The sequence below is a fragment of the Xenopus laevis genome, chromosome 9_10S (assembly GCF_017654675.1).
Source record: "Xenopus laevis strain J_2021 chromosome 9_10S, Xenopus_laevis_v10.1, whole genome shotgun sequence".
Taxonomy (NCBI): Eukaryota; Metazoa; Chordata; class Amphibia; order Anura; family Pipidae; genus Xenopus; species Xenopus laevis.
This window is the reverse complement of record NC_054388.1, coordinates 77,658,901-77,719,791: the sequence shown is the minus strand read 5'-3', so window position 1 is coordinate 77,719,791 and position 60,891 is coordinate 77,658,901. Positions and strand designations below refer to the sequence as shown.

Genomic DNA, 60,891 nt, shown 5'->3' with positions numbered 1-60,891 from the left:
CTCTGTGGGTCACACACAATAAATGAAATGGCGAGACTATTGTGTGGGATTTATTATCCAGAAACCCATTAACCAGAAAGCTATGAAGTAAAAGAAAGCCATTACTCATTGTATTTGCTGTCTTTTCGCTTTAATAATAACTCAATACCTTCCTTGTACGTGATGGTAACAGAGCTGCATAATTACATTTTGGTCACAAACTATTCTTTTTGTTGTTATTTAACTGTAAAAATGTCTTTTATAGTATTGCACAGGGCCGGAACTAGGGTTGCATACCACCCAACATTTAATTTTAAACAAAAACGTTTTGACCACACCCCTTTCTGTGGCCACACCCCTTATTACCATGTTCATTTTACAAAATTTGGCAGGTTATGAAAGTTTGAAAATAATTCTCCATATCTAAACTGTGTCTCAAAATTGTTACAAAGTATTTTATTTGCACCTGTTAGCTGTTTTGTGCGCTCTGCTAAAAGCCAATAAAGTCAGAAACCTTGTTTCTTTTTCTGGCTGTTCAGTGCAGAGAAAATAGGGACTTTCCAGTACAAATGAGGGACTGCAGGTTGAGCTATCAAAAGAGGGGCTGTCCCTCCGAAAAAGGGACAGTTGAGAGGTATGTTACCACCTTTTCTGGAAAAAAATACCGGCCTTCCTCTATTCTTGCCGTTTTTTCCTATTAATTACATTGGCATCAAGCATCATTTTTACCGGCCAGTCCGGAAAAATACCGGCCAGGTGGCATCCCTAGCTGGAACAGAAGAGGCAGCAGAAGTAGTAGGCAGAAGAGGCACTTGTTTAGGGCACAATGACTGGGGAGTGCTGGGAAGGAACCTTGTTAAAAACCTTCTGCCAACCCCAAGTCTGGGATTTCTTGCTGCCGCTGGCTCTCTGCATCTCTGCTTACTCCCCATCAACAGGGGCATTTCAGGGGCTGCTGCCTCCTGAGGCAGCAGCCTCGATGCCGCCCCCCTTTTAAAAAACTGAAATTCGTCTCTTAAAGTAACCAGAGGCAGCTTTTTGCCGCCCCTGGTAACTGGCCGATCCCATACCTCCCAACTGTCCCTTTTTCAGAGGGAGAGTCCCTCTTTTGACAGCTCAACCTGCAGTCCCTCATTTGTACTGGAAAGTCCCTATTTTCTCTGCACTGATCAACCAGAAAAAGAAACAAAGTTTCTAACTTAATTGGCTTTTAGACAGGGCCGGGTCAACCCGGCCAGGCACCCTTGGCAGCCTGGCCAGGCATAACGCCCACAGGCACGCATGAGCGAAAAAAGCCAAATGTGCGCATGCGCGAAAAGCAAAATATGTGCATGCGCGAAAAAACTAATGTGCGCGTGCTAGAAAAACCGAATGCTTGCATGCACGTAAGAATTGGAAAAGCACAACACCATACATCTGCCGGACTAGGGGGGTAGGAGAAACAGAGAAGGCGCATGCCTGGCGCCCTCCAGCTTTGCGCCCTAGGCACGTGCCTACTCTGCCTACCCCTAGTTCCGGCCCTGCTTTTAGCAGAAATCCCAGAACAGCTAACAGGTACAAATAAGATACTTTGTAACAATTTTGAGACGCAAAAAAACTGTTTAGATAAGGAGAAATATTTTCAAACTTTCTTAACCTGCCAAATTTTGTAAAATGAACATGGTAATTAGGGGATATGGCCACAGAAAGGGGTGTGGTCAAACCATTTGGCTGTTCTACGTGAGAAAAAAAATGTTGTCCCTCTTTTTACTTCCAAAATGTTGGTAGGTGTGCAATCCTTGCCACCTGAGGCAAGGCTCTCACCTTGCCTCATGACAGAAGTGGCCCTGGACTTCACTATGTGTGTGTACTTGTGCCCTTGAGAAACAGAAGAAGGTCTTCATAGAGATAAGTAGGTACTAGCTGCATGGGGCCTCCATTTAGTTGGCACAAAGCTGCCCCACTGAGGGATGATGAATGTTTTGTCATTATCCATGGGCTCAGCCCTTGCAAGCCCCCCCCCCAAGCCCAGGATTATGACTTGTTCGAGTATCTTGATTTTTTTTTTAAAATAATTTTTATTGGTTTTAACAGACAAGTCAAATACTGAAATAAAAATAAAATAAAATTACAACTCTACCATTTGTGGGTATTATTAATAAAACATTTTTTGAGTATCTTGACATTTAATGACTCTGGGTAATATTAAGCCAATAAATAGGGTGACTAGGCAAAGATGTGGCAAAGAAAGTATTTCAGACTCACAGAAGCTTTTGTGCAGGTGCAGCCCAACAGGCCACAGACAGCAGTACCTTTAGGTGGCAAATCATCATAAACAGCTGGTCCAGAGCTGCTGGTTCAAACCTTTACCTGGCATGGTGCCTTCACCTGTCACTGGAATTCTGGGAGTTGCAGCATGAGGAATACAATTCTGACAATATCTAGATCTCTCATCTGTACTATTACCCTTGCTTCCCCCCAGAAGGGCCCATCTGATACTATTTACCCCTACGATCCAATTGTGCCCCTTGAACCCAGTGCCATCACCAGCTCACCCTTTCTGAGGATTTTGCTGTTACTAAAACTCCTGATATTGGTGAGTGAGTATTGTCTTACACAGTTTTCTGCACACTCCTTTGTCAATGAAGTTTAAGTGCCGGTAAAGCTGCATGGGGACTGGATGGGCTTGAGGGGAGGTTCTGACATGGGACTAGACATATTGTCAGTTCCCCAGGTGCTCCCAGTCATGTGACTTGTGCTCTGATAAACTATAGTCACTCTTTACTGCAGCACTGTAAATTGGAGTGATATCACCCCCCTCCCTTCCCCCCATCACCAGCAGCCAATTAGCAGAACAATGGAAAGGTAACCAGATAACAGCTCCCTGGTAAATATAAAGTAATGTAAATTACAAAAGGAAAAGTAGTAACCTCCGTTGTATGCTGGCAAGTGCACAGAGTTAAGGCAGATAGAGGTCCGGCGAGAATGTTATGTCAGGAGACACTATGTGGCCAAAAAAATGCCACCTTTCCTTGCTTATCATGTAGACACTGTAACAGTTGTATGAAAGGGGATATAGTATATCATCCACATAAGTGCACTGGCACTAAAATAAAGGAATATCACACGTGTGTCATCCTATAAGGTGCCCGTGTGGGCTTTTATATATAGGTCAGACAACTAGACAGTTGAAATATAGAATAGGTGAGCATAAATTTGACATCAGGAGAAATGTTAAACAAAGTCCGAATGCAAGCCATTATGCAGGTCATACTGTTGCTCAGCTGCATTTTCAGGAACTCCAACAGATTCCCAGACCTAGGAGGGGTTGAGACAGAATAAAGCAGTTACTTAAATGTGAAGCAACTGGATTAAAAAAAAAAACTGGGTACTTTAATGCCTGGGGGTCTCAATAAAGAATATGAATTAACTCAGTTGATCTAGTTGATGTATAAATGGCTCAGTTGTTTCTATAATTTTAATTGTTACTCAAATGTGTTATCCTGTAGTTCCCATCAATGAATCTACATGTGCAAGTGGAACAGTGAAAAAACAAAATCAAAATTATGAAAAGGTATACATGGAAATATGGATATTTAAGGAAGTTGTAATTATCTGCAATTGATACTTTGTCAGCTTGAGAAAGGGCCTGGATGGCCTGAAACGTTGCTGGAGTTGCCATATGAAATAATAAAGGCACAGAGTTTGTCAGGTTAAATGGGAGCAACGAAAAGAAAAGCTCCAGGATTTAATGCGGTGTTTTATTGTGCGGAGTACAAAAATCAAACGTTTCAGGAGCCTACTGCCCCCATTCACCAGTGATAATGTACACAAGGTTAAATGGGAGAGCTAGAGTTAATAGCATGCTCTAAAAAATATGATATAATCGGTATCTTTATGACCTAGTGGGATGAAACGTGACTGGACTGTGAATTTAAATGGGTACACACTTTTTAGGAGGTACAGAAGGATTAAAAAGGGTGGAGGAGTGTGTTTGTATGAAAAGCCTGAATTATCGCCATGCATAAAGAAATAACCATTGATGGCACTTGGGAGGAGGTGGAATCCCTATGGGTTGAGATTTCAACTGGGCAAAAGGTTACAAAGAAAATGATCATCATTGTGAGAATGAAGCTCAGCTACTTTGGAAATAATAAATAGAGCAAGAATTCAAAATACAGGTATGGGACCTGTTATCCAGAATGCTTGGGACCTGGGGTATTCTGGATAACGGATCTTTCCGTAATATGGGTCTTCATACCATAAGTCTACTAGAAATTAATTTAAACATTAAATAAACCCATTAGGCTGGTTTTGCCTCCAATAAGGATTAATTACAGCATATCTTAGTTTGGATCAAGTACAAGCTACTGTTTTATTATTAGAGAAAAAGGAAATTATTTTTAATAATTTGGATAATTTGGATAAAATGGAGTCTATGGGAGCCATTCCGTAATTCGGAGCTTTCTGGATATTGGGTTTCCGGATAAGGGATCCTATACCTGTATTTGTATTTTTTCACAATTTAATTAAAATTAAGTGTGATATTCACATTTTTAATAAATAAACATTTGAGTTTGATAAAAAAAAAGTTTGTTTATTTGAGCTAGAACAAAAATCCAACAATAAACAAATTTACATTTTGATAAACAGGCCTTCATCAGTAATAACATGCAAGGAGCCAAAACAGAAACTAAAGACTGGTTACACCTCTTACCCTCATATGTAAAAGGCACAAAGGGAGCTATGTCAAAGTAGTTTTTCTGAAAATTACTTTGACCAAATCCGCACAGATTGTTCCCCCCAAGCACAAATATATCAACATCAAGTCTCTCATCATCTCCCGCCTTGATTACTGCAACTTACTCCTCACAGGTATTCCAACAAGTCACCTTTCACAACTCCAATCTATTCTAAATGCGGCCGCTAGACTCATTCATCTAGCTCGCCGCTCAACATCAGCTGCTCCCATATGTATGTCCCTTCACTGGCTCCCAATCTCTTCTAGAATCAAATTCAAATTACTTACACTCACATTCAAGGCCCTTAATAATGAAACCCCTCCCTATATTTCATCTCTAATCTCCAAATACACTCCTTCACGAAACCTACGCTCTGCTTCTGATCTTCGCCTCACTTCTCCTCTGGTCACTTCTGCCCATTCTCGTCTACAAGACTTCTCTCGGGCTTCTGCTTTTCTCTGGAACTCTCTGCCACAAGCTGTCAGACTTTCTCCTTCCTTCCAAACTTTCAAGCGCTCCTTAAAGACCCATCTGTTTAAAGAGGCCTATTCGATGTACCTTAATTAATCTGTATCAAAAATGACAAAAATCCTAATGTCTCAATTGTACCCTAACCTTTTAGTTTGTAAACCCTATTGTACTCTGTAATCCTTGTCTGTTATCCACCATTTATTCCGTTTGCTATAACTGCAGTAAAGCACTGCGTATCTTGACAGCGCTATATAAATAAATGATGATGATGATCAAGGATATCAACAGGACATCTCCATTGACTTCTACATTAACTTGGCAGGTCTGAGGGGGGAGGTCCTTCTTTATTCTGACTTTTTCCACTGACAAATTGTGTTTTCCCCTTTAAAGGAGAAGGGGAAAACACAAGTAAGCCTTATCAGAAAGGTCCACTTAAATATACATGTAAACCCTCAAAGTAATGCTGCTCTGAGTCCTCTGAAACACTTCATTTCTTTCCGTCTATTGTGTATACATGGGCTTCTGTATCCGACTTCCCGTTTTCAGCATAAACCTCCTTCCCCTGGCAGTGAGCATGCTCAATTTGCTCCTTTCCCCCCTCCCTTCTCTGCTGTAATCTGAGCCCAGAGCTATAAGTGAACAGGGAGAGACTCAGGCAGAAAGTGATGTCACACCAAGCTAATACTGCAACTGCTATCAAACAGAGAGCTTCTAGAGATTTTTACTCAGGTATGGTAAAACATTCTACAGAATAAATATAGCATTCTAGCTTGCACTATTGCAGCTAATCTATTGGCAATAAAATGCCTCCATAGCTTTTCTTCTCCTTTAAAAGGTCACTGAGGAAAAAAAAAAAAAATTGGACTTTAATAAATAACCCCCTCAGTGTGCCCAGGCGCAGTAATCCATAACAATCAATAAGATGTTTGCTTTTGCACTGGTGATCATTCAATGTTTCCTGCCGATTTGTTGCTATGGGTTACTGCTCCTGGGCAAATTTAATGTCTTTTATAACATAACCCCATTAGAGTAAAACTAAGGCTAGCAGCACATAAGACATATTATCCAGATGAAAAACACCATCTGATAATATACCTTATATACCATGAGCCCCCCTGGGGGGTCTTTGGAGGTATTGCCTGGAGAAGCAAGACTTCAGGGAAATTCCTGATTTTTGAAAGAAAAAATGGATTGGGCTTGTGCCACCTATGGGGTAGATTTATCAAAGAGTGAGGTTAGAGATCGCCACAGTCCGCCACTTTCCATTAATTTCTATGCCATTTTGAAAGGCATATTTATCAAAGGGTGAACTTTCACTCATTTACAAATACTCCTTCAAAAATCCCATAGAAATGAATGGAGAGTGGCAGAAAGTCACTCTAGTGGACTGTGGTGATCTCGAACGTCACTCTTTGAAAAATATACCTCTATGTTATCTTGCATGTTTTGTGGAGTTTGAAAGCAGCTTTCCATTTTGGAATTTCAGCAATAGGGTTGCAAAGGTGCAATTTATCCTAACAACAAGGTAGTGTTGCAATGAGAGACTGAACAAGAGAAGGCCTGAATACAATTAAAGGAAAACTATACCCCCAAAATGAACACTTAAGCAACAGATAGTTTATATCAAATTGAATGACATATTAAAGAATCTTACCAAACTGGAATATATATTTACATAAATATTGCCCTTTTACATCTCTTGCCTTGAACAACCATTTCGTGACTCTATCTGTGCTGCCTCAGAGATCACCTGACCAGAAATACTACAACTCTAACTGTAACAGGAAGAAGTGAGGAAGCAAAAGGCAGAACTCTGTCTGTTAATTGGCTCATGTGACCTTACATGTGGTTTGTATGTGTGCACAGTGAATCTTACGATCTCAGGGGGCGGCCCTTATTTTTTAAAATGGCAATTTTCTATTTATGATTACCCAATGGCACATACTACTAAAAAGTATATTATTATGAAAATGGTTTATTTACATGAAGCAGGATTTTACACATGAGCTGTTTTACTCAGTATCTTTTAATAGAGACCTACATTGTTTGGGGGTATAGTTTTCCTTTAAATAATAAAAGGTTATATCAATACAATTGTATCCTCTCAAAACAATAGATGTATGGCTGCCAGGATCACTGACTCCCATATGAAAGCTGGAAAGAAGTAGCAGGGGGCTATTAAATTAAAAAAAACAGCTTGGTGTCAAACATTCAGGAAATTTGGGAAACCTGGCAGTTTAGAATCTTTTAGAATAAATGTCTAGTATCTGTAATTAGTATTATCCATTTAAAACTGTACAATTCTTCAGAGTAAGCCAGGGACTGCATTCAGAAACAGTATACATCTGAAATACAACCACCAGGACATTTAACCTGTTTAATTAATGAATGAATATTGTCAGCACCACAGTCACCAGCATTACAACTATATTCCTATTAGTGTATTTCTTCATCTTCCCCAAACTCACAAACAAATAGAACCTAAATGATAAACATACACACACAATGATTTATTATCCGGTGCTTCAGCTCATGAGCACTTTATAAATATGTATTAATAATAGCAAATAATATATGCAGTATAAATTATACACACAGAGTGACCGGGATTGTTGTTGTTGATATAATATCCGGAAGTACTGTATAGTGACAACTGGCAAAAGCAGAATAATTCAGAATACACATAAATTAGCTAAGAATTTCAGAAAATTTTCAGCAACATAAAGGTGGCCATAAATGCACCGATAATATCTTACAAAACTAATTTTTGTACGATACTCGGTACATCTATGATGGGAAACGAGCCAACTGATATCGGGAGAAGACCTGGATATCGTCAATCAGGCTGGCCAGAAAAATTTTGATTGGGTGCCTTTGAAGGCACCTGAACGTCAGCCAGCTATTGCTGAATCATCAGATACAGGTAGAATTCTACTGTTACTGCCTGTATATCTGACAATTCAGCTCTACATGTGTGTGTTAAAACAAACAATCTGTCTTGGAAAGTTCTTTTTCAGGTAAGGTCGTAATGGTTATGTTTATGGCCATCTTAAGACAATCCTTTTGGAAACTAACATTTTTGGAAATTTACATTCTAATGTATTCCTTTTTCAGCTTATTTTACAGTACTTTCAAAGCCTACCTAGAATTCAAATACAATGTTACGCATAAATATCCATGTTCCAGAAGCAATTAGATGCTGCTCCTTTGCTCCATTTGGGTGGACCCACGTCATTTCTACAATCTTGGTATGGCTACATACAAACTCTGGGGGACGCAAGAGCAGTAAGGGGCAGAAATGCAAGAGCACTTAGTCACCGTCTCATGCACTTGAGTAAACTTGTTAAATACATGGAATAAATAAAATAAATATCTTTATATAAACGTAAAAAAAATATGTTCATAGAACTAGCTCTGTAGTCTCCTTCATAAAGTATACACAAAGGTGCAGAGTTTCATGTGTAATATAAATTAAATAACTTTCATTTTAGTCATTTCTGAATTATAATGGGATCATTTGGGTCAATCTTGAATTTGTGTTTTTTATGGAAAATTAGCTGGATGTATGCATACTTCCCAACAACTATATTATTGAATAAGGGACAAATTAGACACGTCCCTTTTCAGCCCCAACCACATCAAGTTCTCGCCAGACACTTCCTCCTTTCCCATAAAGTCCTGTGTAATTAGTATTATTGAGGCTTTAGGCATGGTTATCTGTACAGTTTGTCTCATTTCATTGGCAAGACAGCCTACATATTCACCACCAATCAATGACAAAAAGAAAAAAAATAAGATGTGACAATAGGTACAGAGTTTCATCTAAATCCTAACATGGATAAAAAAACAGCTTTTTTGTGAGTGTATGTTGCTGGTAGATGTTACATCCTTCTTGCCTATGGCAGATAATTCTGTTAAGTTCAGTGTGGATATCCAGCAAATGCATTTGCTTCCTGAGAGAAAATAAAATGAAAATTGTCAATGCCAAACAAATGTACCCACAGTTACTCCTGTTAAAGGGAAACTCTGATTAGGAAACAGTAGACAGTGTTTACTAAATCTGAATTCAGTAGACTAAAGAGAAGCATTTCCAAGAGATACTAGTTCTGCTTGTCAGTCATACAATAATAGTATTAAAGGTAATAATATTTTAGCTGTAACAAAGCTTATTCCTAGTCTCATCAGTCCACCTCACTTAAAGAGCATATACAGTACACCTAATTATACAGTTTTATGGACAAAGCAAGTATTATTCACTTAAAGGTGTTAATTTGTTAGTCATCCCTTTTGTGGATATAATTAATCTAATCTAATCTAATCTAATAAATCTGTGGACCCTGGTGGAGGCCTGTGTAAGCAGATATCGGAGCAAAAATGCATACTTTTGCATTTTCTATCCACTTCATGTGATGCCTGGCTTGTCAATGGAGCTACAGGGGTGAACGCATGAAAGTGGATCCGTTAGTCTACTGCACATAGACTGCAGGACAGCCAAGGGACCTCTGAAACAAACAGAAGATAGCACCAATGGGAGGAGGGGGGTATGGGGGAGTTGACAATTACAAAAAAAGTCTGAAGTCCTCTGCTTTAAAACCACTGGAAATGTTCAATTAATGTATACTGGAAAGTTGTTCAGAAGTACATTAACTTTAATTATGCATACGTTCCTGTTTAACCAACTCTAAAAATATGATACTAAGATGAGTCAACTACTGGGAATATCTACCAACCTAACAGCATAATTAAAGTTATAGTCATCACATAATCTCTTCCTTTTATTATGAAGTAATAACATTTCAAGCTTTAATATTGTTCTGCAATTTTTTTTACATTAAAGGTGCATCTGTTTATTTGGCCCCAGTTTAGGCTAGTCATACATGCCCATATTTGGTTAGACAGCTTGGCAATTTCTAAACATTTTGCCCAACCATGTATGTCATCTCAACTGGTCATGTAGGTCTTCTTGGATTTGTCACAGAAAATTTAAAGTGACAGTATATCCCTCTTTTAAACATGGGTGCAATGAATAGGGCTTGTGCTGAACATACTTTTTGCCTATTATTATCATTTAATTAGGAAATATCAATGGTTTTTCTTATTCTCTGTGGACTGCTGGTTTGTATTCATTGTGGCACTGAAACTCACTCTGTTTGTCTGCACCAAGCAGTAACGCTAGGCTGACCTGGTAATGAAGCCTACCTTTGATTGCGTGACTGTGGGCTGTGATTGGCTTTTCCCTTTTCTCTGAGCTTCTGGCAGGGACTGTTATGATACACCCACCTCTCATTTGTAACACAGAGAGCACCATAGCAGATCTTTGGGCTTTAACAAGGATTGGTGATATCAATTTGGTAAAACAAAAAATTTAAATAACCTACATTATCTATTTCACCTGCAGCAATGACTAGTTTATGAGATGTACCATTAGAATTTCAGCCAAAGATGCACGCAGTGATGTAAACAAACACACTAACTGAACTTAAGTCGATTAATTGTCATATTCTTACCTTTTTTCCACATCATTTAGTAATTGTGACAAATATGTAAAATACAAAGAGGGCAAGCTTGGTGATTGATGCAGATACCTTTCTGCAACCTTACAATGGCTCCAAAATATGTCTGCTTCAACTGGGATTTTAGGCGAGTGAGCACAGGCTGACATAGGCCCATCTGCTTCTATCATTTTATCCAAATCTTCATCCTCTTGAGCAATATAGTTCTGAACAAAGAAAAGCTTTGGCTTTCCCAACAAATCCGGACATGACTTCCCAGTAAAAATGTGTTTAATTCTATCAAGTGAGAATCCCAGAGAACAGGAGTCTATGCAGAAAATGGAATTGGAAGTCCCGCGGCTGATGATGATGCAAACAAATATGTCATGGTTTTTGTGCTGCTCCATATTTGCCACATCCTTTAAAATGCTTTCAAGGTGTTCCACGTTGCAATACCTATCAGTTCTGACTGTGAAACGCAGACTTTTGAATGTGTTCTCTAGTAAACCTATGGGGACATAAGAAATATTTAGATCAATATAAATCATGTAAAATGACTGTACAGCAAATTACAGTTATGGTTTCGGAACCAATAACAGCTCTGAAACTTTACATTGCAAGCTCCAATGTGCAGAGACCCTTGTATTGCAAGAACTATGATACCTTTACTTTTTCACATTTAAATGTATTTTTAGTAAACTTAGAGAGGGAAGTTCAAATTTTTCCTAATATTTTTATTTATTTATTTAATCCCGCCTCAATATTTCCCACTTATCCAGGATTTGTGTTTTAGAATCATCAAATGCATTTTTCTTGCCCTTTAAGGATAAATGTACAAGTATGGGAACAGTTATCTGAAAACCCATTATCCAGAAAGCTCTAAATTAAGTGAAGGCCATCTTTCACAGACTATTTTATTCAAAGGTTTAAACATGATTTTCATGTACTTGATCCCAACTAAGATTAAATTAATCCTCATTGGAGGCAAAATCCCTGGATTTAATTAATGGTTAGAATATTTTTTAGCAGATTTAAGGTATGGAGAGCCAAATTACAGAAAGATCCCTTATACGGAAAACCCTAGGTACCAAGCATTCTCGACAGTGCCCCTAACCGGGGGGGGGGTCACAGTGTGACGGAAGAAGACGCCCGAAAAAGAACGAAGAAGCTGTCACCAGAAAAGAACAAAGAAGTTGTCACCGGAGAAGAATGATGACGAAGGCCACCTGCAAAACTTTGCTAAATTGACCCCAAAAGTGAAAACCTTTGATACTCTTCAGCAATAATACATGCAGATGTTTTTCAAGGTCTGGCAACCGGTTTATAAAGCGTATTAAAATACAAGTGTGTAACAGAGTTTCTGCAGTTAAATATATATTAGACAAGCAAACAGCACGAACACAGATATTGCTGATCCATATAATGTAATTTTTGCTTTTATCCTCCATTAGTTCTACTTACTTGCATCATTTCCAACACAGTCAATAATAAGGCAGAATCCCATGGTTTCTTTTCTAACCACATATCGCTCGGCTTCTGTCTGCTAAAGGCAAGGTTTTGTATTGTTTATTGAAGAACTTTGCTTTACTGCAGATAAAATACAAACTGTTCCTCCCAGTGAGAGTGTCTGAGCGCTGGCTGGGGGCAATTTTAAAAAACAAAACAAAAAAAAAAACTACTGTTACCCCCAACCGGAATATGGGCTCGATTAGCCCGCACCTTTGGTTGGGGATAATATATTTTGGCACAAGTGGTCTTTAAAAAGTAACAACCAGGAGTTAAGCAAATGTTGCTTTCAATAGCAATTGTTTTTACAAATATATAGTGAATAAAGTACCCCCTTTTGTAAAATATAAGGATATTATAAGTTACCGAGGAGTTCCATGACCATATAAAAACACGAGGCCGAAGGCCGAGTGTTTTTATACAGGTCAGGAAACTCCGAGGTAACTTCTACTATCCTTATATTTTACAAAATAATCCTACATAATATCCTCATATTTTGCAACTGGGGGTACTTTTTTTATTATAATACACAAGTTTCGGTGAGTCATGTGACAGAAATGACATCAGAACTCACCGTTTATAAGGGTATAATTTACAGGATATTCATGGCTTTTGTGTAATATATATATATATATATATATATATATATATATATATATATATATATATATATATATATATATATATATATATAGAGCAAATGATGCTTCCAGTAGCAATTGTTTTTACAAATATATATATATATATATATATATATATATATATATATATATATATATATATATATATATATATATATATATATATATATATATATATATATATATATATAAAAATACTACCTTTTTCCTTAAATAAATAGAGTAAGAAAAGTGTTATGTTTGTACTCCGTTTCCTTAGGTTTTCGTTACAGAAACCATTTATTGCAACAAATATGCAATTATAGGGAAAAATCGGGAAGGGGGCATTCATTTTTCACATGACTACAGAATTTTATTTATACAAAATTGGAGAGCTAATGCTTTTATGTAAAATGTGAAATAGTATTTCAGATGCATAGGTATTTTTATATTACCTGGTCAAATCCTCCTGTTTCTTGAACTGGTAATGAATCTGTTTGAAATAGTAACATCATTAGCTGAAATGAAGTTATAAATCTAGCACAATAAAGCAGAAAGGCCACTTAGATAAAACTACATAACAAACATGAGAATCTTACCTTTGTGGAAATGAATTGCCTTTCCTGGTCTCTGTAAATGAACAGAAAAAAATGTGTATATATTTTTCTGGATGTAATATGTATACCAAAAAAGAGGAGAGACTGTACATTATTATTGAAGAAGAGAGAAGCCTCTGGTCAAATGGAATAAACAAGGATTATAATCTGTATGTATTTGTATAATGGAATTGTATTATGCATTGTGAAGATAAAAAGGGTTGTGGTAGGGATATACCTTTAAAATCTTAAAATGGCAATTAGTATATACAGTGCAGCATGATGTTATTTTCATGCGAAAAGCATGTGATGGAGGTGTTCTGTTTTAAAAGGGTTGCGAGTGTTAATTGCATTTAAGGGCTTGATAAAGGAAGAGGTGTAACCTTTTCATATCCTTTTCAAATTTGTGCTGTGTTTTTTGCCTTTTTTTGTTTATGCTTATGTTGAATCCTTATTACAGATCTGTTATATGTTAGTTATGGTATACAGAATACTACAGTTCCCAGAATGCATATGCCACATGTTACCATGCAATTTCCTGCATGTGTGATGTAAGTATATGCATATTGATTCTCGTTTTTTTTTCCTGATAATGAGTATTTCCTGTTCCTGTAAGTGTGTGAGAGCTCTCTCTTAATTGCAACTAAAGTTGCTGTACCGTGTTAGCCAGTAAAAATGTTACAGGGCAACCCTTTTGAAATAAAAAAATAACAAAAGTGGCATAAAGGTGATACTTTTATTGGCTAACTAATTTAATCATAGCAAGCTTTCAGAACATTTTAGTTCCTTTAGCTGCATGTTCCTGCATTAACTGAATAACAGTGCTGATATGCATCTCTCCTAAATACATTTATTAGCAGTAAAGGACTTGTGTGGAACTACATCACTGCTGTTCAAGAATCTGATACCAAGGAACTCTGGTTGTCATCTAACCCTGAATTTTAGAGTGTTGTACTGAATAGTTACAACAGGGTATAAGTGGATCCCTTTATGCCTGCACCAATTTCCCTGACTTTGCATTCTGTTTTGGCCTTAGACAGAGGGCACACAAAGCTTTGGCTCAACTGCTTTCAGCCTATGTTTTTTTTTTACTCCATCGATATACAGTGAAAAGGGCAGTTTCTGTGTGTGCAGGCACATGGAGTGGAGTGAAGGTCAGCCAAAAAATGCCTGCTTTCATGTTTTTGGGCCGACCTCTACTCTACGTGCCTACATTCAAGTGGAAGTTGTGCTTTTCAGTGCAAATCAAGGGAGATGGGGAAGGGAGTGAATTATACAGTTTTGCACAATGGGGCACTAAACTTACCACAGGAACATGAAGCACTCTCTGATTAGATCGGGGCACTCCAAATGCATTGGTGTAGCGAGGAGGAGGTGCTTAAAAAAATAAAACAAAAACATTTTGAAAAAAAAATAAAATACAATTAGAATTTTCAGTTAATCAAACAATGATTTTAAGGGCTCTTACACTTCTTCATGCTTTCTAGCACTTTCACGCATTCCATGCAAGGAGTTAACACAGTTCATTCTTTTTGTTGCCTGTAAAAGGGGAACTAAACCCCCTCAATGACATCCCACTGGTCCTGGCTTTTAGCATGCATGCTCCGGTTTGGGAATCACTGCGAGAAAGCCCATTTCATCTAAAGGCAGACCAGCATCAAAGACACGCGCAGTACAATTTTCATACTGCATACGGTATATTACCAATTAGAATGGAAGTACGCCCCCCCCCCAGCCACTGTATATAGTCAGGGAGAATTTTTGTTACTTAAGGCCAAATCCCTTAAGCTGCAACCCTTACACAGGGTCATGGGTACATATAGTTACAGTCCTGTTTCAAGGTGCTGAACAAACTTAAGATGTATGACTTGACCTTTATAGAAGAGGCTTGATGAGGAACCTCACATTCTAAGAAAATGTGCAATTCATTTTGTATATAGCAAATATTTTTGCTTTATTTAGGCATTTAAACTGCTATCTGGTTGCTAGGCTTACTGATTCTAGAGAACAGGCATTTGTTTGCTTGTCATACTAAAGCATGAATAGAAGTGTGTGTCAATAGCAAAATAAGCCGTACGTAGTACAAACAAATCATAATACAGCCTCACAATTAAAAGAAAACCTGTTTGCCAACGCTTGTATTACATAGACAACACATTTCCATAAGAAGTGGTAAAATGCCCAACCACGTGAATTTGCCATCTATAATAGTGCAAAAGCAGTTTAATTGGTGTGCTGATATGGGAAAAGTGGAAAAGAAGCAAAGCCACATTAAGCAATGTGCAGACACAGAGTAAACGGTTTGACGCTTTGCAGACAAATTTGATTTAATGTGGTCACGCCACCTTATAAGATACTGAAACTTAAGGACAGTAATAGGCAAGAACACTCTATGTGAAATAAAAGTATAATGTAATAAGAGTATAATGTAATGTAAGAATGTAATGTAATTTGTCACTTCAAATTTTCATTTCAGTCAGCAGTTGTTACCTGTCTGTTGCTGTTTGAATTTTATTATTTTATTTTTCAGGTCAATCCTACGTATGTTTTGGAAAGACTGTTCTAACAAATCCAACTTCCCTGGATGAATCAAGTTCATCTTCTCTAGTTCTGTTACGAGAGTCAGGAACGTCTAAAGAAACAAAAACACGTTTTAACTTCCCTAACTGGAAGACTAAACAAATTGAACATGTTGCACACATTACATTGCACATAATAAATTCCTTTAAATATAACCAAGTGCACGTTAAGCATTGCATCCATGCTCATCCATGCTAAATATTTATACTTTATTATAAAAGGGAAAAATTTTTTAACACTGATCATGCCAAATGACGACTTAAAATCTAAACGTGGAGTCTCTTTTTGATACACTTCACTACAAACGTCACTACAAAATATTTAACATAAAATACATGCCTTGTTCTTTAGCTTTCCTCCACTCCTCATGTGATCCTTCAATAAAAATATAAGGGACTCCAGATCCGATTCTTCTAGTTGTTCACTTATTCCTACCATAAGACTCCTTTAAGTGAAAAAAAGAGAGTATCACAATTTTGACTATAACATTTTATTTCATATAAAGTTTTAAAAAAAAAAGTTTAGAGTATCAGTATCTGTATTTATAGCGCTCATGCATAGCATACGGCACTCTTGAGGAACAATTAAATACCATCAATCCATACCCCAGAAGAACTTGCAACTGAATTATCCTATCAACCCCCACTATGGTCAATGTCATTTGTATTTTTTGGAGGGGGGGGGGCTGTGGGGGAACATATGGAGGTAACCCACACAAACACTGGAGAACTTACACATACAGAAAACCCTTGTCAGACCTGAACCCAAAAGCTGTGAGAAACACAATGGCTAACCATTGAAGAAAAAGCATGAATATTTACTGCAATATTATCACAGTTATGCACTGAAATTTTTATTTCAGGAATCATCTCTCAGTTATTCTCTGAACTTGTCTGAATTAACACATAGCCAACATTGCTTATATGGTTAGTATATTTCTCATAGGGTAGAATCAGCAGCTTCAGAAGCAGTTTATGGCTCGAGAAGCATGTAAGGACTAGTCTAGGCATAGGCCTAAATGTTGCTGTACCCCTAGCTGTTTTAGGTAAGGTAGTTGTTAAAACTGAAATGGTATGCAAATTTCCATAGTCTAGTTAAAGGGGACCCATCACCCAAAACAATTATTCAAAATCCTATTTTATCACATTAGTCAAGCAAAATGAACTTTAATTACACTATATAAATTATTTGAATCTTGCTTCCTTCAGTCTGGGAATTAATAATTATAGCAAGCAGGCAGGAGCCATTTTGTGGACACTGCATCATCTCAGAATCTTGTTTGTGCACCAGAATGGGGGACCCAATGTCCATCCCCATGCCCTGGCTACACAAATAAATGATGAAGAGAACGGGGGAATGTGGGGAGAGCAGTGACATCTAGGAAGTGCTGAATGGAAAGTGAAAGTAATTGTCTGCCCTGCCTCTATGCCCAGGGCATAGAGGAGTGGCAGACAATATTTGATTGACAGCTGAGATTTTTAAATGAGCTTACAACAGCTATGAATGCTTTAATAAAAAATAGAAATTAGATTTCATGTTGAATTTGAAAAGGACTTTTATTATACAGATTGTTGTGTCTGGGTGACAGGTCCACTTTAATAAACTGCCTGGAATTTTCCAGCATCTAAAGTTGATTTCATGGGAGATTTCTAAAAGTACATTTGTATGTTGCATACCAAACATTACCATGCACCCTGGGAATGGAAAGGATTCAGCTAAACATGGCAGCTGCCAACACCAATGCCCAGCACTCTCACACTATAGAACTGCAAAGGGCCATAGTTACATTGGGCACAAAAGGTGTGATTGGGATGGTGGGGGACAGAGGTGAATGTTCACTAGTTCTTAAAGTAGAAGGGATTACCGTAGTTACCTACACTCCCAAACTAAAAAGAAAATATATATGTAGATAACATTTCATATATTTTACCTAGACAAAAGAAAACAAGGATTTTTGTAAACAAGGATAACTGATGTATTGAGGCACAGTGAAGAAATGAGGGAAGACTAGAGAACTTACCTATAACTGAAAGGTATACTTGAACGTGATTTTAGCAGGTTTTCAACAGTTGCTTTTGATGTATGTAGGTACTTTTTTAGTAGATCAAATCGTTTAATTACATACAGAACCTCAGCTAAGCCAAAAGGGATTGGCGAACTATAGTCATTAATGTCTTCCAACAGATCTCGAACATTTGTTTTTGAGCTGTTATCTCGACATAAAAAAAGTATAGCCTCCGACTCGGCTGCATCAAGCTCATCGCTGATTTGTAGCAAAATACAACTGGGTACAGGTTGCTGAATATTCATTGTTCTTACTTCATTCACTAGCAGAATTTCTTGGCACAGCTGCGGACTGTATTGGATTTCACAGGCAGGCATCTGTGAAGAAAATAGAGGGGAGATGTTTTGGTAACATTTTACTTAAATGGTGACTCTCCCCAGTGATACTTATGAGTTCAGAAGAATATATACTGTACTATATACAAACTCAAATACTACAATGTGCCAATTAGGCACATTGTAGCATAGGACTGGCCAGATATGGGATGACTTTGACGTAGTTGGCCAGCTTAAATATATTGCAATATATGGACAAACAATCCCTGGTTTGTTTAAAGGGCAAGGCATTTTTTAGTAGCAGTATGCACAAAATGTCTCTGTCTTAAATATATTGATAATGGATTGAGTGCAGAGGACTCTTGTATTTGCAGTTTACATATATTTTTCTCTTAATGTTAAAGGTGAGATGCAGGGTCTCCTGGATGTCTGGCAGGAGTCAACCATACAGCTATAGCAAGAAGATTAGGAAGTAACAATACACGTTGTTATAAGGGAGTTTAATCTATTAGGTGCCATATACAGTAATATGATCAAAGAACTGATCAACATTGTGGAGGTTAGGATGGACATCCTTTCACATTTATTTCACAAATCAATGAACTACATGTTGTATTCCTTCATGCAGAATTACACTTACATGTACTAGAGGGCAGTTTTCAGCATCATTTTTCATTTTGGTGGGGGGTTGTTGACTTAAACTGATCAAAGGATTTCCTCCCCAAACAATTAGACACTGATCAGTTATCTAGTTTCCTTCTGTGCAGTTCATATCTTATTTTTTTTAAAAGTTATGATTAAAGGTTGATTGTCTAGTCTAGTGGCTCAAAAGACTAGACCCCATGGGTAATGTGATCTCACAGAATGCACAGGCTGAATGGGTTTTTTCAGTTTGAGTGATCAACTTTGTGTTTGGCTATTAAACATGTATATTTGTTACAGTTTCAGTTACCCAAGATGTTTTCTCTGCCAGAGGACAAAAGCCTGAACCTGGCTGTGCCCCCCTTCCATAGACTTTAATTGCAACTGCCTGCTAGTGCATATACAGGCAGAATTTTTGGGGGGTAAAGTCCACCTGTTCAATCAGTGACAGCCAGTTGCTATTCAAGTCAATGGCAGCTGATTTGGGCAATTTCTTTTGTTTTTTTCTGCTATTGAAAATACACTAAGAAAACACCTAGAGTGATTAGCCTAAAACAAAACTGGGAGGAGTTCTGTACTCAGACTAGAACATAAACATAAAAGTCAGAAATCTAGCTCTAAAGAAAATATTTTTTATAAGTGGTCAACAAGAACAACTTGAATGTCAATAAAAACAACATTCTAAAATGCTACTATGTTAGCATGTAAGAGGGTTGCATTGTTCATAAAAGTCATGTCAGCACATATTTAACCCATTTCTTTTTTAAGATAATACAATTAAACCATCCCTGTCATCACTTCTGATGTTAAATGGAAAAACCCTGGCAGATGCCCATGGAATGGCGATGGACAACAAAACACAGATGGCAGCAGTGGACAACAATTAGCACTGTTTTTTACACATCTTATAATCTCCATTTAGTCAGTTGTGGGTTGTAAGAAAAAAAACCAATAATGTGTTAATGCTTATTGCTAAAAATTTAAAAAATATGATTTCTAATTATACCAGACAGAATTTATTTTAACAGCAGCCCTATTTATTAAGTTGAAATATAGACTAGGTCCTTTCCACACAGCAGTATAGCAAATGTCAACAAGCGTTTTAGATACAGGTTCTTAATCCTATTTTTGTGGCATATAGACTCTAATTCTGAAAATATATTATATACGGTAATGGAAATCAAGAAAAAGCAGGGACTGTTGCCAGAAAGAAAAACAGAACCACATGAGTATCAGGAAAGGATTTCTTCATACAAGCACAAAAGGTGACATTTTCAAAGGTAAGTAACATTGTTTTAGTCAAAAGGCATAAATAGTTTTACATATTTTCAGGCAAATGTAAATACTATTTATTCTGATTACAGCAACCCATGAAGGGGTTGTTCACCTTTCTACAAGTAGTAGTTGAGCAAACATTCTTTCCAACTGCAATTTTGCAATATGTATCTACAGGTATTGGACCTGTTATCAAGAATATTTGGGACTTGGGGACTTGGGGGCATTCCGGATATTGTATTTTTCCATAATTTGGATCCTGATGCCTTATGTCTACTGTAAAATCATGTAATGTTAAATAAACACTAAGCTTAGATCAAGTACAAGGTACTGTTTTATTATTATGGTGAAAAAAGGAAATTTGGATTATTGGAGGCTATGGGAGAGAGCCATTCCGTAATTCAGAGCCATCTGGATAACAGCCTTCCAGAAAACGGATCCCATACCTATATTTGAAATATTAAGTAACTGGATTGCTCAGTTGTTCAGGTTGCTCAAATTCTTCCCAGTGGACAGATTAACAAAAAAAAAAAAAAACGTTAAAAAAAAAAAGTTCTTACTTTGTCCAGGGTCCAAATGTCCTCTTATACAGACGAACACAGAAGAATGTACAGCCAGAACAATGTGTTACACAAATGGTACAAGTAACTGTTAAGCTGGAAAGTACAGCATACATTATTTTCACTTCTTAAAAAGGCTTTTATTGTAAGAGGAATCGTTGGGGGAATATTAAACACCCACATGCTGTCATATGATCTATGGGATTTCCCAAGTTTGAAAACACAATGCATCAGTAAATTACATTTTTAATTACTAGAATACTGAGAGTATTTAGGATATTACAAAATTTCCAACAGTGTCAACACTGTTTTTATTATTATCTCCCAAATTAGGCTAATTATAAAAAATAAAAAAAATAGTGCTGTCCTAAATTAAATACATTGTTAAATCATTCACACGGCAGATGTTTTAGGAAGCTGGTAAGCACTTTTAGGAACACTGGCGTAAGCTATTACCAGGAAGTCACATGACTGCTGGAAAGGTAGTCACATGTTCCTAATGACTGACCTCAGAACTAGACAAACACAAGCAGAAAATGAGTCAGTATGGCATACCTAAAATTAATTCAAGTTCCACTGCTATTAAAATTGTTATGAGTAAAGTATATTATTTGTAAAGTATTTTGATATGTTTACATATATGCAATGGGGCAAAATTCAAAACAACACTGGAGATGCAGATTTCTGGAGCAGTGCTTTGGAAGTTTGCGGTTCGGCTGTTTTGACCTATACAAGTTAGAATTCCATATAATTAATATATATAATATATATATCAAAAATGTTACTCTTTTTACATCTATCATAACATTGTCTTTGCATGCTATGTATTATTTTGCCATAAAATCATTGGCCTGATGCTTTTTCATTACCTATCTGATCCTCCATGTTCCTCTATGAGGGGGCTGCCATATTTGTGCAGCAGTAATCTGTTAGCATTAAAATCTTTAACTGACAGGCTGAGAAGAGACAGTCAGGTTGGCAAAACAATCAGATTTAGGAACTTCAAGTAACAATATCTTACAAAAACAGACCTATCGATGAAAAACTAGCAACATGACCTATAGGTAACTTTCAATGTATAATACTATTTTGAAGAGTAGTTTTTTAGGGTCAGTAGGGCCTGCTGTGAGAGCTGGTTGGCCTGTCTGCCAGTTGGACAGGCAGACTTTCATGTGGGGGGGCACACAAAGGGGATGCGGCCCGTCAGTTTGACAGCCCATATCTATCACATGCTTTGAAGCCACTTTTTTTTTTATTTGAATAGAGGAAATCAGACCAACTTTGGTCCTTATTATCCTCATCTATACCATTAGCCTACCATACTATTATCAAATACAATATGGCGTCTGTCATACCAGAGCTGAACAAACTAATCTTTATGTTTATTCAAAACAGAACTTACACCTCCCCCACCCCAATTAGCAGGGAAAAGTATGTATTCAGTACATGTTGGGAACAGTTTGTTTGATATAAGCAAATCAATTCTTAGCCACCAAGTTAGGCTAATCGCTGATAGAGAAGGACCTTGGTTTACTGATGGATAATAAACTTAGCTGTAGCAAGCAATTTCACGTAACAGCAGGAAGGGCCAGCAAGTCATTGTCCTGTATCAAAAGGGGTACAGCTTTACAGGAAGACAGGGTAGTCTTCAAACACTGGTAAGGCTCCATCTAGAATATGCAGGGCAGTTTTGCTCTTCAGAGCTAGAAAATGAAATGCAACTAAGCTGATAAAGTCGCAGTTAAAAGGAAAGGTTGGGACTATTTTTACACTAAAAAAAAAAAAGAGGCCCTTGGAGGGGGGGGTTAGTGATTTTTTTAAACTTTAAATACATACCGTATATACTCGAGTATAAGCCGAGTTTTTCAGCCCCCAAAATATGCTGAAAAACTCTACCTCGGCTTATACTCGGGTCAAGTGCAAAAACGGTCGCCGGCGTCCAAGAATAGTCGCCGGCGTCCAAGAATAATCTCCAAGAATATTCGCCGGCATCCAAGAATGGTCGCCGGCATCCAAAAACGATAGGCCGGCACCTCCAATGGGAGCAGAAACCCTCAATTTTTTGATTGAAACTTACCAGAAGCTGCTGCATTTCTCACCCTAGGCTTATACTCGAGTCAATAAGCTTTCCAAGTTTTTGGAGGTAAAATTAGGTACCTCGGCTTATACTCGGGACGGCTTATACTCGAGTATATACGGTAGTATTAGAACAAATTAAACTGAAAAGGGACATGTCCATTGAGTTCAACATTTTTGCCTAAATGAAACCTGCCTGTTAGCTGATCCAGAGAATGCTGAAAATCCCCATCTAAAACCTCTACATTTTGCCTTAGAGGGGATTTGAGGGGGTTTTCTGATGCTTTATTCACCAGTAGAACTTTCCAGTTGATGTGAAGGCATCCACTGAAATTAAATAAAAGTTGATCTGCCTGCTCTTTCACTTTCCTTTCAGAAACCAGTAATTAGAAAGGTTTCACAATGACAAAAATGTTGAACTGGATGGTCATGAGTTTTTTCCCCAATTCTCTCTATTGTGTACCATGCACTTTTCAACATAGAAGTGTTCAGTCCAAATCTCACCCTAAATATGGTCTAGGTTTCTAAAGTAACCTATAAAGTATATATGAAAACAAATGACCAATCTCCCTAAATCTCACCCTATCTGGTCCCACATTATACTATACACAGCATTTCTCAGTTGGCAGAGAGTTTGATAGGTTCTCAATGACTTCACCAGAGGAGAATATGCTACATATCACATAACCCTTAGGGTGGTAGAGCCACAGCACAGAAACCACTGTTTTTAACATAGCTTCTTAGTTGGAGGCCTGACCTCTGTGAGTAGACTGGAATATGTAACATTTTCATAACACCAAACTTATCAAACACAGGACAATTGAAACCAGACCCATGTTACACAACCAATGCCTAGTTACACCCCACCACTCCCTCAACCAGCCTAACCCCCGCCCCCTCCAGGGAAGGGTCATCTCTTTTCATATCTGTGATGCTGGACTGTCCGGCAAGAACCAGGACCATTAGGAGGTATGTGTTTCAAATGTAGATTTCCTGCCCAGGTACAATATGAGGATGATATATTATAGGGATGCACCAAATCCACTATTTTGGATTCGGCGAAAACCCACGAATCATTCGTGAAAGATTCGGCCGAATACTGAACCAAATGCTAATTTGCATATGCAAATTATGGATGGGAAAGGGAAAACATTTTTTATGTGATTTCCCTCCCTGCCCCTAATTTGCATATGCAAATTCAGATTCGGTTCGGCTGGGCAGAAGGATTTGCCCAAATCCTGCTGAAAAAGGCTGAATCCCAAACCGAATCATGAATTCGGTGCATCCCTAATAATAACAACATATAACTGGAAAATACATTTAGAGAAATTCACCCTCTCAGGGGAAATATGCACAAAGGAATTTTAAATTAAAGGAACAGTAATAACAAAACATAATAGTGCTTAAAAAGATTGACGATATAATGTACTGTTACCCTGCACTAGTAAAACTGGTGTGTTTGCTTCAGAAACACAACTATAGTTTATATAAACAAGCTCTCAGGGGAAATATGCACAAAGCAATTTTAAATTAAAGAAACAGTAATAACAAAACATAAAAGTGCTTAAAAAGATTGACAATATAATGTACTGTTACCCTGCACTAGTAAAACTGGTGTGTTTGCTTCAGAAACATAACTATGGTTTATATAAATAAGCTGCGAGCCATCGGGGCAGCCATTCAAGCACAGGACACACAGTAGATAATAGAAAAGTTCTAAAGAATCCAATTGTATACTACAGAGCTTATCTGTTATCTGCGGTGTAACCTGTGCATTTTCTCCTTTTTCAGCTTTGAATGGCTGCCCACATGGCTACACAGCAGCTTGTTTATATATGTATTGAATAAAACCAAATCAGCTAGCATTGGTAATATTAATTTGTCAGACCATGCCCCAGTCTTGATAGAAGTAGAACTAGGCTTTTTACCAAAGTCCTATATCCCTTGGTCATACCCAGTATTCCTAAAGGATAAGCCGAAATTCAACAATAAATTGAGAGAAAGATGGGCTATATTTCTTAAGGAGAATCTGATACATCAAGAGGGTGAATGTAATTTACCATTATTATGGGATACATGGAAGGCAATAATTTGTGGGGAAATTACTTCTTATAGAATTCATTTTATGAAAAAAATTAACAAGGAGTTTATTCTTCATACTAAAGCTCAGAAAAAGGCATATCTGAATTTTATTATGTATCCTACTAGTGATAGATATAAAGAAACTTTAGATGAACTTAAACATTGGACTAATTTGAGAGATCAATCTTCCTTAGCTTACTATAAAGCTAAATTTAATAATTTACATAAGATTTACATAAGTCCAACAGATTTTTAGCCAATTTGTTCAAAAATAGTAGAAGTCCTCATAAACCAATGTTAATTAAAAATCACCTAGGTCAATTAACTAATCTTCCAAAAGATATAGTTACTATATTTAAGGGGTATTTTGAATCCATTTATTCTCCTTCACTAATGAATGAAAATGAAAGTTTAAAGTTTCTTTCGAAAGTTAATTTTCTAAAACTGTCTGAAGAACAATTAACCTCACTTAATCAACCTATTACTATTCAAGAAGTACTTTCCAATATAAGCTCACTTAAGGACTTTAAAGCAGGAGGGCCTGATGGTTTAACTTCTCCATTCTATAAAACGTTGAAATTGGAACTAGCTCCCTTTCTGACTAATTTATATAATGAAATTTATTGCCATGGGAAAATTTTAGATTCTAGTTTGGTTTCCCATATAAAATTAATTCCGAATGAGGGTAAAGACCTTTCTCAGCCAGCTTCTTATAGGCCTATCTCACTAATAAATCTTGATTTTAAGATATTAACAAAAATAATTGCGGATAGGTTATCCTTAGTGTTACCTAGTATAATCTCTTATCAACAAAATGGTTTAGTGAAAAATAGAACAGGGGTAAAAAATATTCGTACTTTATTAAATGTCATCTATAATGCTAAGAAATCTAAGATTTCATGCTCTATATTAAGTTTAGATGCCAAAAAGGCCTTTGAAAATGTTTCTTGGAAATATCTTTCTGAGTGTTGTGATAGTTTTGGACTTAAAGGGACAATTTATAACTCTACTTAATTCTATTTATTCGAAACCTAAAGCGAGAATTGCTGTAGTGGGAGAACTTTCAGAGACTTTTGGTCTTTATAGGGGAACTCGTCAAGGTTGTCCATTGTCTCCACTGCTGTTTAATATTTCGATGGAGCCTTTAATTCGATTTTTAGATTCCACAGACCTTTTCCAAGAATTGGTGATTGATGGTAAACATTTAAAATCCCTAGCATATGCTGATGATCTTCTTGTAATTGTAAGTAATCCCACAATATCAATTAGGAATATATTTAATTTTTTTGATTACTATAAAACTTTTTCAGGGTATTTTATCAACTCTAGTAAAACAGATATTTTAAACATATGTAATGCTATCCCAAGACAATTACTGGTACGTACATATTAAGCCTTCTTCTGGTAGAATAACATACTTGGGCATTCAGATTTCTTCTGATCTTTCTAAATTATATTCTTTTAACTTTACTCCTTTAATTCACAAAGTTAGTGCCCTTTGTATGAAATGGAAGGACAGTCCTTTAAATTTAATGGGAAGAATGGCATTATTTAAGATGATTATTTTTCCAAAAATTGCATATCCTATTCTTAACCTCCCGTTATTGTTAAAGCACTCAGATGTACAAAAATTGGACCAAATTTAAGCAACTTTATTTGGCATAATAAAAAACCTAAAATATCTTTATCTAAACTTAGGAAATCCAAATTTTTAGGTGGTCTTAATGCTCCGGATTTTAGGAAATTTAATGTAGCTGCTAACACAAGATACATTGTTGAGTGGATTATCTGGTAAAGAGAAATTTACTAATCTAGATCTTGAAGTATTTTTAACTTCTAAGGAACATATTATTTCTGCTTTACATAAAAATTGGTCTGAGCAGCATATTGATATTAAAAGAAACCCAATTTATAGGGACACAATTAGTACTTGGAAGATTTTATGCAAACAAAACCATCTAAACTTTAATATTTCACCGTTCCTTTCTCCATTCTATTTGGGAGGTTTCCCTAAGAAACAGAGGATTAAATTTTCTTATAAGTGGAGAAAATTTGGTATATCAGGTCAGTCATATTATTGATCAGAATTCGGGAGATCCCTTTCCATGGAATGTAATAAAGGAAAAATATGGTCTTTCAGAAAAAGAGAGATTGAGTTATTTGCAGATCAGACATGGTTTTCAACTAATTGGTAATGAAACAAAGTCACAACTAAAACATCATCAGTTTTATAATTCAATATTACAATTGGTTGAAGATCCTCAGCTCAATTGTATTTCATGGATTTCATCTCATCTATTTTAATCATTGTCTAATGATTTCGATCCACTTGAGAATCCAAGTAAAAAATGGTCTTTATTTTTAGGGGTTAATATCTCTTCCAAGGATCTCCTAAATTCTTTTCTAAAGTTTAGAACTAATATAGTTTCTGAGAGTTGGAGAGATCAACAATTTCGATTTATTCATTTGGGTTATGGATTACTATTCCAGAGTACTATAGATTCTAAGAATGTTTCTTTCTGTCCAAAGTGTAAAGAACAGCATATTGATTTTTTCCACTATATTTGGGAGAGCCCATTAATTAAAAATTTATGGGAAAAAATTATTGGTTTTATCAAACAAAACAATCCATTTGGATTTAAAATTGAACCCACAGTTTGCATTGCTAGATATGAAAGGTTACTTTCAACAGTCCTATATTAGACCTTCGATAGTGGTCACTGATGAAATATTGTCTTTTTGTTGGTTAGTTATGGCAGCTACTAGAAAATCAATATTTTTTTTGCTGGATTAGGGAGAATCCCCCAACTCTTAGGGTAGGGACACACTGGGCGATTTGGGGAGATTTAGTCGCCTGGCGACTAATCGCAGCGACTTTTCTCCCCGAATGCCTCCCCTCACTCTGCGCCTGGATAAAATGAAAAGTCGCCGGCGCTAATCACACACGGCGATTCGTTTTCCAAAATCGCCCGAAGTTGCCTCACGAGGAAACTTCGGGCGACTTCGGAAAACGAATCGCCGCGTGTGATTAGCGCAGGCGATTTTTCATTTTAGCCAGGCGCAGAGCGAGGGGAGGCATTCGGGGAAGATTGGTCGTGGAAAGTCGCGGCGATTAGTCGCCAGGCGACTAAATCTCCCCAAATCGCCCAGTGTGTCCCTACCCTTAAAGATGTGCTTTCATATTTATTTAATTTATGCACTCAGGAGGTAATTAGATTTAGAATGGAAAACCTACTTCAAAGGAATAGAATTAAATGTAGATGGTCCCTTTATATTTCATCCTTGGAGACTAATAAAAAGGAATTTATTCTTAAATTTATGGGGTAAAATGAGATTATGAACGAATAAGGTAACCTTGTAAAATCTAAGTCATTCACATATGTCACTGTTTTGGCCACATTGTATTTATTTTGAAATGAAAATAACAGGTCAATTTGTATCTAATTTGTTTTGTTTTTATTTTTATTGTTTTCATGAAGAAATCTTTGGAATTTCATCATATGTAAATTTTTTTCTTTTTGGAAACATATGTATTTTATCTTCTTAAGTCACTATTTTATTGAAAATTTAATAAAAAGAATTTTAAAAGAAAAAGCTTGTTTATATAAACTATTGTAGAATTTCTGAAACAAACACACCAGTTTTACCAGTGCAGGGCAAGAGTACGTCATTCCTTTAGAGACATTCATTTTCTGCTGTTACTGTTCCTTTAAGAGGGGAATAAATATCTGGCTATGAGGTTGGATGTTTATGGTCTAAATATGGAGGGCGTGGTCTCGTGGGAGGGCGTGGTGGCCTATCTCCTTACAATTTGGCTCGACTCTCAGGAAAGAACTCTAAGTGAACCACAATGCCATCAGCCTGTAATGTAGATAGGAGCCCCACCACTATATCATTCCACGGCCAAAGTAAAGTGACTTGGTTACCACTGCCACAGTGAGATAAAGACAAAAGTAACCTTCCGCCTAAAGCAATAAGGAAGTACGGTACGGCAAGCTGCGCGTCACACACCCACAAACAGAAAGCGAGCCACAATAAGAAACTGACAATGTCCGAGTAGACCCCAGCTCTACCACGCAGTACAGCATCCGCGATATAAGTGACATAAGCTTTGTTTGTTTGTTTAAAACTATAAAAACAGAAAGCAAAGTCCATAGCATAAGCCAAAAGCAAGGCGGGGAGGCGGATATATACCTTTGAGACGACCGTGTTACTAGGACTAGCTGTAGCTCGTATCACATCGGCTTCAAACTCTGTCATTAGGAACGCAAATTTCACAACGTCCTATCGAAACGGAAATCGAGGCGCGCTGTTACACATCGCAAGGAACACCCCCTAATTACAATAGTACCCGCCCGGCTCTGATGCAGCCGTGACGCGTTCCGGCCTTTCTCTTTTTCTCCTGGTCGTCGAACAGCTCAGAAGGGGGGTTTATCTTGGACGTGGTCTCTCTGTGATCCCCGTTATCCTCCGCCCCCAGTTTTCGGCCCGTTTCCTGCCTGATCTATATTCGGTAAGCGGAGACTGAGTAAGCTATTGCGGAGGTGGCGTGCTGCGTCTGTCCTGTCTTTCATACAAAGATATACTGGCGCACTAAGTAGGCCTCTGCGCTCTGGAATTGCTCTCATATTCAACCTGCGCCACCTCCTTTACTTGAGATGCGGCCCTAGTGTCTCCTCCGCTGAATATCCGGGGGATGCTGGGTTTTACCTCAGTGGAAGGCTCTTACTGAAACTGTAATTGCCCCACCATTGGTCTCAGTGTGGGTTTCTCCTCGGCCACTGCTTCCCAGGAGCTTTGTGCTTCATAACTTGCCAAATGGGACTAATAGTACCAATGGGACTCGGTTTTATTACAAAAATAACGGGACGGCCTAGTGTTTTAACATTAAAGGAAAACTATACCCCCAAAATGAATAATTGAGAAACAGTTCATATCAAATTAAGTGGCACATTAAAGAATCTTACCAAACTGGAATATATATCTTCGTAAATATTGCCCTTTTACATCTCTTGCCTTGAACCACCATTTTGTGATGGGATGCTGTGTGATGCCTCAGAGATCACCTGACCACAAGTACTACAACTCTAAGGGGCACAGTTATCACGGGCCAAAGTAAAAATTAGAATTTTGAGCTATTTTTTATGTACTACTAGGGAATAGTCCAAATTCAATTCGAATTTGAAAAATGGGAGACCAGGAACCCTTTTTGGAGTCAAGTAATGGAATTTGAAAAGTCAGTTTGTTTTGTTTTTTTGAAAAAACTTTTGAATCAGATTCGAATACGAAGTTACATGGACTCGAGCAATTCGAATTCAAACAAATACAGCCTATTCAGGCAAAAAAGATGAATTTTTTAATACATTTTGGTTGACCTTTAACTCCCATTACTTCAAAATTCGACTCTTGATATATCTGCCCCTAACTGTAAAGGTCTCCATAGACGCAAAGATCTTTCGTTGGTGAACGATCGATTTCAGTGCAATCCGGCCAATCCGTCAAATTATCGTGAGGTTAGTGGAAATCGAACGATCGTGGATCTTACGGGTTTTCGTCCGACATCTGTCAGAAAATTGATCGGCCAGGTTAAAAAAATGTTATCGGTCCCAGTGCAATCGTATCTGTTTGCAGGGCCAAGCAGGCAGCTACCCTCCTTTTTCTTGACAATATAGTTTGAAATGGTCTTTTTAGTCGATGGACAAATCGTACATTTAAACGATTGTTTTGAGATAATCGTAGTCTCGCGTTCACAAAAAGATCTTTACAAAAATCTTTACATCTATGGCCAGCTTAACAGGAAGAAGTGTAGAAGCAAAAGACACAACTCTGTCTGTTAATTGGCTCGTGACCTAACAAGTAAATTATATGATCCCATGATCCCAGGGGGCGGCCCTTATTTTTTAAAATGGCAATTTTTTTTTTTATGATTAACCAATAGCACATATTATGAAAATGGTTTATTTACATGAAGCAGGGTTTTACATACAAGCTGTTTTATGCAATATATTTGTATAGAGATCCACATTGTTTGAGGATTTCCTTTAAGTAGGTAGGTATAATACATAAGGAATTCAGTTCCACCCAGTATCCTGCAATGGTGTGTAAATGGAGACTGTAAATTTGGGAGTTACTTGGCCCCGCAACTTGGTTAATGTAGGTTACATTGATTTTGGGAGAAAACGACATAAAGGTTTTCCTCAGATACAGCCCTTGCTTCTAATGTTTCTGTTGTGTTCCAGTTTTTCATTTGTATATACTCCTTTTTTGTTACCTCCATGCTCTCTCAGGCCCACTAGTTTAATTTTCCCTCAGCAAGTCTCGCATTGCTTTTTGCTCTTCCTGTTGTCTTGGTAGGATCCAGCTCTTTCTGTTCCACGACTTTAGCGTGCAGACCTGCAGCTCACACGTTTCATAAGCTGCTACAGTTTTTAAACATTTTACATTTGTATAATTCTACTTTTTTTTCCCCTGCACAGGGCATCTTTTTTATGAATAATCAAAAGCAACAAAAGCCAACGCTATCTGGCCAGCGTTTTAAAACCCGTAAAAGAGGCAAGTGATTTAAATCATTCCATGTTTACAAACGTTCAGTGTTTGCAGTGTCTCATGTTTGTGCAAAATGTTAACTATTTGACGCTTCAGTGTGAGAGGCAGATTGCGTCCCATAATCGGCTTCAAAAATTAAATTGATAGCTATGTGTAAGCTAAGATATTGCCATTTTATATAGGGCACAAATATACCTCTTTTGTAAAATGTAAGGATATTCTAATTCACAGAGGAGTTCCATCATCGTATAAAGGCTCCAAGGTCACAGGCTAAGTGTCTTCTACTATTCTTAAAGGAACCGTTCAGTATAAAAAAAAAAAAAACCTGGATTAATAGTATGTGCAAAATAAAACATGTTTCTAATATAGTTAGCCAAAAATGTAATATATAAAGGCTGGAGTGACTGGATGTCTAATATAATAGCCAGAACACTACTTCCTGCTTTTCAGCTCTACAACTCTCTGAGTTAGTCAGTGGCTATAAAGCTCCCCATAGACGCGACGATTCTTCTTGCCGAATGACCGATTTTAGGGAAGCCAACCAATCCTTCGAAATTATCGCACGGTTAGTGGTATTCGAACGATCGTACATCTTATGATTTTTTGTCCGACATCTGTCGGGAAATTGAACGGCCAGGTCAAAAAATCTTTGTCGGTCCCAGTGCAATCTATCTATGTTTGCAGGGCCAAGCAGGCAGCTCCCCTTTGTTTTCCTGGCAAATTGGTCTTTTTAGTTGATGGTAAATTCGTACGATCGTTCTGAGAAGATCGTGGTCTCACGATCAGTTTCTGATCTTTTAAAAATCTCAACATCTATGGCCAGCTTTAGGGGGCCCACATGGGTCATAACTGTTCAATGAGTTGCAATTGATCCTTAGCATTCAGCTCAGATTCAAAAGCAACAGTTATGACTCGTGCCCCCTCAAGTCACTGATTGGCTACTGTCTGGTAACCAATCAGTGAATACCAAGAGAGCTGAAAAGCAGGAAGTAGTGTTCTGGCTATTATGTTGACATCCAGTCACTCCAGCCTTTATACATTACATTTTTGGCTAACTAACTATATTAAAAACATTTTCTATTTTGCACATACTATCAATTTACCCAGTTTTTATTTTTATACTGAACAATTCCTTTAATAGTTTACAACAGGAGGGGTGTCTGTACACAAACATAGAAAATACAAGATTACAGGTATTAATGCTCATAGACCAATCTTAACGTAAATGGAGAGCGCTTCTGAAGGGTTTTACCTTTGTGTCATCTAAAACCATAAAGTGCGCTATGCAAGATTCTCTCACAGAGCCCACACATTAGGTTAGATTACATGTTGTGTGGTAGTAAAGTAAACCCACACTTTGCATTATGCACATTTTTCAAGTGTAATATATGAGCACCTTGGTTATCTGTCTGAATGATTGAAATATTGTCACATTGTTTCAATAGAAACTGGCAAAGTATTACATTGTTTTACTGGAATCTGACTGTTTATTATATTGTGTGTATGGTTACATTTATACATAATACTCCATCAAACATTGTGCAGGCCACAGCTTCTTGGTTTGTCTCTAGAATGCGATCTGTAATTGAGCATAATGCGGCCAGTTGTTTGAATAGAGCTGGTACTTATAAATATCTTAAGACCGTCTAATATTTTTTCCTTACTGTAGATGAAAAGGAGAGGTTTGATCCTACTCAATTCCAAGACTGCATTATTCAAGGCTTAAATGAAACTGGGAACGATTTGGAAGCAGTAGCAAAGTTTCTTGATGCTTCAGGGGCAAAGCTCGACTATCGGCGCTATGCAGAGACACTCTTTGACATTCTGGTGGCTGGCGGAATGCTGGGTATGTGAAGATTTCATGTATTAGTTCAGCCACCATTTTAATATAGATGCTCTGCATATCTGGGTATCAAGTAGGACTGGTAAAATAATCCTGTTTCTGACTTTCTTCCTCCTTTTTGTAGTTCTAATGATTTTATTTACATCTTTCAATCCCTTCATGGATACTTGCTTTAAAGTGCAGTGTGCACATTTTAATAGGTACTAAAACACATTTCAGGTAAATAAAGTATAGAGGTTAAAAATGATACTGACACTCTTACAGAAATATCATCACTCATTTCTTTTTAGTAACATGTTTTATTGGATCCGAAACACATAAAGGAATGATCAAAAATCGAATACCTTTCTATTTTCAAAAGATTTGGTAAACTTGGCCAGCAGACTAAGGAATAGCTGGAGTAAACTGATTGTAGACTGACTGTTTTTAAATTAAATACAATTGTCGCTATTTTTTTTTTTTTTACATAATGTGGGAAACTTTTGATTCTGTCAAGAGGATAGCCCTTTCTTTCTATGAGAACTGTAGGGCAGAGCTAAAAACATAATTTCTTCTTACTGGATTTTCAAATCATGTAAGCTGTTGTGGTTACCTGACCTTTAAACCTTGCTTGTAGAAATAAATATTTAGTGGTTTCAGCTATCCACTATCATCCCTTGACAAGCTAGAGTAATACAACACTATGGTGCTGTTTGGCTGCTGTATGTAATTAAAATATGAAAAGCAGCATCTAGAATACATTTCCACATAAATAGTGTGATTTAAAAACCCAGTTAGCAGGCATAACCCTTGCTGATAGCACTTGCCAACCACCACCATGGACCCTGGTAAATTGATACTTTATTTTTTTTTAAGTCTGATTGTTTACTATGTACCTTCTCTTGATTAGTTAATATAAAAAACTGATGTTTCTTTTGTAGAACCTGGTGGAACGCTGACCGATGAGGTGATTCGCACTGATGTCTGTGTGTTTTCCGCACAAGAAGATCTTGAAACCATGCAGGCGTTTGCTCAGGTGTGTGCCAGACTAAATTAATGAATATTTTTGGTTGAAGTATGGGCATACTTTACATTATAGACAAATGGCAGGGGACCTTTTTACCCATAAAGAGGATCACCGCACCAGAGGCCATCCCTTCAGACTAGAAGAAAATAACTTTCATTTGCAGTAACTTAGGTGGTTCATCACAGTCAGGACAGTGAGGTTATGGAATGCACTGCCGGGTGATGTTGTGATGGCTGATTCTGTTAATGCTTTTAAGAGTGGCTTGGATGATTTCTTGGACAGACGTAATATCAAAGGCTTTTGTGATACTAAGCTCTATAGTTAGTATAGATATGGGTATATATAATTTATGTGAAGGTATGGAGGGGTGTGTGTATGGATGCTGGGTTTTTATTTGGAGCGGTTGAACTTGATGGACTTTGTCTTTTTCCAACACGATTAAGCTATGTAACTACATGCATGCATACATACATACATACATTCCAGTCACACTATTTCTATGTAGGGATCTAGAACATTACTCAAACATAGGTGCTAGTTTCAGAATACCTTTTACAATATTACAGCAGTATTCCACTTCTTACAGATTTTTTTTCTCACTAATTGAGCCATATTTCGTTTTTAAACTAATGTGTTAAAATTTTATAGGTTTTTAACAAGTTAATCAGACGCTACAAGTACCTGGAGAAAGGCTTTGAAGAAGAGGTCAAAAAGGTATTATTTCAAGTAACTGGGTTGATATTTAAATAGATATGGCTATTATGGCAAGAATTTCCTAATCTTTAAACCATGCTTGTTTTTCAGCTGTTGCTGTTTCTGAAAGGTTTTTCAGAATCTGAGAGGAATAAGCTGGCTATGCTTACTGGTATTCTTTTAGCCAATGGGAATCTTTCTGCATCAATACTAAACAGTCTCTACAATGAAAACTTGGTCAAAGAAGGTGAGATCTCTATTAATGGACATGCATGCCTTGATTTTATTTATTTTGTATGTGTCTGGAAATATTTAAAGGTGAATAGTCATATGTATGTCCTCCTGATATTTAAAAATCTTTTGCAGGCGTTTCTGCAGCATTTGCAGTAAAACTATTTAAATCATGGATCAATGAAAAAGATATCAATGCTGTTGCTGGTAGTCTGCGAAAAGTGAACATGGATAACCGGTTAATGGTAAGTTAAAAAAAAACTTCAAACACTTTCTATACTATCCACATTAATTGGGTAATTGAGTGCCTATATTGTTACAGCCGCAGGAAGAGAATAAAACATTAATTTAGAGCTGCAGGAAGGAATGAACTAGGCCAGTATTTTTCCATGGCATTCTGCATACTAAATGGTCAACATCCAGACCCCATTTGCAACTTAATTACTAACATTACTTGTAATGGCAAAGCCTTTAAGATGCTGCTTTTGGGCAGCCAGGGAATTTATTAATTTAAGGAACAGTAACATCAAAACATTTAAATTGAAAGTTTTTTAAAGTAATAAAAATATAATGCAGTGTTGCCATGCACTAGTAAAACTGCTGTTTGCTTCAGAAACACTACTATTTATATAAATAAGCTGCTGTGCGGCAATGGGGGCAGCCATTCAAAGGAGAAAAGACTCAGCTTACACAGCAGATGTAATCGCTGTAGAAAATAATGGTGTTATCTGTTAACCACTATTTAAGCTGTGCCATATAGCCTTTTTTCAATTTCTGCAATTGCTACACAGCAGCTTGTTTATATGAACTATAGTAGTGTTTCTGAAGCAAACACATCAGTTTTACCAGTGCAGGGCAACACTACACGATATTGTCGTTACTTTAAAACACGTTTATTTCTTTGTTGTTACTGTTCCTTCAAGTCTTACAAAGAACTTTTTGATCACCTGTAAGGTTTCAGATAGTGACCTGTTTATATCTTTAATTGTGGCAGTTAGGCACAGTTTTAAGCTAGAGTGAGCATGTCTCTTTGGAAGTACATCAAACAATAACTGAAATCTTTTCTCAATAGTGGTGCTCTTCTCATTCATTTGTATAAATAAGTATAAACATTTGAATGCAACAAAAGTCCTGGGAAGAAAACATTGACTTCAAAATTTCCTGGAAAACGTGTATTTGAGTAAAAATGAAAAAGGGAACTAAACCCGCCCATGGCGATAAGTTGCCACTGCCCCCCCTCCCTGCCCTGTCTTACCCCTGAATTCTGATTCTTCTAGAAATGGTGAACGCGCATGCAGAGGAGTTCACGGACACCATCTTCTTCTCACCCGTAATCTTCGTGTCTTCTTCCTCCCCTTCTGCAATTTCCGTCTCTTTTGGCGCATGTGCAGTTGTCACGAGCCATAAGATTGCTCCAACTGCGCATGCGCCTATACACCGATCACTTCACAAAGAGAAGATGGCGCCCATGAGCTCCGCTGCGCTCACTCTGTATGTGCAGACGCTATTTCTAGAGGGGACAGAATTGAGGGGTAAGACTGTGCAAGAGGGTGGTACGGGGGGGCAGTGGGGACATATCACCATGGGGGGGGTTAGTTCTCCTTTAAGATAGATTGCAAAGTTGCCATAGAAACTTCCTCATGCTACTGTATGCTCTTTCTGTAAATTAAAATACTCTTCACCTTCTGTATTGTTTACTGGTCACTGTATGTAATTCTGTATGTTTTGTATAAACACTTTTATTCTACAGGCCAGCAACACCCGTGTTTATAGTACTGTGGCTCTCACACATTTTCTTCTGTTGCTAATGAGGGTATATTTCTTTATAGGAACTTTTCCCTGCCAACAAGCAAACTGTGGAACATTTCACTAAGTATTTCACTGACGCAGGATTAAAAGAATTGGCAGAATATGTTCGAAACCAGCAGACAATTGGTGCTCGCAAAGAGCTCCATAAAGAGCTTCAGGAAATGATGTCACATGGAGAACCTCTTAAAGAGGTGGGTCTTTTTGTAACCTGTGTATGTGTTTTAAAAATTTGTATGAAGGATGCAGATATATAACCTGATAGGCAAATAGATATATATAGATGGATATAGACATGGTAGATAAGGCTAGTGGAATTTACTAAAGTTTGTATTGCCCTCAAGAGTGTTTACATTGATTTAAAAAATGACTGCTCCTTAGCTTGAACCAGGACTGTCCAACTGGAAGCTAGACGGACAGATGTGGCCTCCAAAAAAATAGGATTTTTTTGCTACTCACCGTTAAATCCTTTTCTCTGTAGTCGATAGGGGGACACAGGGAACAGCTGGGGTTAAGCTCCACCCTCCGGAGGCAGGACACTTGTATGAATAATCAAAAGGGGCGTGACCTAGGGACTGGCTTAACCCTGATGCTACGCCAACCTATTCAGTTTGTACCAAAGAGACTGCTAAACAATAGGAATAAAACTTCAACTAGCAGAATTGGTAACTCAGGGAGTATTCCCTCATGGACCAACGTGGTCAACATCTCGCCGCGGGGCGGGAAGCCCTGTGTCCCCCTATCGACTACAGAGAAAAGGATTTAACGGTGAGTAGCAAAAAAAATCCTATTTCCTCTGTCGTCTCAGGGGGACACAGGGAACAGCTGGGGACTTATCAAAGCAGCAACAAACACAGAAACGATGCGGTTAATGGCGGAGCTCACCCGTGGTACGCCGGCTCCTGCTGAGTCGCAGCTCTCGCGATACATCTGGCTCCCTCTAGCCGGCTTAACACATACTCCAATAGTATCGCTACGGAGCGCCGTCCAAAGCAGTCACGGAGTCAGGCGTTTCAATATCAAGATGTTGGCTTTATTAAGCGCATTAAAAGTACAGTGGAGGGGGATTACAACTAACGCGTTTCGTGTCAGTAAACCTGACACTTCATCAGAGTAGTTAGTGCATACATGTGTAGGTGCTTAAATAGTGACACCTATGCATATCATTAATAGATTAAAGGGAAAAAGAAGTGTTCTCACAAACTAATATACAAATATTCAGAATTATACATATACATAAAATAAAACATATGAATATCTGTATCAAAATGACAGTCAAAGAAGTATCCTAGTGAAAATTTGTGTTGTATACATTATTAATTAATTCGATAGACTCATGTATATAAATAAAATATTAAATAAATAAATAATCAATGATCTGTGATTAATTTTATAAAAAAGGGGGGGGGATATCCTTTAGTGAGTAATTCATTAACCATAATAATTTGGTCTAAAAGTGTATTAGTGATAGAATGATGTGCTTTCATTAGTGAGCAAATGGGGGAGGGAATATATTTTCATTCATTTGTGTAGTTTTGTGTTTCCAATCACGTTTAAAATTGCACATCCATATAACACCAAAAAACCTAATTAGGGTATCACTATAGTTATCATAAACTTTTTTTAAAAGAAAGCATTTCCTTTATCTCTATTTATTACTTAGATTTATTACTTAAATTTCCACCCACTTGTTAGAACAGTATAATAGATAGGGAATTATTATTAGTGGCCAAATTTAGTATATCTTAAAATATCATTTACTAAAAACCTGTATTGGAAAGACTGACACTACTGCATATAAGCATATGTAAATTATAAATAAATTATTCAAATTAATATAAAATTAATCAAAAATTATATTATATTTGATGAAATAAATTCTGTTAATATATCTTTAATTAATCGATGATATAAATTTAAAGTAAATTTTATTGGCTGACGAAATTCAGAATATAAATAAAGCAGTCTATCCAATAAAGGCTTTTATCTCACACTCTCTGTTCAGCCCATATGGTGTAACTGTATCCAATAGGGTCATCCATTTGACTTCCTTCTTAGACAACAATGTATCTATATCACCTTTTCTCTTCCCCAGTTTAACTGCTTCAACTACCTGGAAAGATACAAAGTATTCATTAGCTTCATGTTCTTGTATTACGTGTTCTGCTACTGCTGAGGTTACATCTGACCTGTTTATACATGCTAGATGTTCAAGTACCCTGTCCTTAAACCATCTCTTGGTCTTGCCGACATATTGTTTACCGCAGCGACATGTTACTAAATATATAACATTTGATGTCCTGCAGTTTGCATATGTTCGACAATTATATGTTTTCTTTGTTATACTACTATGAAATTCCTTTGACACATTTATAAATCTGCAACACTTACAGATGTTCGCACCACATCTGTATGTTCCAACCACATTCAGCCAGTTTGTCTTATCCTTTTTATTTGGTAGCATGCTCGGGGACACCATGTCTCGTAGATTGTTTGCCCTTCTATAAATAAATTGAGTTTTTTTTAAATCAAGTGATGTTAAGATAGGGTCTGATTTTAAAATGCCCCAATGTTTTAAAATTATGTTCTGAATTTTCCTCGCTTCCATACTATATGTAGTGATAAATTTCATTCTATTCTTATCAAACGTGTTCTTCCTATCTCTGTGTCCACCTTGTTTATTTATCAAGAGATCTGATCTGTTACTAAGTACTGCTGTTTCATAGGCTTTTTTAATGCATTCTGTGCTGTAGCCCCTAAGTGTCAATCTATCCCACAACTCCATGGACCTGTCGTGGAAGGAAGCCCATGTGGAGCAGTTTCGTCTAAGACGTATGAACTGGCCCACTGGGATCCCTTCCAAGAGAGGCCCAGGGTGATTGCTTTCACGTCTCAACAAAGAGTTTCTGCTAATAGACTTTCTATATATATCAGTATCTATTTGAGTACCTGTAGTGATAAATTGTATATCTAAATATTCTATTGTGTTCTTATCACACTTGTAAGTAAAGTTTATGTTTTTGTCATTATTGTTACAATAGTCAATAAATTGTTTCAACTCTAATTCTGTACCTTCCCAAATGATTATTAGATCGTCAATAAAGCGGTAGTAACCTTTTATATTGGTCTTATATATAGATTGTTCACTAAAAATATGATGTTTTTCGAACCAGCCCATAAATAGATTAGCATATGAGGGCGCAAACCGCGCCCCCATTGCTGTCCCACATCGCTGTAAATAAAATTCATTATTAAACATAAAATAATTATGTGTCAATAGATACTCGACTGCTTCTATTATAAACTCGTTCTGTTCATTTGTAAAAAGACCTTTTTCTCTCAACCAATATTGTAATGCAAAAATCCCATCACTATGCCTGATGGAGGAATATAGGGCCGTGACATCCATCGTCACCCACATATATCCTTCTTTCCACTCAATATTTGATAATTTATTGATAGCATCCCCGCTATCTCGTAGAAAAGAGGGCAGTTGCATTACCATTGGTTGGATCAATTTATCTATATATTCGCTTAACCCCTCGTTTAGAGACCCTATCCCAGCAATTATGGGACGTCCCTTAGGTAGTTCAAGGCTCTTGTGAACTTTGGGGAAGGTATGAAAAACGGGTATTTTTGGAAACTGACGCCATATATACTCAATCTCATTTTCACTTAGAATATTTTCAAATTTACCATATTCCAATAATCTCCTGAGTTTATTTTGAAAACAGGACGTAGGGTCATTATCCAGCTTTGTATAATTAGTTTGATCTGTTAATTGTAATGTAATATCCTGCTCATAGTAATCTCTATCGAGAATGACTATGGCTCCACCCTTATCTGAGTTTCTGAGCACTATGTCTCGATTGTCTTTGAGAGATTCTATCGCCTGGTATTCCTGTCTGGTTAAATTGTATTTATTTTTTTTATTATTATTGTTTTTATTTAATTGTTTATTTTGATTTGGTTCTCCCTTTATCTTTTGTTCTTCTAACATTTTTAAGTCACGAACTACCAGGTCATAGAATCTCTCAATGAAAGGACCCCTATGGTTCATAGGGTTGAAGTTTGATTTAGACTTCAAATCAGTATGGACCACTGTTTTGATATTCTCCTGCTCATGATTTTCTAGGATGGGTACTGTATCTGGTATCTCATCTTTATTAAATTGCTCTATGGCTTCCAGTATATCCTGTGTAAGGAAATTCGGTTCTTGTTTCATTAATACTTCATTTTGGATTGTATCTTTAGGATGGAAAAATCTCTTAAGTGATAAGGCTCTAGTAAATTTGTTAATATCTATAATCGTATCGACCAAAGAAAAATGTGAGGAAGGGGAAAATGATAAGCCCTTATTAAGTAAAAGTCTCTCTCCATCCTTTAGAGTATGTTTAGATAAATTAATTACCAAATCCTCAGTCTCTTTTTCTTCTATTGTCGGTTGTTCTTTATGTTGTTCTTGGCCTTTCCTTTCTTTGATCTTGTAATCTTTCCTCCACTTTCTTGTTCCTCCCCTCGTGCCTCTCTTTCTTCTTTTGCTGTTTTCTTTTTCTTTTTTGTGTTCCGTTCCATCTCGTGTTCTTCGTCCTGGCTCGTCTCCAAATCGCTTCCGGATGTCACTAAAAAAGACACACTGGGAGAAGTGCTATCAGAATCTATATGTGAAACATTAGACATAGTATTTGAGGGTTTGCGTTTCTTGTCTGATTTTAATGCAGGTTTAAGGCGTTCCCATCTGCCTCTCTGTGTATTCATTTTCATGCCCCATGAAAACACTCTATCCTGCTCATAGTCGGCTTTATCCCTCAAGAATTTTTTCTGTTTAGTGTCCATAATCTTTTTTCCAATATATCCAAGTCATTTTTATTTCGCTTCTCAATCCTGTCATATTCCGAGTCATCTTTATATACACTTAATGCAGTATCAATCTGTATAATTTCCAAGCCCACTCTCTCCTGTTCCGCTTGGTATTTTTAATCAGTATCTGCATAAGTTTGAATGAACAGTCATTTAGCGTTTGATACCATTCTTCCATAAATGCAGTATCTTGTAATTCGAAGGCTGGGAATTTTTTCATCCTCAGACCCCTGGGTACTCTCTTGACCTTTAAATAGTTGTCAAGTGTGGTTATTTCCCACCATAGCCTCAATTCTCTCTGTGTAGTTTTATGCAGCTTTTTTAACAGGGTGCGCATTTCTGGGGCCGTGCTATTCCCATCAACGGGGGTTAATTCTCCCCCACCTTCCTCATAATCATGGCTTTCTTTGAATATCATATTTGCTTTCTTCAACCTTGCCATATTGCTATGTGGTGGGTCCCCCGACTCTTGTTCCTTCGTGAGTATATGTAAATCCCCCTCCATAACATTCAACTGTGCGCTATATGCCATAATGATATTTATACGGTAACAAATGAACGGAGCATGTACCTTACTGTGTATAAGATTTGTGGCACACTGTTGCTCCTCACTGGGGTCTTCAACGGCTCAAAATAGTCGCATCCATAAGGCAATTGCAGCAACAAACACAGAAACGATGCGGTTAATGGCGGAGCTCACCCGTGGTACGCCGGCTCCTGCTGAGTCGCAGCTCTCGCGATACATCTGGCTCCCTTTTCTTTGGTCGATACGATTATAGATATTAACAAATTTACTAGAGCCTTATCACTTAAGAGATTTTTCCATCCTAAAGATACAATCCAAAATGAAGTATTAATGAAACAAGAACCGAATTTCCTTACACAGGATATACTGGAAGCCATAGAGCAATTTAATAAAGATGAGATACCAGATACAGTACCCATCCTAGAAAATCATGAGCAGGAGAATATCAAAACAGTGGTCCATACTGATTTGAAGTCTAAATCAAACTTCAACCCTATGAACCATAGGGGTCCTTTCATTGAGAGATTCTATGACCTGGTAGTTCGTGACTTAAAAATGTTAGAAGAACAAAAGATAAAGGGAGAACCAAATCAAAATAAACAATTAAATAAAAACAATAATAATAAAAAAATAAATACAATTTAACCAGACAGGAATACCAGGCGATAGAATCTCTCAAAGACAATCGAGACATAGTGCTCAGAAACTCAGATAAGGGTGGAGCCATAGTCATTCTCGATAGAGATTACTATGAGCAGGATATTACATTACAATTAACAGATCAAACTAATTATACAAAGCTGGATAATGACCCTACGTCCTGTTTTCAAAATAAACTCAGGAGATTATTGGAATATGGTAAATTTGAAAATATTCTAAGTGAAAATGAGATTGAGTATATATGGCGTCAGTTTCCAAAAATACCCGTTTTTCATACCTTCCCCAAAGTTCACAAGAGCCTTGAACTACCTAAGGGACGTCCCATAATTGCTGGGATAGGGTCTCTAAACGAGGGGTTAAGCGAATATATAGATAAATTGATCCAACCAATGGTAATGCAACTGCCCTCTTTTCTACGAGATAGCGGGGATGCTATCAATAAATTATCAAATATTGAGTGGAAAGAAGGATATATGTGGGTGACGATGGATGTCACGGCCCTATATTCCTCCATCAGGCATAGTGATGGGATTTTTGCATTACAATATTGGTTGAGAGAAAAAGGTCTTTTTACAAATGAACAGAACGAGTTTATAATAGAAGCAGTCGAGTATCTATTGACACATAATTATTTTATGTTTAATAATGAATTTTATTTACAGCGATGTGGGACAGCAATGGGGGCGCGGTTTGCGCCCTCATATGCTAATCTATTTATGGGCTGGTTCGAAAAACATCATATTTTTAGTGAACAATCTATATATAAGACCAATATAAAAGGTTACTACCGCTTTATTGACGATCTAATAATCATTTGGGAAGGTACAGAATTAGAGTTGAAACAATTTATTGACTATTGTAACAATAATGACAAAAACATAAACTTTACTTACAAGTGTGATAAGAACACAATAGAATATTTAGATATACAATTTATCACTACAGGTACTCAAATAGATACTGATATATATAGAAAGTCTATTAGCAGAAACTCTTTGTTGAGACGTGAAAGCAATCACCCTGGGCCTCTCTTGGAAGGGATCCCAGTGGGCCAGTTCATACGTCTTAGACGAAACTGCTCCACATGGGCTTCCTTCCACGACAGGTCCATGGAGTTGTGGGATAGATTGACACTTAGGGGCTACAGCACAGAATGCATTAAAAAAGCCTATGAAACAGCAGTACTTAGTAACAGATCAGATCTCTTGATAAATAAACAAGGTGGACACAGAGATAGGAAGAACACGTTTGATAAGAATAGAATGAAATTTATCACTACATATAGTATGGAAGCGAGGAAAATTCAGAACATAATTTTAAAACATTGGGGCATTTTAAAATCAGACCCTATCTTAACATCACTTGATTTAAAAAAACCTCAATTTATTTATAGAAGGGCAAACAATCTACGAGACATGGTGTCCCCGAGCATGCTACCAAATAAAAAGGATAAGACAAACTGGCTGAATGTGGTTGGAACATACAGATGTGGTGCGAACATCTGTAAGTGTTGCAGATTTATAAATGTGTCAAAGGAATTTCATAGTAGTATAACAAAGAAAACATATAATTGTCGAACATATGCAAACTGCAGGACATCAAATGTTATATATTTAGTAACATGTCGCTGCGGTAAACAATATGTCGGCAAGACCAAGAGATGGTTTAAGGACAGGGTACTTGAACATCTAGCATGTATAAACAGGTCAGATGTAACCTCAGCAGTAGCAGAACACGTAATACAAGAACATGAAGCTAATGAATACTTTGTATCTTTCCAGGTAGTTGAAGCAGTTAAAACTGGGGAAGAGAAAAGGTGATATAGATACATTGTTGTCTAAGAAGGAAGTCAAATGGATGACCCTATTGGATACAGTTACACCATATGGGCTGAACAGAGAGTGTGAGATAAAAGCCTTTATTGGATAGACTGCTTTATTTATATTCTGAATTTCGTCAGCCAATAAAATTTACTTTAAATTTATATCATCGATTAATTAAAGATATATTAACAGAATTTATTTCATCAAATATAATATAATTTTTGATTAATTTTATATTAATTTGAATAATTTATTTATAATTTACATATGCTTATATGCAGTAGTGTCAGTCTTTCCAATACAGGTTTTTAGTAAATGATATTTTAAGATATACTAAATTTGGCCACTAATAATAATTCCCTATCTATTATACTGTTCTAACAAGTGGGTGGAAATTTAAGTAATAAATCTAAGTAATAAATAGAGATAAAGGAAATGCTTTCTTTTAAAAAAAGTTTATGATAACTATAGTGATACCCTAATTAGGTTTTTTGGTGTTATATGGATGTGCAATTTTAAACGTGATTGGAAACACAAAACTACACAAATGAATGAAAATATATTCCCTCCCCCATTTGCTCACTAATGAAAGCACATCATTCTATCACTAATACACTTTTAGACCAAATTATTATGGTTAATGAATTACTCACTAAAGGATATCCCCCCCCTTTTTTATAAAATTAATCACAGATCATTGATTATTTATTTAATATTTTATTTATATACATGAGTCTATCGAATTAAGTAATAATGTATACAACACAAATTTTCACTAGGATACTTCTTTGACTGTCATTTTGATACAGATATTCATATGTTTTATTTTATGTATATGTATAATTCTGAATATTTGTATATTAGTTTGTGAGAACACTTCTTTTTCCCTTTAATCTATTAATGATATGCATAGGTGTCACTATTTAAGCACCTACACATGTATGCACTAACTACTCTGATGAAGTGTCAGGTTTACTGACACGAAACGCGTTAGTTGTAATCCCCCTCCACTGTACTTTTAATGCGCTTAATAAAGCCAACATCTTGATATTGAAACGCCTGACTCCGTGACTGCTTTGGACGGCGCTCCGTAGCGATACTATTGGAGTATGACTTATCAAAGCAGCCCCAAGAACAGCAGGGTGGGAGCGAAGAGATTGTGGTACATTACTGTACCACTGAATGTAACACCTTTCGGCCAAAGGCAGCCTCCGAAGAGGAAAAGGTGTCTATTTTGTAGAATTTAGAAAATGTGTGAACAGACGACCAGGTGGCCGCTCTGCAGATCTGATCCAGGGTTGCTGAATTGCGCCAAGCCCAGGAAGCTCCCATTGATCGAGTGGAATGTGCTTTTACATGCTCTGGAGGAGATTGTCCTTTGGAAATGTAAGCTTGTCGTATGGTGTCTTTCAGCCATCTAGCAATGGACGATTTAGATGCCGCCATGCCTCTTCGAGGCCCATTAGGAACTACAAACAGTCTTTGAGAACGTCGAAAGGACTTAGACTTTTCCAAGTACCAGCGAAGAGCTCTGACCACATCTAGGCTGTGAAGTCGTTTCTCCTTAGGGTTCTTAGGTTCCGGGCACAGGGACGGTACCACAATTTCCTGGTTTATGTGGAATGAGGACACAACCTTGGGTAGGAAGGATGGTACTGTGCGTAGAACTGCTTTATCTTTGTGGAATACTAGATAAGCTGGGTCACATGAGAGAGCACTCAGTTCCGAAACTCTTCTGGTTGAAGTAATCGCTACTAGAAACACTGTTTTCCAGGTGAGCCACTTCTCAGGAACTGTGCCTAACGGTTCGAAAGGGGGATCCAGTAAGGCTTCCAAGACTAGATTGAGATCCCAACCAGGAATCGGAGGACGAAATGGAGGAACTAAATGGGCTACTCCTTGCAGAAAAGTGTACACAGGATCTTCTAGAGCTAGGCGTGAGTGAAACAGAGCCGACAATGCCGAAACCTGTACCTTCAAGGAACTCAATTTGAGGCCCATCTGGAAACCTCGCTGTAGAAAGGATAGGATTCTTGGGATATTCAACTCGAGAAAAGGTACTTGTGCTTCCTTGCACCAGTTCCAGTAACTGCGCCATACCCTGTGATAGGCTTTGGACGATGTAGATTTGTGTGACTTTAACATTGTGTCAATAACCTCTTCGGTTATGCCCTGTCTTCGCCATATGTCGGCTTCAATAGCCATGCCGTCAAAGCAAATAGGCCCGGGTTGTGATGGGCTATGGGTCCCTGACACAGGAGGTCCATTCTGGATGGAAGGCGAACAGGTTGTGCTGCCGACATTTCTTGGAGATCGGAGAACCAGGTCCTTCTGGGCCAGAAGGGAGCTATCACAATCACTGTGGAATGCGATACTTTGATCTTCTTGAGGACCCGAGGCAACATGGGTAGTGGTGGAAAAATGTAGGCTAGGTCGAACTGCCAGGTCTGGGTCATGGCATCCACCCCTACTGCTAAAGGATCCCGAGAGCGGGCGAAGAATCTCTTCACTTTGCGATTGGTTCTGGAAGCCATTAGATCGATTTGAGGTAGTCCCCATTGACTGACAAGATCTGAGAAAACTTCCGGGTGAAGCTCCCATTCCCCTGGGTCCAGATTGTTTCGACTGAGAAAATCTGCTTTTGTGTTGTTCACTCCTGGGATATGGATAGCCGACAGCCTTACAAGATGGAGTTCCGCCCATCTCAGAATCTCCTGAGTTTCTGGTAGTGCTGCTTTGCTGCGGGTTCCACCTTGTCTGTTGATGTAAGCCACAGTGGTCGAATTGTCGCTCTGAATTCTCACTGATTTTGTCTGCAAACGGCTTGACCAGTGATGAAGAGCCAGTCGCACTGCCCGAAGCTCCAGTATGTTTATGTGAAGCTTGGATTCTGGGAGGGACCATGTACGCTGCACGGATAGATTGTCCCATGTTGCTCCCCAGCCCCTGGGAAAGAGGACCCCTTTTCCATCCCGACAGGAGAGGGCGTAAATGAATCTGTGCGAATGGGACTGCTTCCATGACCGAAACCATGGATCCCAGGACCCTCATGGCCATTTGTGTAGTTGGATTCTGGATGAGAGATAGTTTGGAAACTTGGTCTCTGATCCTCAACTGCTTGTCCAAAGGTAAGGTCACCCGTTGTGTGAGGGTGTTGAACTCTAGACCCAGGAATGTCATCTGGTGGCTGGACTTCTCCCAGTTGATTGTCCAGCCAAAGTCTTGGAGTAATCGGATCGCCGTCCGAAGATCTGCTCTGCCCTTCTCCAATGTTCTGGACTTCAGAAGAAGGTCGTCCAAGTAGGGTGTCACTGAAACACCCTGAAGTCGCAAGGAGGCAGCCGTAACCGCCATGAGCTTGGTGAATACCCGAGGGGCCGATGATAAGCCGAAGGGGAGGGCTACGAACTGGTAGTGGAGGTTCTTGAAGGCAAATCTCAGGAAACGATGATGAGGTTGCCATATCGGCACATGAAGGTACGCATCCTTGATGTCTAGGGACATCAATAATTGTTCTGGTTCCATTCCTCGAATCACAGAGCGCAGGGTCTCCATTTTGAATCGTACTGACCGTATGTGCTTGTTGAGGAATTTCAGATCGAGAACAGGTCTGAAGGATCCGTCCCTCTTGGGTACTAGGAATAGATTGGAGTAAAACCTGGAGAATTTCTCCAGCGGGGGCACGGGAACAATTACTCTGCTCTGTTCCATGTTGGATATGCATTCCAAAAAGGCTTGAGCCTTGGCTGGATTGACCGGGATTCTTGACATAAGGAATTTTCTGGGGGGGAGAGAAGAAAAATCCAAATGGTAGCCCTCTGAAATTATTTAGTTTACCCAACTGTCTGATGAATATCGGTTCCACACCTCCCGGAATTGAAGCAACCTGCCCCCTATCGGATGCTGTGACTCCGGAGGGGATGCCCCGTCAACCTGATGTGGACTTGTCAGTTGTGGGCTTGTTGTGAAACTTGTTGGTCTTCCATGTAGAACGTCCCTTGTCACTGTTCTTTGATCTAAAGTGGGAACGTTGGGGAGGACTACTGCGTCTGTTGTAACGTCCACTTTGGCCACGAAAAAATTTTCCGCGTCTGTAGGAGGGATTGGTCTTGCTTTTGCTCTGGGGTAGAAATGTACTTTTTCCCCCCGTAGCCTGTGATATGATTTTTTCTAATTCTTCACCAAAAAGTCGCTGCCCCTTGAAAGGAAGTGAGATTAATGACTTCTTTGAACTGATGTCCGCTGTCCAACTCTTAAGCCAGAGGGTTCTGCGGGCGGCTACCGAGAGAGCTGAGGTGCGGGCAGTAATCTGGGCCGCATCCAAGGTAGCGTCACATAAGTAAGCGGAAGACTCCGCTATCGACTGTGCCGTGGCAAGAAGTTCCGATCTAGAGACTCCGTGTTGAATGTCTTTGATTAGGGAATCGGCCCATGTTTGTATGGCCCTTGCCACCCAGGAAGAGGCTAGTACCGGCCGAAGAGTAGAACCTGTGGATGAGTACAGAGACCTCAAAAATCCCTCTAGACGTCTGTCAGATGGATCTTTAAAAGCTGCCGAGTCGGTGACTGGTAGTGCTGTGGCCTTCGATAATCTGGACACTGGAGCATCAACTGTTGGTGGCATGCACCACTTGTCCACCAATTCGCTGGAAAAGGGATAGGACTTGGAGAATTTACGGGTCGCCTGGAATTTTCGTTCTGGAGAGTTTCACTCCTCTTGTATGATGGTGAGGAGTTGATCATGAGAAGGGAAGACTGTGGCGGACCTTTGCTGTCTTTTGAATAAGCTAGCAGTCTGAGGTTGCTGTTCTGAGGGAGTAACCTTGAGGACCTCTAGTACTCCCTTAATGATACTATCAATGTCGTGTTGTGGCTCACGACCCTTATGGTCTTCGCATTAATCCTCTTCCTCCCCAGAAGACACATCGGATAGAGGTAGTTCACCCTCTGACTGGGATGAGTCGGCTTCCGCTGATGAGGCGTCTGAGGGAGTAAGGTTACTAACTTCAACCCTTGAAGTGTCTACTCGTTTGCGTTTCCCACTGGATTTCTGACCCAGCTTGGCTAAAGCTTTACCCAAATTATTTGCGATGGAGGCTAAACTCTGTAGGGATGCCAGTGATCGAGACAGCTGGATAGCCCAGAGTGGAGCTGGCGGGTCTGAAGAAGTTCCAGCTACCTCATCTGGAGATGGGTCCTCTAATTGGAAATCCCAGTCTGAGAATCCGTAGGATTGGATGAAACCCCTGGAATTGGAGCAACTCCCTGCCCCCCTGAACAAGGTCTGCAGAGAGGCTCACCCTGACCCCCTGGGATTTTTGCATTGCACTTAGTACACATAAAATAAGTGACCTGTGCTGCTGCCACTGCTGCTCTCCCCCCGGTCTAGGGAATAAACCCCCTGACTTACCTTCTGCCATGGCAGTGTCTGAGGTACTCACTGAGCAGGTTAGGTAGGTGTGAGGGATGAAGCTGACCCTGGCAAATTTATGGTGCACTCGGTCAAATGTTGCTGCTGTTATGTGGAGAAAACTCCTAACAAGTAACTATGTGTGAGGAGTGAGAAGCGTCTGCTTTAGCCTGTAAGCCGGAACCCTGTACAAGTGCAGGCGTCGCGCTTGTAATGCGGCGCGACAGATCAAAATGGCGCCTGGAACGCAGCCGACGCTGAACTGAGGGATGCGTTCCACCTAGGCGCGCGAACAATCAAAATGGCGCCTGGAACGCACCCTGCGTGTAGCTCAGTGCGCACAAACGGCTGGCCGTAACAGGGAGGAGGGAGATGCTGCTCCCACACCTCTCTTTCACCTCCTCCGGAACCCAGGCTAGAGAGGGCCTGTACATTAAGGACAGAGTCTAGGGAACACGAACAGTAGCAGAAGGCCACTGTAGAGGTACTGAGGAGGAGGAGGGCGGGGGAAACGACAGGCAAACCCCAACAAGCAGCGCTTATATAAAAAAAATATATATTATAGGGAAGAGTACACATCACCTCACACACACACCGGCCAAACCTTCTGCATCCTTATCAGGAGCAGGGATGTATGGGTGGTCGATATAGCCAGAGGGCTAGGTTAAGACCCCGGTATGTATTCCCACGAGGGAGGTCTCTCCTACGGAGACAGGTAGCCCTGTTCCTGGGAGACCCCTTGTTGCCAGCCTGAGCTGGTCTGTAAAATCTTCTTTTCTTCCTGAAGAGGAAATGTCCAGCCTCCTAGCAGGACACTTAAAAACTGAATAGGTTGGCGTAGCATCAGGGTTAAGCCAGTCCCTAGGTCACGCCCCTTTTGATTATTCATACAAGTGTCCTGCCTCCGGAGGGTGGAGCTTAACCCCAGCTGTTCCCTGTGTCCCCCTGAGACGACAGAGAAATTCTTAATTTTCAATAATACTCAATGTGCTCAATAATACTTTAATGATTTTAAAAGACTTATTTGTATGACATACTTGTTTTATTATAGTCCACTCTACAATAGGGTATAATTGGCCCGCAACATGGAAAATCTTAGCAATGGCTCTCTGGGGTGATGTACTGTACCACTGTTATATCTAAGTTGCTTTACATCTTCCTCTTTAATGTGTCTTGAAGGCCCGTGTCTGCTTATAGTATATATTAATTTTATCTTGCCTTTTAAATATGGTTTATTCAAACAGATAAGCATGTACGTGAAGGATGAAATGAAGAAAAACAATATTTCTGAGCAAACTGTTATTGGTATCCTATGGTCCAGTGTAATGAGCTGCGTGGAATGGAACAAAAAGGAGGAGCTTGTTACAGAGCAAGCCATCAAACACTTGAAGGTACAGTTTGATATTGCACTTATCTAATTTGCAGTGGGTAAAATGAGTGCATAAACTCAATGCTGGATTAGAGTACAAAGTAGTATTTAGCACTTTGGGTAATGTATATACTGTATACTCTGTACAATCTGCTATAACTTCTTATGCAGTGATGGACTGTTCTGATAATCCGATTGAGAGTGCAAGAGGTTGCAGTTGTGTACATAGCATCAGGTTTTTTTTTCCCCTGGGTCGACACTTTCAGAAAAAAATGAACCAGCCCACCAGCTGCTATTTTACTTGTCTTTTCAAGTCATCCCTTTACTCTGCTGTGCAGATGCAAGTGTACAGCTAGGGATGACTGGAAAATGCAGCTCTCACTGTAACACTGCAATACAAAGTTCATAATACTGGGCCACTTTTGGATAGTTAGTATGTTGCTGAGCTTGCTAATCTGCTAATTTGCCAAAATTTAACATGTTTACACAGTATTGCCTGTGGCTGGCAAATGAAGGATAAGGCAGATCTTCCCACTAGATGGCAAGGGATGCTGAGACGTCATCTCCAACCCTATTTGTTTTATGTTATATATGACCATTTAATTTTTTTTGACACATTTTTAGAGCATTCTTTATATATAACATATACTTTTTTTTTTTTTTAGCAATACAGCCCTCTCCTTGCTGCCTTTACTACACAAGGTCAGTCAGAACTGACTTTGATGCTGAAAATTCAGGAGTATTGTTATGACAACATTCATTTCATGAAATCCTTCCAGAAAATAGTAGTGCTCTTTTATAAAGGTGAGTATCTTTTTGGTTTCACTGTTAATGTAGACATGGACTGCACTCTTTAATTTGAGCCATGCTTATTTTGGGGTTTGATTTCCCTAAGTGCCTCTCCCATCATTGGAAAAGTTAGGGATTTAATGCCTACAACTGATGCTACCTATTAAGTCTTTTTATTTAGTACACTTCAAAATGCCCAGAGCACGATAGCTGACCAATCTTGTTTTCAAATAATATTAAAAATCACAGTCTAAAAAAAAAAACCATACTGATGGACTTGCTCAATTGTGCTTTAAGAAAATTTGTGGTTCAGTGTCTGAACATTTAATCTATAAAGCCCTGTGAAATATGTTGGCTGCTTTGTGTAGTGGTAGTGGCACAGAAGATACATTTTGTATCAACCATTGTTAGAGATGACTGGTTTCCCCAGCCTAGGAAATGATTTGGCTAATGAATGCCATTGGTGCTAATCAGAAAATAGGAATGGAAGTATACAGGTAAATGTAACCTAGTTTTGAAATAACCACCTTCATTGTTGGGGGGGGGGGGGTTTGTGTGCTTTTTTTTTCCTTCCATTTTTAGATCCAGTCTCTCAATCCTTCTAATGTCTTTCAGCTGAAGTCCTGAGTGAAGAGCCCATTCTGAAGTGGTACAAAGATGCACATGTTGCAAAAGGGAAAAGTGTGTTCCTGGAGCAAATGAAAAAATTTGTTGAATGGCTTAAAAATGCAGAAGAAGGTAAAATTCTATGCCAACTTTTTTGTTCTGCCAGACCTAAACATGCTATTTATTCAGTTTAATGGTTTCCTTACCAGCAGAGTATTTCGGAAGAGAATTTTGTTGCCAGTCAAATGACCCAGGGAATTCTGTCATGATTTTTATGGTGTAGTTTTTATTTCTAAATTACACTGTTTACACTGCAAATGATTCACTCTATCATGTCAAATTTAATTTCAACTAAAACATTTTTTTTAGTTGTAATATTGGTGTGTAGGCTCACATCTCAGGTCGCTTTGCCTGGTCATGTGCTTTCAGAAAGAGCCAGCACTTTAGAATGGAACTGCTTTCAGGCAGGCTCTTTTCTCTCCTACTCAATGTAACTGACGGTGTTGCAGCAGGACATGGATTTTTACTATTGAGTGCTGTTCTTAGATCTACCAGGGATCTGTTATCTGGTTACCTTCACATTGTTCTGTTGATGGGCTTCTGGGAGGGGGGTGATATAAAAACGAAATTTAACTTACCGTAATTTCCTTTTCCTTCAAGTCCATACAGCAGCACATTACGGGGTTAACTCCCCCCTCCCCACAAGTAGGACGAGCACGGACCAATAGCCTTTAAGTATGCGCCTCCTCCCCCACCAACCCGTGTTATAAAAAAGTACACACACAACTGCATGTAATATTTATTAGGGTGGGCAAAAAAAGTGCTGCTGTATGGACTTGAAGGAAAAGGAAATTACGGTAAGTTAAATTTCGTTTTTCCTTCACGTCCTATACATCATCACATTACGGGATATAGCAAGTAATAGGGTGGGATAATCACATCAATTCCCTTGAAGAACAGTTTGGAGCACTGCTCTACCAAAAGCTGCTTCCTGCAAAGCATCCACATCCAGCCTATAATGCTTGGAGAATGTTTGTAGGCTTGACCACGTCGCTGCTTTACAAATTTTCTCTGGTGGAACAAGAAGACGTTCTGCCCAAGACGTTGCCGTTGCCCTTGTCGAATGAGCCTTAATGAAAATTGGAGGAGACAATTTTGCAGCTATATAACAAGTCTGAATAGCATCTTTTATCCATCTAGATAGGGTTAACTTTGATACCGCCAGGCCTTTATTCTTCCCCGACATAGCAACAAAGAGATGTTCGGATCTCCTAAATGATTCTGTTTGAGAAAGGTGCCTCTTTATCACCCTGCAGACATCTAAGGAATTATACCTCAGTTCTTCCTCTGTCACTGGTTCAGAACAGAAAGACGGAAGCCTAATTTCTTGGCTTATATTGATCCTAGACGGCACTTTGAGTGAGAAATCAGGAAGCGTTCTGAGTACAACTTGATCTGGATAGAATTGCAGATAAGGTTCTTTAGCTCCTAAAGCCTGAATTTCACTAACCCTTCTCGCCGAAGTTATCGCCGTCAGAAAAACCGCCTTGAAAGAGAGGTGCTTTAAATCAATCCTATCCAAAGGCTCGAAGGGAGGATCACATAACCCCTCTAAGACCGTGTTCAAGTCCCATTGAGGAACCGGGTCTCGGACCAATGGTCTTAATTTTTGTGCTGCCTTCATAAACCTCTGAATTAGAGGTACAGTGGACAAACGGATGCCTAAATAAGCTGAGATTGCCGAGATCTGCACCTTGAGTGTCCCAGGTCTTAAATTCTTGTCTAGTCCTCGTTGGAGGAAGTCTAGTATATCCTTAATTGTAGGAGAATCCACATTTACATTTTCTCTGAGGCACCATTCCTTAAAAACCTTGACTGTCCTAGAATAGGCTTTTGAAGTATAACTCTTCCTGGAATGAAGAAGAGTACTAATTACTCTTTCAGATAGTCCAGATGATGTTAATAAGGGCCTGTCAACCTCCAGGCAGTGAGCCTCAGGCTTGTTAAATCCGGTTGAAGTGCCTGGTCTTGAGAGATCAAATCTTTCACCTGGGGAAGAACCCAGTAATTCCCGTGGCACATCTTCATGACCTGGGAAAACCAGACTCTCTTCGGCCAGTAGGGAAGAACTATTATTACAGATGCCTGATCCTGGCGAATCTTCCGGATTACCCTGTTGATCATAGGAATTGGGGGGAAGATGTAAGCTAGTCTGAATCTCCAGCTGATTGTCATCGCATCCAGAACCCAAGGTTGGTCCTGCTGGACTAGAGAGCAGAATCTGGGAAGCTTGGTGTTCTTCCTGGTTGCCATTAGGTCCACTTCCGGAGTGCCCCAAAGGCACATCAACTTCAGAAAAATATCTTCTTTCAAGGACCATTCCTTGGGATCCAACCTTAGTCTGCTCAGACGGTCTGCCAGAATATTGTCTTCCCCCTTGATGTGGATTGCTGATATGGCTAATAGATTGTTCTCGGCCCATAAAAGAATTCTTTGAGATTCTTTGAGAAGAATATGGGATTTTGTTCCCCCTTGACGATTCAGATACGATACAACAATTGAGTTGTCGGACTGTATCCTGATAGCTTTGCCTTTGATGAGCTCTGCGAAAAACATTAGGGCATTGAAAACAGCTCTCATCTCTCTGAAGTTGGATGAGAGAGATTTTTCCATGGCATCCCACACACCCTGGGCTGAATGATTCTTCATATGAGCTCCCCAGCCCAAGGCCGATGCGTCCGTTGTTACTAAGTTCCATTCCGGTTCCAGGATTGAGAGTCCTCTGAAAAATCTGTGTCTGGAGCCACCATTCGAGAGCATTCACAGTGTCCTGGGAAATTATCCAAGTGGAATCTAATGACTCTTCTGTCCTGTCCCAGTGAAGTAGAACTTCTTGTTGAAGAGGACACATGTGTAATCTCGCCCATGGGACAGCTTCTATTGATGACGCCATCAGACCTAATACCTTCATCATCTGTCTCAAGGAGACTGGATATGGCCTCATGAGGTGTATTATCTGATTCTTCGTGTTGTGAATCCTCTGAGGAGTCAGCGTGACATACATAGTTTCTGTGTTGAGACACATTCCCAAGAATTGCTTCTGTCTGGATGGAAGAAGAGATGATTTCTCTTTGTTGATTAACCATCCAAGATGCTGCAGGATCTCTAAAGCTCTTGTCAAGTGTTTGTGAAGGAGAGACGCAGAAACCGCCTTGAACAGCCAGTCGTCCAGATATGGTACGACATGTATGCCCTCCTGTCTCAGCACAGCCGCAACTGAAGCTACCACCTTCGTGAATATTCTCGGGGCTGACGTGATCCCAAACGGCAACACCCGAAACTGGAAATGATGAAGCAGATCCTGAAGATACACAGCTATCCTCAGAAATTTCCTGTGACCCGGAAACATGGGTATGTGGAGATACGCATCTTTGAGGTCTACTGTGGCAAGGTAATCTCCGGGCTCCAGAATCTGAAGAACCGATCTTATGGTTTCCATCCTGAAGCGTTTTTTCCGGATGAAGCGATTGACAAATCTGAGGTCTATAACTGTTCGAAAAGACCCGTCTGTTTTTGGCACCAAAAAAACAATAGAATAAGTGCCTGATCCTTCCTCCAAAGGTGGAACTTTTTCGAGCACCTTTTTGACGCAAAAAGAATGAATTGCTTCTTCTAAAGCTCTTTGTTTTTGAATAGAAACATTTTTGGGAGTGGGAAGATATCTTGCAGGAGGGAATTGGTGAGATTCGACCTTGTATCCTTCCCTGATCAGGTCTAGAACCCATAGATCCGATATTAGATCCTGCCAGTGTCGAAGAAAAAAAGTCAGCCTTCCTCCCACCTGAAAACTTCTGGCATCAGAAATCCCACTTTCGGCCTGAAGGGAAAGATCTGTTCTTTCCCCTATTAGCCCTTGATCCAGTCTGAGACCTGAGCTGATTCTTTTCTTTTTCCTTCTCACTAAATCTTGGCTGTCTTGCCCTTGCTGGAGACCTCTTTTGCCGACGAAAAAAGGAACCTCTCCACCTAGACCTCTGCCTATCCTGGGGCAGAGTCTTACCTTTATCATCAGACATCTTCTCCATAAGACTGTCTAATTTTGAGCCAAAAAGGTGGCCCGGTTCAAAGGGCATATTGCACAGATTAATCTTAGAGGTATTATCTGCTACCCAAGGCTTCAGCCATATCGCTCTTCTCGCTGAGGTGGAAAGGGCCATGGTCCTAGACGCCAATTTCAGAGACTCAATTGATGAGTCACACAAAAACTCGGATGATAATTTAATCACATTCATTGACTTAAGAAGTGATTCTCTTGAGACCTTATTCTCGATATCATCCTCCAACTGGGTCAACCAGTTTCTCATAGCTCTGGAGACGGTCGAGGCGGCAACCAATGGCTTGCATTGGGCCGAGGCAGAAGAATAAATGCGTCTCAAAGAGCATTCAGCTTTACGATCCATCGCGTCTCTCAATCCTGAACCATCTTCCACTGGAATTGTAGTTCTCTTTGAGAGCCGCGCAACTGCCACATCCACCACTGGGGGAGCTTCCCAAGACTTTGCTTCATCGTCAATTGGGAACAGAGACTTAAATCTTTTATTTAAGATTGGTGCTTTATCAGGCGTCTTCCATTCAAACTGGATTAGGTCCTTAATAACAGGATGTAATGGAAAAGCTTTACCTTTCTTAACGGATTCCTGAGACTTATCCATATCAATCACTTTCCCTTCTTGAGCTTCAATTGCTCCCTTAACAGCCTTGATCAGCCTAGAGACATTATCCACTTGAAAGAGGGACGTGTCAATTATCTCTTCATCTGAAGAAGAAACAGCTTCATCAATCACAAAAAAATCACCTTCCCCAACAGACGAGGGAGTATCAGGAGTCGATGGTTTAGGAATATCCTTAAGGAGGGATTCTTTGAACTCCAAAAAAGTATTCTGGAGCATATCTTTAAACCACTCCATAGCTTGCTCTGGCTGACCAGGAAGAGGATCCTCTTTAGCAAGGCAATTCTCACAGCGACCCCTAGGATATGCATCCGGGAGCGGGGTCTGACACTCTCTACAGGCAAGATGTTTAGACTTCGATGTTCTTTTCCCCTTGGCTTGCTCCATTTGGCTGGACATCTAAAAACAAACAAACAACATCTCCTTGCCAGACCTCTTTATCACCCACTGAGAGATGAGAGAAAGAGAGAGAGAGAGCAGGATAGTACAATGAAACAAAGCTGCACAGGCTACTCACAGTACCTCAGTATGCTTTGCAGGTGGCTGCAGCCCCAGGCAGAACAACACCGTCGATTTCTTTAACTGCAAAAGGGCATTGCGCCCTGCAATGAATGGATTTTTAAACTTGCCGGTTCTGATGACGTCACCGGCGTGCGCAAACCCGGAAGAAGCGCTACTGCACATGCGCCCCCTCCATTCCACGGACTTGCAGCCGCAACCTTAGGAAGAACGCTACCTGTTCGGTAGTTCCCCCTGCGGTCTTCAGAGCTCTCAGGCTCCGGCATCCTGATCTTCAGTCCTCTGCTCCCTACCTGCAGGCAGGTAGGACGAAAAAAACACGGGTTGGTGGGGGAGGAGGCGCATACTTAAAGGCTATTGGTCCGTGCTCGTCCTACTTGTGGGGAGGGGGGAGTTAACCCCGTAATGTGCTGATGTATAGGACGTGAAGGAACTCAGATTTGCAGTGCAGCGGCAAAGACTGACTGAAGTTTATGAGCGCACAAGTCACATGACGGGGGGCACCTGGGAAACTGAGAATATGTCTAGTCCTATCTCAGATTTCAAAGTTAAATATAAACAAAATCGGTTTGCTTTTTTGAAAAATGGATTTCAGTGCAGTAGTTTGCTGGAGCAGCGCTATTAACTGATGCATATGAAAATAAACACGTTTTCCCATGACAGTGTCCCATTAAACACAGCTGCAGTGCCCAAATGCAATATTTATCATACGTTCAAGAGCAATTTTTGGCTGAATCTTTCAGGGGAAGGCTACCAACCAATTTGTTTTTAAAATTAAACTATGTGTTTGTCTTATGTAAATTGATTTGCCACCGAATTAAACATAATATTTTGGCTCTCTAGAGAGATTCTCTGAGCTCACTGCATTCTTAGTTGCGTCCCAAAACATCAGCAGACAGAATTTCCTGTGTGAAATTGCTGATTGAGGCCAATATTTTACATTTCTATCTTATACAAAAAAATATTTACAGGTTACTTTCTGGTTCCTAAATATGTTTGGCTTGGACAAGTCTCTAGCAATGTTTTATGCTTTAAACGAAAGCATAGAATTTTCAGCACTATTTTGTGTGTAAAAAAAAATATTACAGGTTCCCCTTTCAAATCTGTTTAATGTACTTGAATTAAAAATTCTGCAACCTTTTTGTAAAAAACGCCAACTTCTATATTGCTTTTCCCCAGCCACCTGTTACTGCCCTTAAAAGGGATCTAGAGATTGCAGACAGATTTGCATGAAAGCCACAGAGGTGTTTTTCTCACTCTCCAAAGGTGGTGGATTCAGTGAGGAATAAACCCTTCTGCTTTCAAGCAAGTGGAATCTGTGGGGAGTAGTGATGGCCGAATTTATTCGCCAGGCGCGAATTCACAGCAAATTTTCACGTTTTGCCGCCGGCTAATTTGCGAAATTGGCTTCAGAATTTTTGCCGGAGTCAAAAAAACAATTTGACGGCGTTAGTTTCGCAAATTTTTCGCCGTTTTGTGGGAATTTTCCGCTGAACCAAAACAGAAGAAATTCGCCCCTCACTAGTGGGGAGAGCTGAACAGAAGTTGTGTATTAATGCAATTATATGTGTGCTTATTTGGGGAATCTAATTGAGCTTGTATACTGATGTACTAATTGAAAATACTGAAAAAAAAAATTCCATCAATGCGAAGAGGGTTAAAATTGGCATGGACATCTCCTTCTAAACTAAAGACTACATATTAGTCAGTATCTGTGATTCCTATAACCTGCTGAAAACTTTTCTTTTTTTGTTTTTTTTCTCCCCAGAATCGGAATCAGAGACTGAAGAGGGTGATTGAATTGTATTATTGTCAGTAAGCAAACACAGGAGCTGTAGATAAACTGTCATGTTCCATTATGCCATTACGTGTCCTGATTGTTACATCCTACCTCCTATATCAAGCATGATATAAGGGCTTTCATCACTTTTTTTTTTTTTTTCCTTCCTAATTACTACAGTCAGCTGCAGTTCTTTTCTAAAAAAAAAAAAAAAAGTTTTAAGTCGCAAAAAGCTGTCTAAATTCAATATTCCTCCATTTTTTTTACCCTCTACCTCCTGTATTTTCTACTGTAATAATGTAATTTAAGGCCTTTGGAAAAAATCATTCGTTTTATCCCTTGGTTTTCTATTAAAATACAGTTTAAAATCACGGATTTGGTATATTTGTTAATAAAATGTAAAAAAATACCCTCCAATTAAATGTAATATCAGAAGTGAAACTCAGCAATGCTTTTCTTTTTATACTTTTCTAATTTAAGGGGGATTTTTATATTTAGCCAACAGTAGTGCTTTCTAATTTGTAAAGTTAAACTCAAGTCTACGGGAAGGCCGTCACAAAGTCCATTATAAGTTTTCTAGTTTTCTCTGTACTTATAAAATCGGTACCTTGTACTTGATGGTAACTCGGGTACATGAATCCATATTGGCAAAGCAATCCTATTGGGTTTATTTAATGTTTAAATGATATTTTTAGCAGACTTAAGGTATGGTGATCCCTTATCCAGAAATCCTAGACCCAAAACATTCTGGATA

The 60,891-nt window shown here is 38.8% G+C and overlaps 2 protein-coding genes across 4 annotated transcripts; one reads left to right on the top strand and one right to left on the bottom strand.

Moving 5' to 3' along the window:
- Positions 1-7,128: 7,128 nt before the first annotated feature.
- Positions 7,129-29,274, bottom strand: cflar.S (CASP8 and FADD like apoptosis regulator S homeolog). Of its 3 annotated transcripts, XM_018238990.2 has the most exons (11): positions 29,135-29,263; positions 20,783-20,878; positions 17,986-18,347; positions 16,305-16,410; positions 15,876-16,017; positions 14,692-14,762; positions 13,389-13,419; positions 13,245-13,282; positions 12,125-12,206; positions 10,679-11,171; positions 7,535-9,124 (listed from the first exon to the last, which is right to left on the bottom strand). In XM_018238990.2, exons 3-11 carry the CDS (start codon positions 18,345-18,347, stop codon positions 9,001-9,003), a joined length of 1,449 nt encoding a protein of 482 aa, XP_018094479.1. In that variant the 5' UTR covers positions 20,783-20,878; positions 29,135-29,263; the 3' UTR covers positions 7,535-9,000. The 3 variants fall into 3 exon arrangements, with proteins under 3 accessions (XP_018094477.1, XP_018094479.1, XP_018094478.1); XM_018238988.2 differs by lacking the exon at positions 20,783-20,878 and having other exon boundaries at positions 7,129-9,124; positions 29,135-29,274; XM_018238989.2 differs by lacking the exon at positions 20,783-20,878 and having other exon boundaries at positions 12,125-12,203; positions 29,135-29,274.
- Positions 29,275-29,291: 17 nt separating this feature from the next.
- Positions 29,292-60,508, top strand: bzw1.S (basic leucine zipper and W2 domains 1 S homeolog). The gene is made up of 12 exons (XM_018238991.2): positions 29,292-29,453; positions 31,417-31,492; positions 33,156-33,332; positions 34,250-34,344; positions 34,984-35,049; positions 35,140-35,275; positions 35,395-35,504; positions 37,089-37,259; positions 51,589-51,735; positions 52,379-52,517; positions 53,118-53,240; positions 60,126-60,508. Exons 2-12 carry the CDS (start codon positions 31,429-31,431, stop codon positions 60,155-60,157), a joined length of 1,260 nt encoding a protein of 419 aa, XP_018094480.1. The 5' UTR covers positions 29,292-29,453; positions 31,417-31,428; the 3' UTR covers positions 60,158-60,508.
- The last annotated feature ends 383 nt before the right edge of the window (positions 60,509-60,891 follow it).

Bases quoted from the DNA above. Each gene is read 5' to 3' on its own strand.
- cflar.S (XM_018238988.2), bottom strand. From the start codon at position 29,200: ATGACAGAGTTTGAAGCCGATGTGATACGAGCTACAGCTAGTCCTAGT. The intron at 16,018-16,304 runs GCATGTATTTTA...TTGTTTCTTTAG, and splicing joins GAGGAAAGCTAAAGAACAAG to ACGTTCCTGACTCTCGTAAC. The intron at 11,172-12,124 runs GTAAGTAGAACT...ATGTCCCCATAG, and splicing joins CTGTGTTGGAAATGATGCAA to GTTTACTAGAGAACACATTC.
- bzw1.S (XM_018238991.2), top strand. From the start codon at position 31,429: ATGAATAATCAAAAGCAACAAAAGCCAACGCTATCTGGCCAGCGTTTT. The intron at 35,050-35,139 runs GTATTATTTCAA...CTTGTTTTTCAG, and splicing joins TTGAAGAAGAGGTCAAAAAG to CTGTTGCTGTTTCTGAAAGG. The intron at 37,260-51,588 runs GTGGGTCTTTTT...TTATTCAAACAG, and splicing joins ATGGAGAACCTCTTAAAGAG to ATAAGCATGTACGTGAAGGA.